Raw genomic sequence first — 72,089 nt, 5'->3', positions numbered from 1 at the left:
ATATGTCCTGAAACTACTCCCATCCCATAACCTTCATACCCAAGGATGATTACATCACATATGTTATGGAACCTCTAACATTTTAATCCTGGTGACATTATGGTTAATGATACATTATGCTTATGGTTAATGACAAGTGTGATGTATTACATTGGGGGGAAAATGACCTTATATGAGGGACCCAGCAGGCTGTGGAATGTATGTGCACAGAGAGTGGGAGAAGGCACTTTATTTCGTTTCCTGTAACTACAGAATAAATTGACTTTTCTCTTCAGCTTTTTGTTTCAGCTGAAGCAAATATTTCTCTTTCCTATCCACAGTTACTACCCTAGACCTGGCTCACTAATTTATACCATAGTTTCTCCAGCCTTTTGTCAGCTCTGGATCCTTTAAATATATCTAAATTATTTTTAGCCTTATTTTATACTTAATTTTATGGTTCTTTACAGTACTTACTAAATTGCTAGCACATATGATAATAACTGCTACCATAGTTAAATGAGAGCTCATGCTAGTTTTCTTTTCTCCTTAAATTCTTTTATTGGTACATTTTAGGCATACAATACGTTTACATTTATCATTGGGTGCTTGTACCTGTACATGATGTATCTTGGTTCTCATTTTTTCCCCATTCCCTGTGTGCCCTTCACCCCCCCACCACCCTTCCCTATTTACAAAGACTTTGTTTCCATTTTTTCCTTTTCTCATAATTTTCCTTTCCCTTCTTCCCTTTCCCCTTCCCCTCCCACCACCCCTACACCTTTGGACCTTTTCTTCCTATTTCAAATTATCAATTATTCATTTTAATCACTTTAATCCTTATTTACACTTTCAGTTTCTCACACTAGAGAAACTATTTGGTACTTATACATGTGTGTCCTATTTATTTCACTTAAGAGTATGGCCTCAATATGCATCCATTTAGCTATAAATGTCTCTAGTTTTTCATTCTTTATGGTTGAATTTTATAAAAAACCCCACATCTTTATCCAGTTTCCAGTTGATGGGCACTTGGGCTGTTTCCAAGCTTTAGCTATTACAAATTGTGCTGCTATAAACATGGGTGCACATATACCACTGTGGTATGATTCTTTTAATTCTTTTGGGAAGATACCCAGTATGGGAATAGCTGGGTCAAATGGGACTTCTAGCCCTAGTTCTTTGAGGTAGCTCCATTCTGATTTCCACAGTGGTTGCGCCAGTCTGCACTTCCCCCAACAATGGAGAAGGGTTCCTTTCTCCCCACACCCCCATCAGCATTTGTAATTGGTTGATTTCTTGATAGCAGCCTTTCTTTCTGGGGTGAGGTGGAATCTCAGTGTTGTTTTCATCTGCATCTCTTGAATGACCAGTGATGTTGAACATTTTTTCATGTATTTATTTGCTGCTTTTACTTTTTTGTCTGAGAAATGTCTGTTCATTTCAGATGCCCATTTCTGAATTGGGTTTTTGAATTTGGGGGGAGTCTGATTTTTTTAGTTCTTTATATATTCTAGATAGTAGTCCTTTTTCTGAGGTACAGCAGCTAAAAATTTTTTCCCACATTGTAGGTTGTCTCTTAGCTCTGTTGGTGGTTTCTCTTGCAGTGCAGAAGTTTTTAGTAAGATGTGATCCCAGTTGCTGATTCTTTCCATGCTAATTTTAATGTTTAATGCTTATATTCATTTTGAAATGACTTTCAAAGCAACTTCATTCCTTTTTATAGATGAGGAAACTGAGGCTGAGAGATTTTAAATAATTTGCTCAAGCTAAGTGGTAGATGAAAGATTTGAAGGTGTGCTTTGAAGCTTCTGCTCTGATTTGTGAATGTTCATTTGAGATCTTGGTCTTGTTGAGATCATGTGGCTCTCCCTGTCCTTCTATGTTAAAATTAAAGTTGGGCAATGTGTTAGCTTTCCATCACTGTGACAGAATATCCAAGAAAAACAACTGGAAGGAGGAAAAGTTTATTTTGGCTCACGGTTTCAGAGCTTTAGTGCATGGCTGGCTACCTCCATTGGTTCTGGCCTGTAATGAGGCAAAACATCACTGTGGTGGCTGTGTGTGGTGCAGGAGGCTGCTTACCTCATGGCATCCAGGAATCAGAAAAAGAGAGTCAGTGAGAAAGGTGCTGAGAATAAGATATTGTCCCCAAGGACACATACATACTGATGATCCGTGCTCTTCACTTAGGCTCTAATTCCTAATTTTCTAATGCTCCCTATAATGCCATGAAATTATGTATCAATCATAATCCACTGATGAAGTCAGAGTCCTCAGAATTCAATCACCTGCCAAAAGCCCCACATGTGAACATGCTCCCCTGGGAACCAAACTTTTAATATTTGAATTTTTGTAAGACATTTCAGGTACAAACTATAACAGACAATAGGATTGCCAAGATTTTTATTCCTTATTAACTTAACACAAGTTTTGTGAATTCTAAAATTAACTAGTCAAAGTCTTATAAGGAAGTATAATTTTTGGCATCCTACCTCCTGATTTAAATACACTAGATGTGGTGAGTAATCTTTAAAAGAAAAAAAAGGCATTCTCACATGTGAATGTATACATGTATACATATAAGTATGGATATAAATATCTTCTTTATTAATGGATATTTATAACCTTACCCAAGAGTTCAGAAGTTATAGGTATTAAAAATCAGAAATGTGCCATTAATAAGAGGTTTCTTTGAAAACAGATTTTTTTTGATCTTTTTTTGACATTACAAATATCAAGTACCTTTCCCAAAGTGATAGGACAAATACTAGATGTACTGTCATTAATGATTATTTCTATTCATTGGGTTGATGATCATTCCTAAGGGACAACACTTTAAATGCTCTAATTTGAAAAGAATTTATTTCAGCAAGTCACTCTTAAGTATATCTTAATTCTTCTAGGCTTTTCATGAAATCTAATCATGGACTTTTGCATTTACTTTGGTGGAAGAAGGCAATGTATCCTGCTACTAGCACCTTATATTTCATTTTGAGAAGGTCGTAAGCAAACCTAAACTTAATCTGGAATAACTTCTGTAGCAATGAATAAAGAAAATACCAACCCTGTTTCTGAGGAAAGTATATTCAGTGATGATTCAGACGAATGCTGGAGCCTGATAAGAGGGCTCCATCAGATTTTTAATTGAAATGTGAGTACAACAAGGGCTTAAGAGAAACCACTTCTGATTTTCAGATAAATGCACAAATTCAGTGTCATTGAAAACTGATAAGACAGATTTTCAGAAAAGAGATCAAATAATTTCCTCCTATCCTCCTTATTCCAAAGTAGGACAGCTTCAATACAACTTTGTTTATCTGACAACTGAATTTTTAGTGGCTATCTTGGTGTCATTGACAGTAAAATAAGATTATTTCCATTTCTTCAGACTTTTTAAAGCCTCTTTACTCCCTGCAGCTATATAAATGCAAAGCAGTAAGATAATAATATCAATAGCTAATATAAGGGCTTTCATATTCGTTATTAGAGCAGAACACTCACCTCTAGGGTTTGGCTTCCCAGTGTGCTAAGAAATGTTATCTTTCGAAGCAAGATAATAATATTTGCAATCATTGCACTCTTAACCACATGCCTTGTGCAAATGTGGCACAGCATGATATACGTTGGAAAGAAAGAATAATTTTGCTATGGCTTCATTGCCCAGGAATGAAGCTTCTTGTACATGATGCAAATCAGAACTAAATGTCTGCCTGCTCTTGAGTCTACATTTGGTACTTCAGGAAGAGAAATTCTGATTCAGTGGAAGGTGTTCATTAACTATGGTGGTGTATGAAGAGGATCCTATTTTGGGAAGTAAGGACCAGAGGGATCAGAACTTTTTCCCATTATTACAAATTGGGTTTCCCACCCATGCCCCAGGGGACTCTGAGCTGGATTTAGGCATGTAGGAGATTTATTAGAGAATACTCTTGGGAAAGACACTTAGGGAAGGAAGGGAGGGAAATTAAGAGATTGGATTGGCTCCACGAAGTGAAGCTTTAGGGAACTCAGAAGAACAACCTTGATTGATCTCATGGGAACCTCAGAAGCTGGGATGTTACTCCACAAGGCACCAAGAGAGCTCTGATTTTATGTTTCTTTTTTGACCAATCCCTGGATTTAGATGCAAGCTGCCCAGAAAGGAGGTGTGACCTGAGTTGGGAAGCAATTTCTGGAGAGAGTGAACAGTTGGGAGGCATTAGCCAAAGCACTTCCAGAGCTGAATATCCTCAGTCCAACAGTTTTGGAGATGTGTGGAGTACGCAACATTGTTCACCTGTCCAGGTTATGGTGGGTTGCTGGAGCTATTAGTTTTGGACTGAGCCTGAAGAAAAGAGAAATTAATGTATTTTTTCCCAGGCAAATCTACAAGAAAAATCTGGAGGTGCTTATGTATATGAATTACTTTTGAGTTCTCTCTTGAGTAATATGGTAAAAGTGCTTATCCTGGTCCTCACATGTCTGATTGCATATTGCTCTTTCATGACTTTACTTTTTCAAATTTAATCTTGATGTTTCTTTCATCCTCATTTTACCCGCATAGAAAAAAATTGGGGAAATTTAGAGGTTTATCTTGGATTTTCTTCCATCCCCAGAGGTATTTTGAGGTCCTTTTAAAAACAACTCAGAAGGGCCAGGGATTTAGCTCAGTGACACTGTGCCTTCCTGGAAAGCACAAGATCCTGAGTTCAATCCCCAGTACTAAAACAACTTAGAAAAATTTGGAGCAGTTTTTCATTAATTTGCAATTTGGGTAGCAGAAACACCTAGGGAGTCAACATTCTGGCTGTGGGGATCTACTTTAGCACTGAAACACGATGAGAGTAGTTGATACCAGTACCTAATTGTACGGTTTCTAGGCCTACAATTTTACATTTAACAGATTTTTCTGGGCAAATATAGTTTTGGAAGTCATAGGTCTAGAGAGAATAATGTGCTTTTTACATCTTTCTGAAATATGCACCATTAAAATTTTGATAAAATTTTAGTATTCTACCCTTTCCAAGGATCTAGGCAATTTTACATAGTTTATGCAAACTTGGCTTTAGATCATTATCTTCTCTTTAAGGCCTCCATAAGACTGTTTAAACAAGCCAGGCATGGTGGCACATGTCTGTAATCCCAGTGCTCAGGAGGCTGAGGTAGGAGGATCACTGTAAGTTTGAGACCAGCCTAGGCTACATAGTGAGTTCAAGGCCAGTCTGAAGTACATAGTGAGACCCTGTCTCAACAAAACAAACAAAAAGACTGTTGAAATAAGTGAAGGTAAGGGAATGGCTTTAGGGCATTTAAAAATTTTTCTATCTTGAGTAACCTTATAGAAACATATCCAGCTTTAATTATGCAAATATTAATAGGGATGACCTGGAAATTTATCAAAGAAAACAAGCAGTAAAAATAATTCTATCTGCTTTCCTTAAGATTTTCCCAATTTACAGAATTTCTTTCCAATTTTGTTACTGTAGATTAGGGACATAAGTCTGATCAAGTGTATAATGGTTTTGAAATCATTTCTGCTGCCAGATTGTAGAATTCTGGTTAAACAGCTTATTTCGTGTCAGTGTTTTCAGAAAACAAAAATTGGTGAATGCTATTCTTACTCTCCTTTTACCTGGTTTATGAGGTTTTGTCGCTGTGGACAAGTCATTTTACTTTGTGAGTATACAAAGTTCATAGGACAAGAGCTCTTCTAATATTGTTAAAAAGGGACCAAGGATCCCTTTTTGGGCTTGAGTGCCAAGATAGAAAATGTGTTCTTACTAGCCCTTTTGTTTCCTCCACTCTACAGTATGTCCAGTTTGCAGATAAAAAGATGATTTACTTTCAATGTAACCTTCAAAAATATAATTTCCTACATTTGTTGCCATGTTTTACACATACAATTATTAGTTTTGTTTATTGTAACTAGGTTTTGGGCATATGGGTAAGTCAACAGTTAAGAAACACATAACAAGAAGTGGACAAAGTGAGATGAAAAGGGCTTTGTTCAGAAGTTAATATAATTTTCTGGCCCTTTCATTACCAAGTATTAGAGAGCTCATTCACTTTCACATTTGAGTGTCTTTCATGTATGCCACTATTCAGTTGCCAACCTGTTTTCTATATACCAACAAAATATCTGCTCTTAGAATCAACTGAGTCATAAGTGTCCAACCAGATGATTGATTATATTTTTGCTGTATTACTTAGAGGGAGTATGGGATTACAGAGCATAGTTATTTCTTATAGGTCCCTGGAAACCCACTAATTTTATGTTTTGAATGTGGATAGGTGAAAAATTGGATGGCTTTTTTCAGCTTTATTTATAAATTTACTGATTCTCTAAATTTCATGATTATGATACTGTACTTTTTGTTATTTTATTGATTGTTGGCATTATATAGTTAAAAAGGAAAATAAAAATGTAGAAATTCAATTATCCTGTGCAGTTTTGGGTATTGAACTCAGGACCCTAAGTACACTAGGCAAGATCTCTGCCTCTGAATTTCATCCCTAGTCCTAAAATGTTGAGATTGAAACCAGTTACGAGCTTTGGTAAGAAAATCATGTAAAACAATTGCAAGGGAGGATTTAACATCACAACAAATCTGTACATTTAAAATTTTGTGTTTTATCTGACATTGACTATTATTAGTGATATGTTAGCTAAAGTAACCATCCAGAAAATCTTTTAAATATTATTGAATCAAAACCTCTGAGGGCCAGGGATTTAGCTCAGTGGCTCCATGCCTGCCTTGTAATTCAAGGTCTTAGCTTTGATCCCTGGTACCAAAAACAACAATAAAAACCCCAAATCTAGGTGTACTGCTTTAGTGGTAAGAGCATGCACTTAGCATGTTAGGGGCCTGGGTTCAAGTTCCAGCACAAAAATCAAACAATGCATAAAATCTACAGGGAACAATTTCACAAGTTCCACATTGAATAGCTTACTCTATGTCCTTTATTACATCACGATCAATTTTTGGTAGGTCCCTAGGAAAAAGATTCTGTTTTTTTGTTTGTTTGCTTGTTTAGTTGACAAGTAGCATAATGAAATACAACATGGTGTCTTGATATATGTGTACATTATAGAAAGGCTAAATCAAGCTAATTAACATATTTATTACCTCATGTATTGTCTCTTATTGCAAAAATATTTAAAATAAATTCTCAGCAATTTTTTTTTTTTTGGTACCAGGGATCGAACTTGGGTCCTTGGGCTTGTGCAGCAGGTGGTGAAACCACTGAGCTAAATCCCCGGCCCAACAATTTTAAGTATATAATATATTGGTTTTAAAATCATTTAAATGCATGTTTCAGCTGCATTAAATACATCTGCATAGTTGTGCGTCCATCACGATTACCTATCTCCAGCACTTTTTGTCACCCCAAATTGAAACTCTACACATTTAATAGCAGTCACTTCTCAGCTCCCCTCTCCCCAGACCCCAATAAATTCAACTCTATTTTCCATCTCTATGAATTTTTGACTATCCTATATATCTCATATTCATGGAATCATAAATATCTGTCCTTTTGCATCTGGCCTGTCTCACTTAAGTTTTCAAGGGTCATCCATATTGCAGCATGCTAGATATATAAGACATTGTTATTAACTGTAGTCACCATGTTGAATGATAGATTTTTGAAATTATTTCCCCTGTCCAAGCTGAAATTTTGTGTCATTTGATCAATATCTCCCTAAGTCTTCCCCCTTTCTCACCTCTTAGTCCCTAATTGCCATTCTATGCTCAGCTTCTATGAGATTAACTTTTTAAAAAAAATTCACATATAAGTGAGATCATGTAACCTTTGTCCTATGAATTTTGCTTTAATAATTCAAATATTGTTATTTACTTTGCTCTTTGCCTTTGTTGGATATGTTTACTGGCCTCCATTATTACAAAAGAATTCACAATGCTTAAAATTTAATGTGCTTGTCAGTTTTTCTCTTTGATATTTTCTGCATAGGGGACAGGATATAAAAATGAATTTATTATTTTTTGGTACCGGGGATTGAACTTGGGTCCTTGCACTTGCAAAGCAGGCGGTAGCATCACTGAGCTAAATCCCCAGCCCCAAAGTGAATTTTAAAGTATGTTGAATCAGTTAGTTACTATTATCCACTGATGCACTGATTCACCAAATATCTATACAACATTTAATATTGTATATAAGGCATTTTGAGTACATTATATATGTAAAGATGAAATATAAAAGGATGGAGAATAGTGAACAACAGCAGAATAATAATCGGTATTGGGAGAAGTTATATCCCAAGAAACAGAAGAAGAATTTGAAGCCAAAACATGATTTAAAAGTAAAAGAATTATGGATAGCAAGAAAATTCTTGAAAGTGATGGGGCAAAGCACAGCCATTCCCAGGGAAGGCAGCCTTGAAAAAAGTGTACAATATTAAAAATTTAAAGAAACAAAGAAATAACTACATAGGGAGTAAAGGAATGCTGAAATGGCACTCTAACATATGAAAAACTTTCTTCAAATATAGAGTAAATGGAAAAATAATCATTTGAAGATGGATGAAAGAAACAAAGAGATAGCTGTGGAATGCTGAAATAGCCATCTAATATAGAAAAAAATGTTTCTGAATCAATAAGAGACCAATAGGAGAAAATTTAAAATATATATGAATACATCTCTTCTGAAATAAAGGAAGAATTATATTATTGAGATTTTAAAATTTTAATTTAAATATATCAACATAGAAAATAAGGAGTTATGCATGTGTCTGTGGTCTATCAGTATTCCACTGAATGATGTGTTATCCACAGAAAATTTGAAAATGTTACATCAAAAGGATCTTACTTTAGAGGCATCTTCTGTCAGCATTTCAACTAACTGCAACCTGATGAACTCTTGAAATTTTTCTAATTAGCATAATAGGTTAAAATGAGTTTTCAAGCCACCCTTGGGGATAGCACCCATGGCCTAAACAGCCTGTGTTCAGTCATTAGAAGAGGGTTTCTATTTGCCTGATGCTAACTATATGGGTAACAGGGCTCAGTCCCTCAAATATTGTCCTATCTTCTCTGAATAAACTGTTTTACTTATGGTTGGATCACCTAAAAGGAAAGATTACTGTGATGTCATATACTCAAAGAATTCATTGAAATGTTTTGTGTCTATTTACAATTTAATATTGATTTAATAAATATCTGGGTGGCCTCAAACATACTGCTTTTAAAATCTTGTGGTGATCTTGGAGTGGAATAGTTAATTTTTATACAGTCTAAATATGTAGGAGAATACACCAAAATAAGCTAGGAATTGTCATGACAAATTTGATTAGGCCAATGCACAGCTTAAAATTTTATGTAATGTTCCAGAAAAAAATGATCCAGGACATCATGAATATTTTTCTGATAAAATTGCTAAACTTGAAACATAAATAATTCTTTTAGCATCCTAAAAAAATTTCAGGACAACTTGAAGTCAGAAGATGATACCAATTTGATGGTGTCTGCCATGGTGAGGTGGCCTTCAGTTCCTCATGAAGGGGCCTCTGAGGGTTGAGGAAACCCTGCCTTGCCTCCCTCCCTCTGTGGCGCCATTGGGGGTCTTGCAGGCCTTGTACCCTGGGCTTTTCAGCTTCTGCTTACACTTCTGGTTTAATTTCCACCCTGTGCCCTGACACCTGCATGGTGGGAAGAGGCTACAAGAAGACAGACAGCAAACCAGGCAGTCTCATCAGATACTGGTGACCTGCTGGCAACTTGGTCTTCAACTTCCCAGCCTCCAGAACTAGTATAAAAAAAAGACTGCCCCCAAAGCCAAGGATCAGAGTTGCCCCTAGCACTGAGGACGAGCCTTCCAGGCCATGGTATCACCACACCACCGCCTGAATAACCCAGGAGGTGAAACACGAGGACACCAGCAGCACACACCTCACCCCCTTGAAATGAGAAGACACGTAAACAAGTCTCAACACCAGACTTCCAGATCACCTAAAGCAACCCCAAAGGGAATCCAGATGGAATAATCTGATACTCAACCACCTGGACTCCCTGAACTGACAACAAAAGAGGATCTGGAAAAAAATGAAATCAGAAATAATTTCTCACATGTCAGCAGAGGTTATGCCTATAGTGCAAGATATGATTAATAAATCTAGAGAGGACACATATAAAAATATAGAGGAGCTGAGGAGCATGATGAAGTCCCAACATAGGAAACAAATGGAATCCATAAAACAGATGCAAACAGATTTTCAGGAGATTAAAAACTCCATAGAAAGTTTACACAGCAGTATGAGCCAAGGTGAGGACACAATTTCAGATATAGAAGATAAGATTGTGATTAGTGACCAGGAAAAGAAAAATTTCTTTAAAATAGTAAGGGACCACAAGAAATCAATCCAGCAGCTGCTAGATAATGCATAGAAGGATAACATAAGACTGATCAGAGTCAATGAACAAACAGGAGAGAGTTCAGGTGACATTAAAAAAAACTGTTCACAGAAGTGATGGCAGAAAACTTCCCAAGTGGGGGAAAAGAACTTGAAACACAGATACATGAGGCATATAGGACTCCAGCTAGCCTTGATAAAAAAAAAACTACATGTAGGCATATAATAGTTAGGATTCCAGAAACCCAACAGAAGAACAAAATTCTATAAGCAGTGAGAGAAAAGAAACAAATCATATACAAAGGAAAGCCCATCAGAATCACAGCAGACTTCTCAATGCAAACAATCAAGGCAAGAAGAGCTTGGAGTGATGTATTTCAAGCCCTAAAAGAAAGCAGCCTCCAACCCAGATTAATGTACCCTGCAAAACTATCTTTCAAAATGGATGGAGAAATAAGATACTTTCATGACAAAGAGCACCTTAGGAACTTCATGAATACCAAACCAACACTCCAAAACATTTAGAAAATATCCTAGGAAAAGACAATGAGGATCACAGCCCCAGGAAGCCCAGCAGAATGAATCCATGGGGCATGACAAATTAAACACAAAGGGGACGAATCCAACAAAAAGAAAAAGTTATGGCAAGGCTTTTAAAACTTTTAACTTCATCTCCCTAATGAGTGTATAATTCAATCTTGTTATTGTGCTGATTAGCATTTTTCTGATTCTAGAGTTGTACACCTTTCCTTGTGCTGTACTGGCTATTTATCACTTCTTATGTCTACTTTTTAATTGGGTTGTCTATTAATGAGCTGTAAGAGTTCTTTATATATTCTGGTCATAGGTTATATGCATTGAAATATGGTCTGTATAAGAACTACTTTTTATTTATTTTTTTCTTTCATTTATTTATTTTTTTGGTACCAGAGATCGAACTCAGGACCTTGTGCTTGCGAAGCAGACAGTGGAACCACTGAGCTAAATCCCCAGCCCCACTACTTTTTATTTTAACTATGTTATTTAAAGTTCTAAATTTTGATGGAATCTCATTTATCAATTGTTTTCTTTTATACATCATGTTTTTTGTATCCTAGGAAGCTCTTGCCTACCCTAAACTCATAAACATTTTCCCTTATAATTTTTTCTTAAAGTTTTATACTTTTAGGCTTTCATATTTAGGTTCATAGATCCTTTCAATATTAATGTATAGAAATAAAGGGTTGAGGTTAATTTTTTATATGTGGATACCAGGTGTTCTAGCACCATTTGCTAAAAACACTATCTTTTCCTTGGCTCTTGAATTGAGTTTGTATTCTATAAAATATTAATATTAAATAATCTTTCAAAACTCAGTGGACCATATATGTGTGGCTCTATTTCTAGATTCTCTGTTCTTTTCCAATGATCTATATATCTTTCCTTACACCAACACTGCATTGATTAATGTAGCTTTAGAAGTCTTAAAATTAGGTATTAATTGTCTTCCAACACTTTTTTTTTACTGTTCTTTTTTTTACTGTTCTTTGTACTTCTACATAACTTTTAAATTTCAATATCCAATTCTTCATTTCTAGCAAGTATACATCAACCAGAATTTTAATATATACCTTGTGTTTTCTAATCCTGCTAAATTCAAGTACAAGTTCTAGGGGCTCCTAGAGATTTCTTAGTATTTTCTCTGTAGATGATCATTTCATTTACATATAAAGATTTTGCTCCTACCTTGTCAATCCTATCCTACTTGTGTCATTTTATTGCCAGACTATTTTGGTTGGGCCTATGTTTCAAAGTTTAATGGACAGATGAAAACTAGGCATATCTGCCCTTGTTCCCCACATTAGGGAGAAAGCATTGTATCTTCTTCATTCATATAAGGCATTTTTGCTGGAAATATGGAGTACATGTCTTTAATCTGTTGAGAAGGTTCTATTCTACTTCTAGTCTCCTGATAGCTTTTACTGTGAACAGTTGTAGAATTTAGTCCAATACTTTTACTCCAACTATTAACAGGATCATTTGGCTTTTTCATTTCCTCTGTTAAAATGATGCTTTCTAGGGGTGGATCTTCCAATGCCGAACCAACACTGCCATCCTTATAATAAAAGCACTTTCTACATACTGCCAAAAAAAAAAAAAACTCCATTGAAAGTTTACACAGCAGAAACAGCCAATGTGAGGACAGAATTTTAGATATAGAAGACAAGATTGCAATTAGTGACCAGGAAAAGAAAAATTTCTTTAAAATGGTAAGAGACCATGAGAAATCAATACAGCAGCTGCTAGATTATGCAAAGAAGAATAACATAAGACTGATTGGAGTCAATGAAGAAATAGGAATGAGTGCAGATGACATAAAGAAACTGTTCACAGAAGTAATGGCAGAAAACTTCCGAGGCAGAGGAAAAGAGCTTGAAACACAGATAAGTGAGGCATATAGGACTCCAACTAGCCTTGATCAAAAAAATCTACACATAGGCACATAACTGTTAAGATTCCAGAAACCGAACAGAAGAACAAAATTCGACAAAGAGAGAAAAGAAACAAATCACATATAAAGGAAAGCCCATCAGAATCAAAGCAGACTTCTCAATGCAAACAATCAAGGCAAGAAGAGCTTGTAGTGATGTATTTCACATCCTGAAGGAAAACAGCCTCCAATCCAGATTGATGTACCCCGCAAAACTCTCTTTCAAAATTGATGGAGAAATAAGATACTTTCATGACAAAGAGCACCTTAGGAACTTCATGAATACCAAACCAGCACTCCAAAAAATTTTAGACAATATTCTAGGAAAAGAAAATGAGGATCACAGCCCCAGGAAGCCCAGCAGAATGAATCCATCAGGCACAAGAAGAAATTAAAAGCAAAGGGAACAAATCCAACAAAAAGAAAAAGGTATGACAAGGATAAGTCAACATATGTCAGTTATAACCATCAATGTGAATGGTCTCAATTCAGTAGTCAAAAGAAATAGACTGGCAGAATGAGTCAAGAAGCAAGAGACAACAATATGCTGCATACAAGAAACACGCTTAATTCAAAAAGACACTCATAGACTGAAAGTTAAAGGGCGGAAAACAATGCTCTATGTGACGGGAACCTGACAAAAAGCAGGCGTAGCTTGCAGTACAACGTATTGGAATCTATGGGACACAATGAAAGCAGTCTTACAAGGGAAATTCATAGCAGTGAATACTCATCCTAGGAAAATAGAGCAAGCCAACTTAAACAACCTGATGCTGAACCTCAAGCTTCTAGAAAAAGAAGACCAGGACAAACCCAAAGCTCATACAAGGGAGGAAATTATAAAGATCAGAGCAGAAATCAATGCAATGGAGACTAAGAGAATGATACAAACAATCAATGAAAGCCAAGAGCTGGTTCTTCGAAAGAATCAACAAAATTGACAAACCCTTAGCCAATCTTATCAGAAAAAAAGAGAAAAGACCCAAATCCATGCAATTAGGTATGAAAAGGGCGAAATTAACAACAGACCCAGCAGAAATCCAGTGGATCATCAATACCTTCTTTGAGAACCTTTATGCCAATAAGATGGAAAACAGAAAAAATGGGCAGATTTCTGGATATGTATGAATTACCAAAGTTGAATGAAGAAGACCTAAAAATTCTAAACAACCCAATATCAATTAATGAAATTAAAAATGTAATTAAACACTTACCAACTAAGTAAAGCCAGGTCCTGATGTCTTCACTGCTGAATTCTACAAGACATTTAGAGAGGGATCTACTACCACTACTCCTTAAACACTTCAATGAAATTGAAAGGGAAGCTATACTCCTGAATTCATTCCTGGAAGCAAGCATCACCTTGAACCCCAAAGCAGAGAATGTCCCAACCCCAAAAGAGAACTATAGGCCAATCTCACTAATGAACATAGATGCAAAAATCCTTAATAAGATACTGGAAAATAGAATGGAGAGGATCATCAAGAAGATCACACACCCTGACCAAGTGGGATTCATCCCAGGGATGTAGGGATGATTCAACATATGCAAATCAATCAATGTAATACACTCTATCAGTAGATCCAAGGGCAAAAACCATATGATCATCTCAATAGATGCAGAAAAGCATTCAACAAAATCCAACATGCATTTATGATAAAAAACCCTACAAAAAATTGGAATAGATGGTCTCTACCTCAAACTGATAGAAGCCATCTATGAAAAAACAACAGCCAATATCATACTAAATGCTGAAAAACTGAAATCCTTCACACTAAAATCAGGAACAAGACAAGGATGTCCACTATCACCACTCCTGTTCAACATAGTTTTGTAAACATTAGCTATGGCAAATAGACAAGAGAAAGAAATTAAAGGAATAAAGATAGGAAATGAACAAGTCCAATTGTGATTATTTGCAGATGACATGATACTCTATATAGAAGACCCCAAGAATGCCACCAAAATTAATAACCAAATTCAGTAGAGTATCTGAAAGAAGAAGAAGAGAACCAGAATAGCAAAAGCAATTCTAGGTAACAGAGACATGGTAGGGGGTATGACAACCCCCAACTTGAAACCATACTACAAAGCTACTGTGATAAAAACAGCATGATACTGGCAAAGAAACAGATCCAAGCATCAGTGGAACAGATTAGAAGATGAAGAAACAACTCCAGACACACGCAGCCCTCTCATCTTCGATAAAGGAGCCAAACACCCTCACTGGAGGAAATATAGCCTCTTTAATAAATGATGCTGGAAACATTGAGTTTCAGCTTGCCAAAGATTAAAACTAAACCTGTATCTCTCACCATGCACTAAACTAAAATAAAAATGTATTAAAGATCTAAATATTAAAACAGAAACTCTGAACTGGCTGGAAGAGAGATTAGGTAGAACTCTTGAAGACATTGGTATGGGAAAAGATTTTATAACACAACCTCAGTTGCCCGTGAAGTAGCACAAACAATCAACAAGTGGGATCTCTTCTTATTAAAAAGCTTCTGCACAGCAAGAGAAACCACCAACAGTGTGAAGAGACAACTCATAATTTGAGAAAATTTTTTTACCTGGTTTCCTTCAGACAAAGGTCTACTATCTCAAATCTATAAAAAACTTTAAAAAATCAGACCTCCCAAATTTAATGACCCAATCCAAAAATGGGCATCTGAAATGAAAAGACATTTCTGACAAAGAAGTAGAAATAGCAAATAAACATATGAAAAAAAATGTTTAACATCCCTGGTCATTTAAGAGATGCAAATTAAAACAACTCTGTGATTCCACATCACCCCAGAAAGAATGGGTGCTATCGTGAAATCAACCAATAACAAATGCTGGCGGGGCTGTGGGGAAAGAGAAATACTGCTCCACTGCCACTGGGAGTGTCGACTGGTGCAACCACTATGGAAATCAGTATGAAGATACCTCAAAGAACTAGGACTGGAATTCCCATTTGACCCAGCTGTTCCCCTGATGGGTATCTTCCCCAAAGAATTAAAAGAATCATACCACAGTGATATATGTGCACCCATGTTCATAGCAGCACAGTTTATAATGGCTAAAACTTGGAAGCAGCCCAATTGCCCATCAACTGGCTAGTGGATAAAGAAAGTGTGTGTGTGTATGTTTGTGTGTGTGTTTTTTTTAATAAAATGGAGTACTGCTCAGCCATAAAAAATGAGAAATTAAGAAACATTTATAGTCAAATGGATGCACATTGAGGCAATACTCTTAAGTGAAATAAATAGGACTGGGCCAGGGATTTAGCTCTGTGGTTTTGCTGCCTGCTGTGCAAGCGCAAAGACCTGAGGTTGATCCCTGGTACCAAAAAAAAAAAAAAAAAAAAAAAAAAAAAAAATTAAATAAATAGGACCCACATGTGTAAATACCGAATAGTTTCTCTAGTGTGAGAAACTGAAAGTGTAAATAAGGACTGAAAGGTATAATAGCTAGAATGAAATAGGAAGAAAAGGGGCAAAGGGGAAGGGGAAGTGGCAGGGATTGGAGAAAGGAAAGAAGGGAATGGAATCAATATGAGAAAATGGAAAAAAAGTCTTTGTAAATAGGGAGGGATGGAGGGGTTGAAGGCAGGGCAGGGGAAGGGGGAAAAATATGAACCAAGAGAGATTATGTAAAGGTACAAATTCCCAATGATGAATGTCATTATATTGTATACCTAAAATGTACCAATAAATTTAATTAAAAAAATAAATAAAAGAAAGCTTGGCAACCAGTAGAACTGATGGTCTAAGTTCTTGTCTCATATCTGGCAATATTGAGACCCCAGAAGTGCTAATGTTTTTAGTCTGAATCTGCAGCCAGATAAAAGAGCAATGATCCAGGTCACACAGTCAGGCAAGAGCAGCATCCCCTTACACAGTCTTTTTGTACCATATTGACTCTCAGTCGATTAGTTGAACCTACCCATACTAGGGAGAGTGATGGGCTTTACTCAGTCTATCAAGAGAAGTGTTCATCTCTTTCAGAAACATCTTCATAGACACACCCAGAATAATCTTTGACCAAATGTCTGGGGCATCCTGTGACCCAGTCAAGTTGGCATATAACATTAACTATCACAAATCTGTCTCTTGTCAATTTGGTGCTCATATTCATCTCCTTAAATTATATTTTCTACAAATGAAGGCAGTAACAAGGTAATGATTCCATCTAACATGATGCACTTGCTCTGTGTACAACAAAAACCATACTCATCTCTCCCCAGAAAAGGAGGATAAAGTCCTTGAGTGACATTCATTCCTCTCCTTAATAATTTAAATATTATGATGTAACATTAAAATTTAAACATTATGATAAAAAGTCAATGCATCTTATGTTACACAATAAGGGAAGAAAACAAAGACATTTGCTTAATGTGTATATACACACAGATATATTCTTAATAAAATAGGAAGGAAATATTTGTGACAATTACAGTCCTGCTTCCCATAACTGGACTTGATGTTGTAGCTAGTATTTATAACTGCCTTCTTCTGTTAACCATTCAGGATTCTCTTTTCCTTTAGCCAGAATCCTAGCTATTACTGGTTTTTCACCTGATGGAGAAATCCAGATTTTCATTCCTAAAGGGTTTAGACCACTAACTAGTAGTGTATCCTGGACTGAGTTAGTGTAGTTTTTCATTGACCTTAATTACAGAGCCTGGTAATACAGTCAAGTGTCAATTAATGACAGGCATATGTTCTGAGAAAAGCATCATCAGGGTACTTTGTCATTGCACAAACATCAGAGATTGTGCTTACACAAATTCAAATGGTCTCGGTCAATGATCGCAAGCCTATGGCATGTGTGCTCCAGTTGGCTGTCTGTATCATTGAAAGCTTACTCTGCAGGACATATTGATGGCATCCAGGTAAGTGGTAAACACCAGATTTATTAGGTTGCTGTATAATATGGCATACAGTTTTACAGTTACCTTTTTTAATAAATAGAAGATGTATACTCTGAGAAACAGTCTATTAAATACATAACCCAGTAACACAGTTGTTTATTATCAATAGTATTATACACTATTCATAATTATATGTTATAATTTATATCACTGACTGCCTGAAGGTTCGCTTACACCAGCATCACCACAAACGTGAGCAATGAACTGTGCAAAAGTGCAATGGCTGCAATATCATTAGGTGTTAGGAATTTTTCAGTTCTATTATCATTTATGGGATCACCACATGGATATGGGCAATAGTTGACCAAAACTTTATTATGTGGTGAATGACTGTACTAAGAAATGTCCTAAGGGAGCTCTTGTCACCCAGACATATTCCTTCTTTAATTCTCTGTAGAGTTAATAGTTCAATATATTCTTGGTGGTCAGAATCAATCACTCCAGCTGGCACAGTGTTTCTTTCTTTGCCTGTAGACTCAGATGCTGTAGGAGTCTAATGTGGCCAAGCAGCAGTCTTAGTTTCCATTTCACTGCTGCCTCTCCTGGTGGAAGCATTCCTCCTCCTGAAACGAAGACCGCCAGGCCAGCAGAGGAGTCAAGGGTGCAGGAAACAGAAGTTTGCTAGTGAATCACTGATGACATTCTCATCTCACACTTTTCAGAATGCACACTTTTCAACAGTCCAGGGAACCATCTCCAGGACAGATAGCAAATTTAAAAAGGAAAAACACATTTCAATTTTTTTTTCTGAATAAAGTAATATAAAAGTAGTAATCAATACTAGGAGGAACTCTAGAAAATACAGGAGAATTAAACAAAATGCTCTTGAATAACCAATAGGTCAATGAATAAATTAAAGGAAAAATTAAAAACATTTCCAGGGACAAAGTAGAAGCACATTTTACTAAAAACCTAAGGAATGCAAGAAAGCTTTTACAATGGGAAAGTTTCTGGCAACAAATGTCTGCATCAGAAATGAAGAAAGGGATCTTCTGGAGAGTTGAACACACGACTGCTCCCAGAGAGTAGCACTCCCAGAGAGGGGTGGAAGGTCCACACTCCTCCCACATCTCAGGCGATGCAACTCCTCATCTATGTCTTCTCTAATATCTTTCATAATAGGCCAGTAAACATAAAATCCAAAATCTCAAAAGATTTCAAATAAACTAATGTTGCACCTCAAGGAAGCAGGAAAAAAGAACAAACCAAACCCCAAATTAGTAGAAGGAAGGAAAAATAAAGACAAGGCAGAATAAATGAAACAGAGTGTAAAAACTATACTAGATAAATGAAATAAAGAATTGACTTTTTGAAAAGATAAAATTAACAAACCTTTAGCTAGACTACAAAAAAGACACATAAAATCAGAGATGAAAAAAAGACATCACAACTGATATCACAGAACTACACAGAATCATAAACTATTATGAACAATATAGACCCCAAATTAGACAGCCTTGAAGAAACAGATACATTCCTGGCCACATACAACTTACTATTATTGAGCTATGAAAAAATAGAAAATCTAAACAGAGTAATAATGAAAAGGAGATTAAATTAGTAATGAAAAGTCTCCTGTGAAGGAAAAGACCAGGACTTTATAGCTTTACTGATGAATTCTATCAAATATTCAAAGAATATTTAATATCAAGTTGTCTTGAACTATTCCAGAAAATTGAACAAGTAATACTTAGTGCTGTTCCTATTGACTTGAAATTCCATTGAGTTCCTATATATTCTGTATTTATTTTATTATTTTGTCACTTTACCAATATTAGTGATTTAATTTTTATAGGTTAATAGTATATTTTAATAATTGATAGAACTCACTGTCCTGTTCTCATAATTTTTGTTTCAAAAAGTCTCTTGACGTCTTACAAATTTTCTTTGTCAGTTGACCTTTCTAAACAATTTTCCTATTTTCTCACCAAATACACATACTAGAAATAGAGGTTTTGATTGGAAATTTCATTGAGTTTTTAGATTATAAATTGGGGAATTCATTATTTTCACAATAATGAATTTTATCACTTAGCAATCTGATTCAGGCATACCTAGATATATGCCTATTTCTGTTATTAGAATTCAATTTTTGAAGTATTTTTACTGATAATCCAATTTTAGCTTGTGAAATCCTTCTTTCCATCGATGTAGAATAATTTGATTTTGTTCCTATCTGGAGTGCTGAGCCTCTCTAAATGGGAGCTACGCTCCAGTTATCTTTGTAGATATATTATTGGCTCTTGTTGTGTTAAGTTTTTCTCCCAAAGTGCTAGTGGCTTATGTCTACCTTTTCCATTCTTTTTATCGCTAACGTTCATTTTTATTTTTCTGCTTGAAGGGTTTTGGCAGTACAGTACAATTATGTGAACATTGAATACCTATGAATGCTTTGGTAACTATTGAAGTAATTTTGTGTGATTTATTTCAGTGTTAATTGCAACTATTGACACAAGAATTCGCCTATGAGAGTTTTTCAGAAATGAATCATTCTTCTAAAGCAGAAGAAGACTATAGCTCAGCAGTTTTTGGTTGCATTGTATGTTATTATTTAAATCTTATGGGTCTTCTTACACAGATTTTTGTGTTGCATTTATTATTAGCTTGTTATGCTTTATTTTCATTAGAGAACTTTTAGGAGCATAGTGGTGTGAATTGGACACAAATAAGATGAACCTGGGCTCAAAACTGATCCTTCTCTCTTCCTCATTCCCTCTATCTCTGTCTGTTTGTCTCTCTATTTCTCAAAGTTACACTTAGGACTTGGAAGTGGCTTAAGAAAAATAATTAACAGCTGAAAAATATAGTTTTCTTTCTTTCTTTCTTTCTTTCTTTCTTTCTTTCTTTCTTTCTTTTTATAAAGAAAGGGAATGTCTTAGAATCAGGAGTTTTAAGACTTGTCAACACAAACATTAAAGCCAGGAGAGCCAGGAGTGAAGTGTTTCAAGCTCTGAAAGAAAACAACTTCCAGTCCAGACTAATATATCTTGCAAAGCTATCTATCAAAATTGATGGAGAAATAAAAGATGCTTCATGCCAAAAATACATTAAGAAATTCATGAACACAAAACCTGCACTCCAAAATATACCCAAGAATATCTTAGACAAAGGCAATGAATTCAACAAGTCCAAAAAGTCAGACAGAATCAACACACCAAAACATCACAAAAAGGGGAAAATATAGGTGTCAAAAACAGAAAAAAGAATGTGATGATAGGAATAAGCCAATATCTTTCATTAATAACTTTCAATGTAAATGGTCTCAACTCCCCAATTAAAAGACACAGATGGTCCGATGGGATCAAAATCAAAACCCAGTGGTCTGTTGCCTTTGAGAGACTCATCTAATTCCAAATGAAATTTATAGGCCAAAAATAAAAGGATTGAAAGCAAAATTCTATGCACCGGGACTCAGGGGTATCAATTTTATTCTTAGAAAAAGTAAACTTCAAGCTAAAACTTATCAGAAAAGGCAGACAAGGTCACTACATATTAGTTAAAGGAATAATTCAGCAGAGATAATAATTGTAAATATATATGCACAAGTATTGGTGTACCCAACTTCATAAAAGCACTACTGTAAAAGATCAAATAAATACCCCCACAATCATGTGTGGGGTAACTTCAATATCTCACTTTCACAAATAGATCAAATAAGCAAAAGTTTAACAAAAAATATCAGAGATGAACCCATGGATTTAATAGATATGTAGAGTGTCCTACCCTGCTACAGCAGAATACATATTCTTATTGATAGCACACAGAACTTTCTCCAAAGTAGACCACATATGAGTCCATAAAGTTTGCTTAAATAAATTGCAAAAGAATTGAAATTATCCCATATAATCAATCAGATCATAGTGCATTGAAACTAGAAATAAATTGCAAAAGAAACCACAGAAAATTTGCAAAAACCTGGACATTAAAAAACATACTCCTGAACACTCAGTGGGTCACAGATGAAATTGAGGAAGAAGTTAAACATTTCCTAGATTCAAACAATAGTGCCATTAAAACATAGCAGAACCTATGCAACTCAATGAAAGCAGTCCAATAAGGAAAAGTTATTGCTAGGAATCCTTACATTAGAAAACCAAAGTGAGCTCAAATAAATAACCCAATGATGTGCCTCTTGATACCAGGAAAACGAGAACAGTCCAAACCCAAACTTAGTGCAAGAAAGGAAATCATAAAGATCAGAGTAGAAGTTAATAAAATTGAGACTAAAAGAACAATAAAAAAAATCAATGATTGAAGACTGGTTCTTTGCAAGATTAAGCAACATGGATGAACCCTTAACCAAATTTACCAAAGAAGAGGGGAAAAAGACCCAAATGAATACAATTAGAAATGAAAAAGACAAAATCACAATGTTTGAAATCCAGAATATCATTAACAACTATAAATTAACAACAAAATACAGAATTTTGAAGAAAATAAACATATTCCTAGACACATATGAATTCCAAAACTGAACCAAGAAGTCATGAAAATTTTGAATAGCCCAGGAACAGACAAAGAAAGTGAGACCGTAATAAAAACACCTACCACCTAAGAAAAGTCAAGGACATGATGGATTCACTACTGAATTCTACAAGAACTTCAGGGAGGATATAACACCAATACTTCTCTAACTCTTTTATGAAATTGAAAGGGAAGGAGTACTCCTAAAGTCATTCCTGGTAACTAGCATTTCCCTAAGTCCAAAACCAGACTAGAACCCAAATGAAGTAGAAAACTATAGGGCAAAGTTTTTAATGAAAAAGACATAAAAATTCTCAAAAATATGGGAAATAAAATGAAACAAATGTTCAAAAAGATCATACACCATGACCAAGTAGGCTTTAACCCAGGGGAGCAAGGATGGTTCAACATATATAAATCAATAAATATAATGCACTACCTAAACAGAAGCAAAGGCAAAAATCACAGGATCATCTCCATAAATACAGAAAAAGCTTTTGACAAAATCCAATACCCATTCTTAATAAAAACCCTGAAGTTAGAGGACTCTATCTCAATCTGATAAAAACTATTTATGCAAAACCTACTCCCAAGATTATATTAAAGGGGGAAAACCTGATAAAACCTTCCCTGTAAAATAGGAACAGGACAAGGATGTCCATCCACTATCACTACTCCTGTTCAATATAGCACTCAAAACATTAGCCAGAGGCATCAGACAGGAGAAAGAAATAAAAGAGATATATATAGGAAAGAAAGAAGTCAAAAAAGTTTAAATAAATTTTTCTCTCCTAATATGTCATCTCCGTGCTCAGAATCCACACCATTTCTTAATTTCCTGTTGTTGAGCTTCTCAGAGTTATAAAACACAATGACAAAAAAGTCGGACTTCCTAAGCTAATGCTAACACTGTGGGAAGGACTTTCATCAGACAGCTATGGGGTCAGCTAGAGAAAGAACTCTGCATTCCCCTAGTGCCTCTGAGACAAGGAGATGTTGTAAAAAGTCATATGGTTAATAATTGGAATCTAACTGTTTGACTAGTGACCTTGCTCTTTAACTGTGTCCTAGACTGCTAAGCATTTATTTTTAGTTCATCCATACTTTAATTTTTTTGAGCCCACTCTATGGTAATAGCCTTACACAGGAAATAGAGAAAGTAAATAATATTACTGAGTGTTTATGTTGAACCAGAGATTTTTCAAGTTGTGGAAGCTGGGAAGTAAACTAATCAGCAAAAAACTATAGAGATAGGATAAAGGGAAGTACAAGGTTTGAGGGAATATAATGCAGAATATTGTTTAATTCAAACTTAAGAGATGAATGTAAAGAACATAATGGAAAAATGTTGCTGAGAAATAGTCAAGCCTCTGGAAGTTTGATAACATGAGTTGGTTTTGGAATAAATAAGGTCACACTTTGGCTTCTTGAAGTAGACCAGAGCCCTGAAGGGAGAGAACAGAGGCTTCACAGTGGCAAACGTAATCTAGGTGGTTGATAGGGCAGATCTTGGCCTGAAAGAAGCACTTAACTGTAAGGTGCTAATATTGTGCTCATACCTACAACAAAGCAAGTTAGGTACTTACAAAGTAAGTAGAATGTAAAACTAACAGAATCAATGAATATTTTGTCTCAAATAAACTCTTCCTGAATTCTTGTAATAGCTGGATATCCCTAAGTGTTGGACTCCCAAGCAGACCTTTTTGCAGATATCCCTTACCTTTTTTCAGCTAGAGACAGTGGTGTCCATTGGATTATCAGGCACAGTCTTGGCCTGGAATATATGGCATGTTCAAATTAGTATAATTGAGCAGCTGTTATGGCTTGTATCTAAATGTCCCCGCAAAGCCTCATAAGATTATTGGTGGAACTGTTCAGAGGTGGCTGGATCTAGGGTGTGTGATGTTGGGATTAAGGATGTGATGCTGGGATTCATTCATTGTGTGATACTAGGATTAAGGCTGCCCCACCCTGGGTGTGCATGGTCCTTCCCTGGAGAGGATATAAGGGACAGAAAGAGGGCTGCTGTTGTTGCTGCTTGTTACTTAATGCTTCTCTACTTTGCTGCTTGCTGCCTTTCCACCTTCTGCCTGCCATGAATATTCTTCCTCTGTGCTGCCCCTCTGCCATGTGCCACCCTGCCTTGGAGCCAGCCAACTATGGACTGAAGTCTCTACAAACTGTGAGCCAAATAAAACTTTCATCCTTTAACTTGAGGTGTTGGGTATTTTGTCTCAGCAATGAAAAAAGTGATTAAGACAGTAGCGTTTGGAAAGGATACATTCACAAAATGTGGGAGGGGTAGGAAAACTGCAGGCATAATTTTATTCTACCTTATGACAATGGAGCTGTTTCACCTTTAGGACTCAAAGAACAAGAGAATGAAGTTGTCACTAGTATCAGAAAAGAGTCATATACAGAGGGCCAGCTTGAGACAAATTCTGACCTTCAATTCTCCAGAGAGAGTAACCATGAAAATGATTATTTCAGTCTCACCTTTCCTCTTTGTCATTTTTTAATATGTGATAAATTTTATTGTATACTTGAGAGATCTGCTCAAATATATAGGTATGTGATTCAAGAGTTTCCAATCCTGCAAATATCAAAAGCACATCAGAGCAAGAAGTTTAACAAACTTAGTTATTCTCTATAGATTCACTAAGTGAAGGTATATATTCTATTCTCTTACATTTTCCACTGCATTGATATCTTTTTCTACTGAAACTCTGTTTGCCTAACTTAGTCATAAGCAGAGAGCAAGGAAGCCCATTGATGCAGCCTGAAAATTCAACCCCCTGGAGCAGGAGTAGGAGAGAAGGATGAAGAGAGAATGTGAAGGACAAACAAGATATACATGCAAGGAGAAATTCTCAACAGTGTCATGGTCTGTGGATATTCTTTATATCTTTGCTGCCCCTGGTGGTTTACTTGAGTGAAGGTGTTCACAAACTTTGAAATAAAAGACAAACAAACAAACAAAACAACCCCCCCCCCCCGCCCCGCCACTGGTGGACATTTGCTTTAAGGCTTCTTTTGGAGACCTGACACAATTGAACTAAATCTGACTCAACTCAGTTGGTAAGGGACATGAGTCAGCATGCTGGATATTAAGCCAAAGAGGAAGAAACCAAGTTAACCTTGCTGAAGTGAACAATTAGATCACAGTTGTGTGAAAAAGCTGTTCAAATGATTTCTTACCCTGTAGCTTTAGGTTATGTGTGAGGCTAGAGCTGCTTTAGATGAGCTGGGCATGGAATGAAGGGGAAAGGTGGGGGGATATTTCAGTGTCTTAAATTTTACTGTTGCTGGGACAAAATATTTGACATTTACAACTTAAAGGAGGAAAGGTTTACTTGGCTCATGATTTTCAAGGTTCAGTCCATGGCCAGCTGGATTCATTGCAGAAAAATCACGGCAGAAAGGCATGGTAGAGAAAAGCTGCTCACTTTGTAGTAGCTGGGAATCAGAACAGAGGGGAAGAATGCCACACAGAGACATTTAAGGTACAACTGAATAATACAGTGAATGTTTAAATTTAAAAAGCTTATTACAGTAAAAGACACATTAAAGTGAATCCCTCTCACTTTGAACACACCTACTCCATCATTCTTGCCACTTTCTGAAGCAGTTCTGGAAGTCCTCTTTCATCTGGCTACCTTGATGTTTTGAATGCATTCAAAACATTTGTCTTTCAGAATTATTTTCACTTTGGGGAAGATCCAGCAGTTGCAGGTTGCCAGATTCAGAGAATAATGTAGATGATGTCATGCTATAAAACTTTATGAGCCTGCCTTTCTCTTAGATGGCATGGGGGTGGGGGCGGGGCAGCAGAACTCACCATATTTTTGATTATGCCTCATAAAGACACCCACAAAAGAGGACTTCCAGAGCTGCTTCAGAAAGTGGCAAGAACAATGGAATAAGTGTGTTCAAAGTGAGAGAATTTTGAGGGGGGTTAATGGCAATATGTCTTTTACTGTAATAAACTTTTAAAAATGTAAACATTCATTACAATAGTTTTTGTTTGTCTTGGTACCAGGGATCAAACTCAGGACCTTGCATTTGCAAGTCAGGTGGTTGCACCACTGAGCTAAATCCCTGGCCCCTCGTTACATAGGTTGATTGTACCTAGTATCTTTCAAAAGCACACCCCAGTGACCTACCTCCTTCAATGGGGCCCTACCTCCTAACAACACATTCAACTATGAACATCAAAGGATTGACACACTAATTTGTATAACATTCCCATGATTCAGTTACCTCTTTGGGTATCTCTTAATCTAGTTAAGTTGACAATCAAGATTAATTGATACATGAGACCTCCAAGAACTTTTGACCGGAGCTGGTCCTTTGAAAATTCCTTTTCATGCTCCCATGGAAACCAAGATTTGGCAAACAGAATTTTATCAGTGTTTACTAGTGAAACAGATTTAATGCAAGATATACAAATATGTAAGAATATATAAGAATCTATAATATTGACTTACAATGACCACTCACAGAGTCAGATGTGGAGGAATACAGAGGGTCTGTCTGTCTGCACACTGGTGACTGAAGGATCCAGTTGAAGACCTGGAGCTCACTGCAGTGTCCTAATGGAGGCCAATGGGTCTATGATGGAAGGGTGAAGAGTCCATACCAGAATGCTGAAGGGTCTGTGCCAGAAGCCAGAGTCAGGGCTGGAAGCCAGTAGATGACGTCCAAGGTGAAGGTGAAGACTGGAGCTCCTCTGAAGAAACAGAAGCAGATCCATCCTTTGTTTCCCTTTTATACCATCCAGGGGACAAGCTGCCCTAGGGTGAGTCTTCCACACCCTAGGGTGTGGAATTAAAGACCCAATTTATTTTTTTATTTTTATTTTTTTACAGACCCAATTTAGTTGAGCTTCTCTTACTCAAGTTGACACAATCAACCATCTAAGAAGCCTTTTTCAAGGTCACCCAGGGAATTAGTGGCTACTCCCTTGTAAAAGCCAGACCATCTCTTGTGCTTTTCCTATCTTCCTGAGTTGCTATATCATATCCTGGACTGCTTTTCCTGTTCATTGATAATATCCTGTGTGCACAACTCTCTCTTCCATAATAGATTTACTTCCTTGGTGCTGAGGTGGAGAGTTGTCCATGCTATTGGCTCATAAGCATCAAGGATGTAAAGATCTTGGCTTCCTTGAAGTTGTGGCATTCTGAGTGCATGTGTGTCTGTGTGTGTGTGTGTGTGTGTGTGTGTGTGTGTATGGGGGGATTAATGTGAGCACAGCAGCCTTTGGTGTTCTTTCATCCTGATATGTGTTGTAATTACTACACTTTTCTTCACTGTAATTCTTTTAATTGTTTTCCAAGTACTGACTGTGACATTGTCTGTCATCTCATCATCTTAATTTTGCATATTTTGTCTTTGAAGGAACTGATCCTGGAATTTCCTGATGCTGCCCCAATGGGCCTCATGGAGCCCTGATACAGAGCTACACAGCCAGGACTCTGTTCACTCTGAGATTTGGTGGGTGCCTCCCACATGTGGTAAATACTGCTCTGTTGTATTCTTATTCTTAGAAATGAGTCTTTCAAAAAAGTAACAAAAGTAAATGTACCCAACTTTAAATAAAATAACATAATTTTTTCTCATATTTATGCTCATCCAGCCAGGTCTCTGTGTAAATAAGGGATTAAAAAATCATTCTTTTGATGCCCTCCTTCTCTGTCTTCTTAAAGGGGAACCTTAAGGAATTTAAATATTTTATGATTTTATCTTTCATCTTTTCTTTCCTAGGAAGGGAAGCAAAATGTTCATGATTGTAATTGCAGGTGACAGTAAATCTCCAAGCCTCTTCTGTTGATTTTAGGAAATAATTTTGTCTTGTTGCCTTAAATCTTTTATATCTCTGTAAATTATATCCTTGTCAAGCTGTGTACTCTGGCATTTTATTCACTTATTTACTTACTGAACTTATTTATTTATTTATTTATGCATGCAGTAGCAGGGATTTAATCTAAAACCTTCCCGTGAACTATATTCCTAACTCTTACTTACTTATTTACTTATTTATTTATTTTTATGGTTTAGCTCTAGTTTGTCCTCCCAAACTCTCATGTGTTTGGGTGTTTGGATTATGGGAATGCTATACACTTAGTGGATTCATCCATGGATGAGTTGAATAGCTGAATGTGCTATCCTGAACTAGGTCTGGTGAAGAAAGGTGGGTACCTGGGCACATTACCTGGAAAGATATATCTACTTCTCCAACTTTCTCTCTGCTTCCTGGCTGCTATGGGTTGAGGACCTTTTCCTCCACTATGCCCCCCTGCCATCCTATTTCTGCTTTGGTACCAGCTAACCATGGATTGAAAACATGAGCCAAAATAAAACTCTCCTTCTCTGAGTTGTGGGTCCAGCAATGTGAAAGTGACTATTTGTTATTTTGACCCAGGGTCTTGCTAAATCTTATTCAATTTAGTCTTATTTAAATTGCCTAGGCTGTGCTTGGACTTGTGATCCTTCTCCCTCAGCCTCCCAGAGTGGTGGAATTGCAGGCTTGCATCATCATATCCAGCTTTAACAAACAGTTTTGAGTGTTTATTAGATGTTAAACACTGTGCTAGGTGACAGATGTGACAACACAAGGGAATATGAGATTGAATAAAGAGAATCACAAATTATTAGTCAAAATGAGTTAAACTATGCTGTGGTGAAAAGACACAAATTTGAAAGTTTCAGTGACTTGATGCAACAAAGGTTTATTTCTTACTCATATCATAGTCTTACAATTCCACCATCATGAAGTTTCTTGCTTCAGCTACATAAACAAAAGAATGTAGAGAATCCCTGCTTATTTATTAGAACTTCAGATGAGAATAATACTGTCACTGCCAACCAGCAGAGCCAAGCTGGTTATGAAGTTCCATTCTATAGCAAAAGCTGGAAAAGCATAGGGGAGACTGGGGATATAGGCAGGTACCACTGTCTTTGCTACACCTGATGCAAAGGTCAAGAGGTACCCCTTTGAGGAAGAGACATTTATTTAAGTGAAGTTACTAAGTAAGAGTGAGAGAAATAAAGTGAGGAATACTGGGAAACATTTCAAGCTGAGGGAACTGCATATGGGGACACTGACAGGTAGAAAAGAGCCCGACACATTCCAGGGATGATGTGTTAGACATCTCTGTATTGCTGGGACAATATACCTGACATATACAAGTTAAAGGAGAAAAAGGTATATTTTGGGTCATGATTTCAGAGGTTTCAGCCCATGGCTGGCTGACTCCAAGGCAGAATTGGCATGGCAGAGGGGCATAACAGAGAAAAGCTGCTTACATCTTGGTGGCCAGGAAGCAGAGAAAGGGGAGAAGCTAGAAAGAGAAATATGCCTTTCAAGGTAATGTCTCCCAGACACACCTCTTCCTACCATACCCCACCTCCTAATAGCAAGTCAGCAATGACCATATCAGTGTAGTAGTCCACTAGTGAGTATAGCATTCTCTTCCAAATCACATTTCAAAAGACCTATCTGTGAACACATGAGGCTCTGGGGGACAGTCTAGATCTAAACTATAACAGCTGCTTACCTTGTGGTAGCAGGAAGCAGAGCTGGAGTGAAAGGAAGAGAGAGGGTAAAGGACCAGGATAAGATATAACCTTCAAAGCCACACCCCACGGGACTCACACCCTCCAACTGTGCCACAGCTTCTAAAAGCCCATTCAGCTAGAACATCACGTTTTAATCATCTTTAGAAAGTTCCACCTCTGAACACTGACTTCTGAGGGGATGTTTTAGATCCAAAGCATTATAGACAACAAAGTGAGCACTGTGGCAGCACTGTAGAAAGCAGAAGGGTAATAAGAACTCATATCTGGCAGAAGCCAGATAAGGCAGGACCAGGCCATGCAGAGAAAGATTTTGGATTTTCTATGCAAGATATATCACAAATCGATTTAAGAATTTTAAGCAAGGGGGTGACATTGGGATTTCTGTGTATTAAACTATCACTATAACTTCAGCCCCCAAAACTGTAAGCTAAGTTTATCATTCTGCAACTTGAAAAATTTGCCGATATGGATAAGGATAAGAATAGATCTGGGAGGTCATGTTTTCCAAGAGCTAAGGAGAGAGGTAATCATGGCTGAGATCAAGGAAGTTTCTATTGTTTGGATATGGATTGAGTCTTACCCAGGATTCCTATGTTAAAGGCTGAAAAAGGAAGAGGAAAACCCAAAGAGTGTAAGGTCATGCAAGGGAAGGGAAAAACATGTTTCAAAGAAAGATTCTTTGGAGAAGACCAATGAGGGATGGAGTAAGATAAGCTCAGAAAATCACACCTATAATCCCAGCACTCTGGGAAGCTGTGTCAGGGGAATCACAAGTCTGAGTCCAGCCTTGGTGAGTTTCAAAAAAAAAAAAGTATTTGAAGGGCTAAAGATGTATCTCAATGAGAAAGTGCAGGGTTCAATTCCTAGTACAAAATAAATTGTTGTGCAATGTCATTGGATCATTTATAGAGTCCTCAGTGACCTGAACAGAACAAGAGTAGCTTTGGTAGACATCAATGCTCATGGCAAATTTGAAGTTAACTTTCTGCTGTATTTGGCTGAATTCCCCCAGCAACTCCTCTAGCAAAATGATGGACAAAATCTAAATATTTTTGAAAAAGTTTTAGTAGAACAAAACATTATTTAATAGGATTGGACTTTGAACACCTCATAGATCCATACAATTAATATAGATTTCTAAAGCTGAATATTGGTGAACAACATTTTTTAGAAGGTTTAAAAATTAGTATGGAACAACTGTGATGTTAGGTAAAACAATGTGTCCTCTTACTATGCTTTTCACTGGTCCCAAACTTACTATTTCTAGTTTGCTTTTTTATTTAAATTAGAAAGTTCAGAAAACCAGAGAAACCAGAACAGTTGAAATTATCAAAAGGATGAGTTAGAGGGATAGTCCTGTGATGAAGAATTAATTATATGTGATAAGAAAATAAGAATAAGAATGGGACTTATTACTCTTCTGGTTGTCACTGTGAAGAAATACAGAGAGAACCTGACTAGTGTCTGCTCATCTTCATGGTGGGTCACAGGGAGAAGCACTGGGCTAGAATTTCTGTAAGAGATAGTTGGTTTGATAATAAAAGCTTTTTGACTTAAGTAATTTAAAAACTAGAGATGTGGGTATTTCCCATTGTACAACACATTTAGCAAGAGTTGGCAGTGATGTGAGTTCCGTCATTCTTTAATGGGGTTTACTGGGAATCTGAGATCATTGTATGTCTCTGAGGATCTCACTAATAAGGGAAGTAAATGTATGCAGGCCCTGAAAATGGGTGCTGTGCTCTCCTGGCTTCCTTCTCACAGCCACAGAATTTCAGCCAAGCATGTGTAAAGAACTATAGGACTCTGAGACCAGCTCTCAAACATTTGAGAGGCCTAGAGCTGGAAAGTTTTTGAGCCCATGCTTGTGCCCTATAGAGTGAAGTTGGCTTAATGTGCAATGGATTGCATTCCAATGTCTTTCAAGTGGACCTCATTTCCTTCTGGAAGAGTCTTCCTGGTGTAGCTGTTTCCTCTAGATCCCTAGTGCCTACTGCTTTGTCTTGATATAGCTACATAACAGTAATCTGGGTCTCTGGCTCACGTGAGGTAGAAGTCCATTGCCCTTCCCAAGATTTCCGAGGCTCCCATGGGACACCCATGCATCCTGGCCCTCCTCCTCTTTGAACCACGGCACTGGCTTCTCTTGGAATTCCTTTGGCTGCCTTCAGTCAACTTTTTGATATTATTGAGCTGTTTCCTTGCTTTCCTTTACCCTGTATGTGATTATTGTGATTATGGCCTTTCATTTAAATGTCCCTCACTCAGCGGATACAAGATACTTAAAATAGACTATTGAATTTCAGGAAAATAAGAAGGGGTAGGAGAGGTGGATTACACTGAAGGAAAAAAAGCAAATCTGAATATTTACTTTGCTGATTCCAGAGTTTCTCTGAGCAGCGCCTGGGTCTTCTCCTGCCTGTCTTCTTAACTCTTTTCAGCTACCATGTTGCTGAAGACCACTGATCATCCAAAATGAGAGTCCTCTCTCTCATCTCTACTTTCCTGGGTCCACATCCCCAACCCTTTTCGTGCCTACTTGACAAAGAAGCAGTAAACAAGTCACCTCACAGCAACTGACTTTCCAAACTATTTTTGCAGAGCAATTTAAGCTTAGTTACTTGTTGACTCAAGTGTGTAAAGCTTTGGCCATAAAAAATGCCCTAATAATTCTGAGATGACAAATCGTTTTTAAAGGTTTGAAAGGTCGCAAACTAAATTATTAAGTAGATTCTGGTCAAAGACCTTGAACTTTTCTCTCTGGAGTCAATTTTTCTATTGCTTTCAGTTAATGGAAAAATTGTCTTCAAGAAAGTGTGTGTGTGTGTGTGTGTGTGTGTGTGTGTGTACTTCCAGAGGTTAAATAAAAATTTTCACTGTTACATTACTGATTTGCACAATCTACTTTACAATATTGCTTAGTAGAGGAGAATGTACAGACAAAAGTATATTCATAAAAAGAATTTCTAGAAGAAACTGGGGAGGGAAGGGTTAAAGGGATGAATTTCACTCCCAACTTTCCTCATCCATCAATCCTCAAGTTGGATGAATGGTACCTTTGTAGTATCCTTCCAGTAAATGTCTTTTTTGTTTTTGGTGGTACTGGGGATTGGACTCATGGTCTTCACACTGAGTTATATCTCTAGGCCTTTAAAATGTTTTAATCTTGAGACCCCTAGACTGAGGTCAAATTTTTGATTCTCCTGCCTCAGTTACCCAGAGTGCTGGGATTACAGGCATGTGCCAACATGTCTAGTTAGCTTGCATTACTTTTGTATTTCCAGCTCCCAACCAAGACTGGTAAATACTTTTTTTGTTTTTGGTACCAGGGATTGAACTCAGGCCCTTGCACTTGTGAGGCAGATGCGGTGCCACTGAGCTAAATTCCTGGCCCTGATAAATACTTTTTTAAAGATTGCAGTTTGTGGTTTGACTGGATGGATGGAGAAATGAATGAAAGGGAATAGTGATCCCCAAAATTTGAGGTTATCTCAGACTGACAGTATTAGAGGGACTGTTTTTTCCTTAGCAGCATTCTGTGAGTGAGAAAAGAGAAGTAAAAATAGGGTTCAAAGGGACAAGGTAAAGTTGAAAAAGGTTGACTGTAAAGTCAGTCTGCAATAGATTGTCACAGATCACCTAGGCAGTGGAAGAGAAGCATGGCTCTAGTTCTAAAGATAAAATGTTTTTATTTATTTACTTCTGTAAGCTGAAGTGGAAGCATTAACAGGATGAGGGACAGTAATAGTGACATTGTTTATTAGACTCTAATCAACTCTACACAGGTACATATAGTTATTCTTATTTTACATACAGAGAAAGTGAGTCTTAGATTAATTAACTTGCCAAGGGTTCCAAGTGAAGAATGGAGTTAGAATTTGAATCCAGATATTTCTGATTCTAGATATTGTGCTCTTAGCTCCTGTCCTACATAGATATAAATGAATACATTGTGCCTCCATTGCCTTAATATGGTTTGGTTATCATGTTTGGAAGAAGGAAGCAGCATGAAGATAGACGTGTACATTTAAAACAAAATTAAGGTACAGAAAGGAAGAGTTCTGGGCATCTTGAATTATTTCACAATTTGCTTAAGATTGCCTTGATTATTCTGGAGAATGGAGTAAGTTGTTTAACGATAACTATACATGAGGTAAACATTTAAGTCTTTCAAAAATCTGTTTTATCAATGATGGCTCAGGGAGCTAGTACTCTGTACAAACTCATCTGGCTAATGCCTTAAAGCTGGATTTCAACCTTGATCTGTCAGTCTCAAGGTCATGTGCCTGTCACAGCTTTGTAGGAAGTTACTGTGTAACAACCGCAAGCATCCATCCTCAGTAGATTCATAATATCTTCTGGTAAAAGGATAATAGAGTTCATGTAACTCAATTCCTTCATGCTATACTTGGGGAAATGAGAGTAGAGAAGCAAATTCAATAGACTTGATTGGAAAGTTCATAAAAAGGTTATGCTTTTTGCCCAGGTTTATCAGCTTCATTTAGTTTTCTTTGATCACCAATATAAATTGTCATTTAAATTTTAGGTCAAGGCTGTATCCACACATGTATACTAAGAACACCAAGGTGTTTCTGCTGCCTTCGGTTTACTTTCTCTTTCAGCAAAACACATCACAAAGGTCCCTGCGTTGGCCTCTGATCCATTTTCTTTGGTGGTGCTAGGTATGTGGAATTAGATATTATTGATTTACTTACAGGTGTTCTGTTAGAGCTTTTGGGAAAAAATTTGCCTGCCAGCTGCTTAAAAATGAAGACTAATTATTCTCCATTCTGTAGTCATAGACATCACAGTGGTGATGTATTTGCATTCAAATACTGCAAATATTTGACATTCACTATATACTAAATATTTGAATTCACCCAAGCAAAATGTGTGTCCATGGGAAATCTAATACCTGCTGAATGGTAGAATCCAGGGATTTTGTGAAGCAAAAGGAACTCTGATAAAAGTAACTTGGGAACAACAGTCAGGCTGCCTTTCAAGGATAATCCTGTGTGTCTGAATTATACATGTATTATTTTCTGTCATCTGCACGGCCAATTACAGGAAAGTTCCTTATTGTGAGATGCAATAATTTTATGTAATTGCAGCATCTTCAGCAGTTTTGAAGGAGGTTTCCCTAGAAGAACAAAGTCTTAGGGAAAACAAATTATCTTGATTTACTAGCAATTCTGCAAATAGGTTGTCTAGGGGAATCAGGAAGAGTCTTTTATGGAGTACAAAAAAACTGCTCCCTGTTCAACATTTTAAATTGCTTGCTTGGAATATGTAGTGCTGCAGACTTCTAATTGCATATTGTCTCCTCTCAGGAACCATCATTTTGCACTTGGACTTGGAGATTCTCTATGTGATAATTAAGGGAGAGAAATGATACTCATTTACCCAAGTTATAGAGGACAGGGCAGAGGCTATAAACATCCTGGAAAAGTAAAGATGAGCAAATCTCTGGTAAATTTCTATTTAGAACCACTCTAATAACTTCACAGTTTTACTGAAATCAGCTTATTTCACTGTTGCCACCAAATGAGTGGCATGAGAAGGGAAGGAAACTGGCATTCTAAAAATCACCTAATTTCATAAAATTCAGGACCAGCTGGCTTTTGTGATAATCCAGAGTAGCCAGTTCTTCATTCTGCAGGCAGGAAGCTCAGAGGCTAAATGCTGGTTTTGGAAGCACACAGCTGCTAGAGGAGAAGCTAAGGCTGAATCTTGCTGGCAAGTGCTTCAGGTCCCTGGAAGGTGGAGGTTTCCTGGCCTATCATGTTGAATAGGGCTTTGCACAATTTCCCAAGCTATGGATGGCATTTTATTTGTTTTCCATTAGAGTCAAGAAATTGACAATGATATTTCTCGGGTGGCTAATTGTAGCTATTTGCTGAAGCAGAGCAGGGAGCTGCTTTCTTGACAAGCCACATTCTTGCTGTAGATACTGGGGGCTGGAGAACAGAGAAGTCTTGTGCCTTCAGAGGACTGGGATACACCTCCTGTGTTTTTGCAGACAATGTGAATGGGGTTATAAAGATCTGCTTTTCCTCTGGCTAAATAGTCAAGTAAACTTGTCTTCAGGGAATATCTGGCCTGAGATATTCTGGCCTTGTTCTTTCTTCATTTAACAGAATCATGTTCAGGGTCTATCTGTCTGTCTCTCTCTTCTAAATATTTTTGACTATTTATCTGCATTGTTTGTGTGGAACTTATACTTTCCATTTTATCATAGTTTTGTCTTATACCAGATTAGGAAATTACAGAGGATAGAACCTGAAGCTGAAATATCTTTGGCCCTGACTAGCATAGTGCCTGAGGTGTAAAAAGTTCTCAATAAACATTTATAAATGAATAAATAGATATATTCCTTACCTTCCTGGGAATTTTCCTCCTTGGATGTTTCCCAGTGTCCATGGTTGTGTATAGGGTGCATAGGGTGTGTGCTCATGGGTACTTTCCCTCCAGTTGTGTCGGATGAAGGACGAGACCTCTGCTTTGCTCCTGCAATTCACTTACCTACTGGTTTCTTTTTCCAGGATTTACATAGTGGAGTGAAATTTGAAGATTGCCCTCAGAAATGGAAATATGTGTACACCATTTTCCCATTTCTAAATTCAGAAAGAGTAATTTTTTTCATTGCTTACAGTGAAACTATCCTTACAGTATCACTGGTGAGTTTGCATAATGGGAAATATAACTGCCATCAGATTGAAAGAATTAGAGTCCTTCAATCTTTTTCCTAAGAGTATTATTGGAACAATGAACTGTCTTAAATATTTCTGGAGCTAACATTACTCCTTTATCCTTAAAATTCAAAATATTGTATGATCATCATTCTTTTGGACAGTCTTTCTGTGATATATATTTAAGGTTACTATTCTGAAGACCAGTTTTTATTAATATTATTACTTAAGAAAGCTTAGTCCTATATTCTTAAATATTGTAATGAAATGCATAATCTTACTAAATTCTACACATGTTCAGTGTGAACTATTTGAGATCAGAGTCATTTTATCATATCCTTACCTTACAATTCTAAAATAGAATTTCAATAAGTCATTACAATGCAGAAGGAGTAGGAAGAATTAGAACAATAGGCTATTGAAGCACAGCTGAAGTCAAGGTTAGGTAAAATTGCCATAAAAAATAAAAGCTAAGAGAGGAAAAAGGTTAAGGCAGAGAAGAAGGCAAGACTAAAGAGAGAGCAGGAGGGAGGATGATTATTTGTGGAAAGTCATTCAGGCTGTGTGCTTAGGACAAGTTAGAAATGTACAGCAAATGTAAGGTGTGTGATCTGGGAAAGGGGAAGAAGCCTGCCTTTAGTAGATGAGTACTGCAGCATGCAGTTTGCACAGACCTTGTCATCCTGTCAGGCCTTAACGATGATCCAGAACCACTGGAACCCTTAATTCTCCAAGAACAGGCAAGGGATAAAAACCATTGTATTCCAATAATTTTACAAAGCAGAACACATAGAACTGCTAAACAATAAATATTCATCCTTGAAGATGATCTCATGTTTAGAAATGATGAATTGCATAAGTGAGAACCAGCAGATGAATCCAACAGAATAATAAGCATTCCAAGACTAATTAAATATCTTTCTAATTTTTTGTGTTTAAAATAAACATAAAATAAAGGGGGTTGGAGATGTAGCTCAGTGGTAGAGCACTAGCTTAGCATGCACAAGGCCTTCATACTCCCAAAAATCATAATATAAAATTTATATCTTAATTACCCTAAATGTACAGTTCAAAAGTATTAAATACATTCATAATGTTTGTTGTGCAGCCATCAACACCATTCATCTCCATAACTCTTTGTCTTGTCAAACTGAAACTGGACACCCACTAAGAAGTAGGTTCCCATTCCCCCTCCTCCAGCGCCTCGGAACTGCCATTCTGCTCTCAGAGTAGCTAAAACCATGGCAACAGAGAACAGGATGCAATGGTTTTAGCTACTCTAAATACCTCATGTAAGTGGAACCATACAGGGTTTGTTTTTGTGAATGTGTTGTGGTTTGGATTTCCCCTCCGAAGCTCTTGTTGAAACTTAATTGCCATTGTCAGTGTTAAGAGGTGATCAGGTCATGGATCTGCCCTCTTGAATGGATTAATGCCTTTATGGGGGGGGGGTGTCAGTCATCTGGGAAATGGGTTCCTGATGAACAGCATAAAGTCAGCTTGATATTCTTCTCTAGTTTACATGTGCTCACTTATCATTCTACTATGTTATGATGCACCAACAAGGCTCTTAACAGATGGAGCCCCTCAGGCTTGGATTTTCCAGCTTCCAGAACTGTGAGTCAAATAAATTTCTTTCTATTGTTTATAATTTACCCAATCCATGGTATTTTGTTAGAGCTGCAGAAAATGGACTAAAGGAGACTGGTTTATTTTACTTAGCGTAATGTCTTCATGTTGTAGCATTTGTGCAAATTTCCTCCCTAAAGTGAGATAATATTTCAGTGTTATGTAGACCTCACATTTTGCTTATCTGTTTATATGTCTTTAAACACTTATATTGTTTCCATATTTTCACTGTCGTGAATAATATTGTTATGGAATAATATTGTAATAATATTGTGAATAATGTTGTTGAACCAGTATCATTTGGGGCCGGGGATTTAGCTCAGCAGTTCCGGTGCCTGCCTCACAAGCGCAAGGTCCCGAGTTCAATCCCCGGTACCAAAAAAACCCAAACAAACAGTACCACTTGGTAATTTTATTTTTAATGATTCTGAGGAGGTGTAACACTGTTTTCTATAGCAAGCACGCCATTATAGTCTCACCAACAGTGCAAGTGGGTTCCAGTTTCTCTGTGTTGCCAGCACTTGATATTTTCAGTTTTTTGTTGGTAGTCATCCTGAAGGGTATGAGGTATAGTTTTTAATTTTCATTTCCCTAATGATCAGTGATGATAATCATCTTTTTGTGTGTTTATTGGCCATCTGTCTATTTCCTTTGAAGAAATGTCTATGCAAGTTTTTTGTCCAGTTTTGAATTGAGAATTTTTGTTGTTGTTATTTAGAAGCAAGAGTTCTCTATAGATTTTGAACATTAATCCTTTATCAGGTGTATGATTTACAAATACTTTCATTCTTTAGGCTGGTTTTTAGTCTGTTGATTCTGTATTTTAATATACAAAATTCTAAAGTTTCTTGAAGACCAATTTGTCTATTTTTTCCTTTGATGCTCCATGTCTTTGGTGTCACATCCAAGAAATTATCATCAAATGCAATGCTGTGAAGCTTGTGATTTGTTTTTTTCTAAGATTTTCAGAGTTTCAGGTCTCACATTTAGTTCTGTGATGCATTTTGAGTTAATTTTTGTATACAGTGATAGTCAGGGGCCCATTTAAATTCTTTTGGATGTGAATATCCTGTTGTTAAAAAGACTGTTGAAAAGACTGTTCTGATAATGTTGCTTAATTTCCACAAATTTGTGAATTTTTCAGTTTGCCTTCTGTTATTGATAATGAACTTTATCCTGTTGTGGCCAAAGAAGATACTTTGTATGATATCTATCTTTTTAAATATATTGAAAATTTGTGACCTAACACACTATCTATACTGGATAATGTCCCTTGTACATTCTTAAGAAGAACATATTTTCTCTTGTCATTGGGTGGAGTGTTCTGTATATGTCAGATATGATCGGTTTGTTGTATTAAGCCCATTACTGTTTTTCTTCTAACTGATAATTCCAGCTATTGAAAGTAGGGTATTGAAGTCTCAGCTGTTACTGTAGAGTTCTTTTAGTTTTGTCAGTTTTTGTTTCATATGTTTTGTTGGTCTGCCTGTAAATGCATACATATCAATAATTATTATATCTTCTTCCTGTATTAAATTTTTTACTTACATATAATATCCTTCTTTGTCTCTTGTAATCTGTTTTATTTAAAGCCTATTTCATTTGATTGTATAGCCACTCTGGTTTTTTGGAGGTTAGTATTTGTGTGGAATATCTCTTTTTGATCATTTCACTTTCAATTTATTTGGGTGTTTGGATCTAAAGTGAGTCTCTTGTAGAAAGCATATAATTAGACACTGTATTTTTATCCATTCTGCGAATCTCTGTCCTTTGATTGCAGAGGTTAATTCATTTACATTTCAAGTAATTACAGGTAAGGAAAGATTTACTTCTGTCATTTTGCTATATGCTTAACAGCTTTTTTGCCCTTCATTTTCTTCATTATTATCTTCTTTTATAAGTTGATTTTTCTAATGTAATGTTTAAATCCTTTCTTATTTTCTTTTTAGTTTATTCTATAGCTATTTTTTCTTTGCAGTTACCATAGAGATTACATTTAACATCCTAAAGATATAACACTGTAATTTGTATTTATACATTTCATTTCAATACCTTAAAAAAACTTGACCCTTAACAATTCCTTCTCTACCTCTTTTAGTTCTTGATATTACAAAATTAAATCCTTATATATTATGTGTCCCAAAGCACAAACTAATAAGTTTTTAAAATACATAAGTTTCTGAAATTATGTAGAAAACAAAATGTGGAGTTATACGTCAAAATATGGTAATACTAGCTTTTAGACTAAGTTTTTAAAAAAATGTACTACTCCCTTAAACCATTTAGAAAACAAAAGTAGCATTACAAACCACTGCTACAGTAATACTAGCTTTAATAATTGACCACATACTTAACTTTACTCAGATCTTAATTTTTTCATATAATTTCAAATCACTATCCAGTGTCCTTTCACTCTGCAGCACTTCCTTGAGCATTTCTTACAGGCCAGGCCTAATGGTAACAAATCCCCTCAGTTTTTGCTTATCCAGGAAAGTCTCAATTCCTCTCTGATCTGTAAATAACATTTTTGCCAGATATGATCCATGGTGGACAGATTTTTTTCCTTTGGACATACTGAATATATTGGCCTACTGCCCTCTTCTCCAAAGTTTCTGATAATAAATTTGGTAAACATCTTGTTGTGGATGACTTGTATGTGAAGAGTTGCTTCTCTTTTACTGCCTTCAAGAGTCTCTGTCTTTGACTTTAAAAAGTTTGATTATTACTATTATTATTATTTTGTTGTTGTTTTTTTTTTCAGTATCAGGGATCGAACTCAGAACCTTGCGCTTGTGAGGCAGGGCATTTTAAGTTTCTTTCTTTCTTTCTTTTTTTTTTTTGTACTGGGGATCGAACTTGGGACCTAGCCCTTGCGAGGCAGGTGGCAGAACCACTGAGCTAAATCCCTGGGCCCTAAGTTTCTTGAATGTTTATAATTATATCTTTCATCACATTTGGGAATTTTTTAACTTATTTCTTTGTATATTTTCTGTACCTATTTCTCTCTCTCTTCTACTTTTGGAATGTCCATAGCACATGGGAAAAGGGAAAAAGGAAAGGAGATGGAGAGATATCCCTCTAATTGGTCTAATTGATAGTATCCCTTATGCTGTGTTCACTTTTCTGCAATCTATTTTTTTTCTGTTCACAGAGTTGTTTCTATTGTTCTGTAAAGTTTGCTAATTCTTTCTTCCTCTTGCTCAAATCTGCCTTTAATCTCTCAAGTAAATTTTCTATTTCCATCGTATGTTTTCTTCTTCAGAATTTCTGTTTAGTTTCTTTTTAGATTATGTATGTCTTTATTGATATTTCTATTTTGTTATTATATAATTTTCTTGAATTTTTTCACATTTTCTTTTAGTCCTTTAAGTATCCCTAAGACAGTTGTTGTTATGGTTTGGACGTGTCCCTCAAATTCATGTGTTGGAAACTTGTTGTCCAAGGCTGTGGTGTTGAGAGGTGGGATCTAATAAGAGGTGATGGAATCGTGAGGGTAGATAGCTCACAAATGGATTGATATCACTATTGGAGAGAGTTAACTTATTGTGAGAGGAAGAACTTACAAAAGTGAGCCTGCTCTTTGTGCTTTCTCCTTTGCAACCACTTGTTCACCTTTTCACCTTCCTTGATTTTATGCAGCATGAAGACATTTGATGCACCCTGCCACTATACCCCTAAATATCTCAGCTTCCAAAATCATGAATTAAATAAAGTTCTTTATAAATTACCAGTGTTTAATACTCAACAATAGTAACACCAAATGGATTTTAATTCTTTTTAAATTTCATTTTTAAATTTTTGCATTAAGTTTATTGGTACATTTTATTTAATTTTATTTTTGGTACCAGGGATCGAATTCAGGTCCTTGTGCTTGTGAGGCAGACAGTGGAACCACTGAGCTAAATCCCCAGCCCTATTGGTACATTTTAGGTATACAATACAATGACATTCATCATTGGGAATTTGTATCTTTACATGACATATCCTGGTTCTTATTTTTTCCCCATTCCCCTGCCCTCCCTTCAACCTCTCCACCCCTCCCTATTTACAAAGACTTTGTTTCCAGTTTTTTCTTTTCTCATATTTTGTCCTTTCCCTTCTTTCCTTACCCATTCCCCTTCTACTTCCCCTTCCTCTTTAGACCTTTCCTTCCTATTTCACATTATCCGTTATACATTTTGATCCTTATTTAGACTTTCAGTTTGTCACACCAGAGAAACTAGTCCTATTTATTTTACTTAAGAGTATGGCCTTAATGCGCATCCATTTAGCTACAAATGTCTCTAGTTTCTCATTCTTTATGGCTGAGTAGTACTCCACTTTATAAAAAAATACATTTTCTTTTTTTTTTTAGTTTCCACAAGTTTATTAAAATTGACATGTTTAATCTTCTCTTCAATGAGCATCCATCCAGCTGCCTGCATTGAAGACATTGATTTTAGTGCCTATTTCCAGATTTCAACTTGTAATAGTAGTTGGGGAACACAGAATATCAAATCTTTTCTCATCAAGTAATCAGTGAGAGAGTTCAAGTTGAGATGAGATCATCATGTATTCTGGAATAGGAAGAGTACTGATATTCTCAATCCTCACCTTTGTAAGGGCAAAGTGTATGCCACTGATGCCATAAGTCCTTAAAGTCTTCAGGATAACAAGGTTTACCTCCACTTTCCCAATTGTGAGTTCTTTTCAAGAGACGAAACTCAGCCTTACTACATTGTCCAGGGTGACCTTGAAATCGGGTTCAAGTCATCATGTCTTGGCCTGTCTAGTAGATGGGAGGTATAGGTATGAGATACCATGCCTGGCTTGTATCTTCACTCTTAATTCTTTTTGGAAACTTCTTGCATGGTGCTTCATAGCCAAGCTTACTCCCCATAACTGTGAAATTTTAGTCTAATTAAGGTTGTTGTTCATAGGTAGATTTTCCTAAAAGATTTATCAATTACTGTTTCAGTTTCAAATTAGGCTTCATTCTCTTTCAGAGATATACCCATCTGTTTAAACATCATCACTAACAAAAAACACATTTTCTTTATCCAGTCTCCAGTTGATGGGGAATTGGGCTGTTTCCAAGTTTTAGCTATTACAAACTGTGCTGCTATAAACATGGATGCACATATATCGCTGTGGTATGATTCTTTTAATTCTTTTGGAAAGATAAACAGCAGAGGAATAGCGGGGTCAAATGGGACTTCCAATCCTAGTTTTTTGAGGTATCTCCATATTGATTTTCACAGTGGTTGCACCAGTCTGAACTCCCACCAATATTGGAGAAGGGTTCCTTTTTCCCCAACCCTTGTCAGCATTTGTTATTGGTTGATTTCTTGTTAGCAGCCATTCTTTTTGGAGTGCTGTGGAATCTCAGTGTTGTTTTCATCTGCACCTCTGGAATGACCAGTGATATTGAACATTTTTTTCATATGTTTATTTGCTGCATTTGCTTCTTTATCTGAGAAATGTGTGTTCATTTCAGATGCCCATTTTTGATTTGAGTCTTTATATTTGGGGGCTTTGATTTTTTTTTAAGTTCTTTATATATTCTAGATAGTAGTCCTTTGTCCTAGGAACAGCTAGTAAAATATTTTTACCACATTATAGGTTGTCTCTTAGCTCTGTTGGTGGTTTCTTTTGCAGTGCAGAAGCTTTTTAATAAGATGAGATCCCAGTTGTTGATTCTTTGTGCTAGTTCCCGTGGTACTGAGGTTTTGTTCATAAAGTCTTTTCCTATGCCAATGTCTTCAAGAGTTCTACCTATCTTCCAGCAAGTTTAGTTTTTTATGTTTTGATATTTAGATTTTTAATCCACTTCAATTTTAGTTTAGTGCATGGTGAAAGATATGGGTCTAGTTTTAATCTTTGGCAGGTTGAAATTCAGTTTTTCCAACACCATTTATTAAAGAGGCTATCTTTCCTCCAGTGAGGATGGTTGGCTCCTTTGTCAAAGACGAGGTTGCTGAGTATGTCTGGAGTTGTGTCTGCATCTTCTAATCTATTCCACTCATCCTTGAGTCTTTTTCTTTGCCAGTACCATGCTGTTTTTATCACAGTGACTTTGTAGAATAGTTTCAAGTTGGGGATTGTGATAACCCCTATCATGTCTCTGTTGCCTAGAAAAGCTTTTGCTATTCTAGGTCTCTTTTGATTCCAAATAAATTTTTGGACTGTTTTCTCTAGTTCTGTGAAATATACTGTTAGGATTTCAATTGGAATTGCATTGAATCTATATAGCAGTTTTGGAAGTATGGCCATATTTACTATATTGGTTCTTCCTACCTAGGAACAAGAAATGTCTTTCCATTTTCTTTTTCTTTTTGGCACTGGGGATTGAACTCTGGTCCTTGCACTTACAGGGCAGGTGGCAGAACCACTGAGCTACATCCCCGGCCCTTATCTTTCCATTTTCTTATATCCTCTTCAATCTCTTTTTTCAGTGTACTGTAGTTTTCAAGGTAGAAGTCTTTTACTACCTCCATTAAATTGATTCCTAGATATTTCATTTTTTGGGATGCTATTGTGAAAGGAATTGTTTCCCTAATTTCTCTCAGTGAGTCTGTTATTTGTGCATAAGAAGACTATTGATTTTTGAATGTTTACCTTGTATCCAGCTACTCTACTGAATCGGTCAATTAAGTCTAAGTTTTTTAGCAGAGTTTTTGGGATCTTCTGTGTAGAGTACCAAATCATCACCAAATAATGACAGTTTAACTTCTTTCTTTTCTGTCTTTATTCCTTTTATTTCTTTCTCTTTTCTTATTGTTGAGGTTAATGTTTTCAGAACTATGTTCAACAAGAGTGGTAATAGTGGACATCCTTGTCTTGTTTCTGATTTTAGGGTGAAGGTTTTCAGTTTTTGACCATTTACTATGATGTCAGCTGTTTGATTTTCATAGGAAGCCTTTATCGGGGTGAGTTAAGACCATCAATTCCAATTTTCTGTAGGGTTTTTATCATGAATGGGTGTTGGATTTTGTTGAATGCTTTTTCTGCATCTATGGAGATGGTCATGTGTTTTTTGTCCTTGACCCTGTTAATATAGTGTATTACATTTTTTGATTTGTGTATGTTGAACCATCCCTGAATCCCTAGGTTGGATCTAATGTGGTTAGTCTTTGTGATCTTCCTGATGATCCTCTGTATTCTGTTTGCCAGTATCTTATTGATTTTTGCATCTATGTTCATTAGGGAATTTGACTTGTAAGTCTCTTTTTCAGTTGGATCTTCCTCTGCTTTTGAAATCAAAGTAATGCTTGTTTCCAGAAATGAATTTGGGAGTATTGGTTATCTTTCAATTTCATTAAACAGTTTGAGAAGTACTGGCATTAGGTGTTCCCTAAATTTCTTGTAGAATTCAGCAGTGAAGCCACTGGGACCTGGGCTTTTCTTTGTTGGTAAATCTTTAATGGTGTTTTCAATTTCATTGATTGAAATTGGGGTGTTTAGAATTTTATACCTTCTTCATTCAACTTTGATAATTCAAATATATCTAAGAATCTGTCCATTTCTTCTGTTTTTTCCATTTTATTGGAGTAAAGTTTCTGGAAGTAGGTATTAATCCTTGGATTTCTGCTGGATCTGTTTTGATTTCACCCTTTTTATTCCTAATTGCATGGATTTGAGACTTTTTTCCTTTTTTTGGATAAGGTTGGCTAAGGGTTTGTGGATTTTAATTTTATTTATTCTTTTGAAGAACCAACTCTTTGATTTGTTGATTTTTTTGTATTATTCTCTTAGTCTCCATTGTATTGGTTTTTGCTCTAATCTTCATAATTTCCTCCCTTGTATGCCTTTGGATTTGTCTTCCTCTTCTTTTTCTAGGAGGTTGAGGTTCAGCATTAGGTTCTTTATTTGAGCTCATTGTGTTTTCCTAGTATCGGCATTCACTGCTATGAATTTGCCTTGTAAGACTGCTTTTATTGTGTCCCATAGATCCCTGTATACTGTATTGGCATTATCATTTAATTGTAGAAACTAATTTCTTCTTTAATTTCCTCTGTGACCCATTGGTTGTTCAGGAGAGTGTTATTCAATTTCCATGTGTTTGCGAAATTCTTGCGGTTTCTTATGCTATTCATCTCCAATTTAATTGTACTATGGTCTGATAATATACAAAGGATAACTTCAATTCCTTTGCATTTACTTAAACATGTTCTATGAGCTAGCATGTGGTCTATTTTGGAGAATGACCCATGTGCAGCTGAAAAAAATGCATATTCTGGATTTGTGGGGTGGAACACTGTAGACATCTATTAAGTCCATTTGTTCAAAAGTTTGGTTCAGTTCTGATATTTTGTTGTTGATTTTTAGTCTAGATGATCTGTCTATTTTTGACAGTGGAGTATTGAGGTCCCCCACTACAATTGTACTAGTGCTTATTTGGTTTTTCATGTTCATTAATATTTGTTTTATAGCTTTTATTTTTTCGTTGTTTCTGATCACCATGAACTATTGTCCCTCTGTCACCCTGCCTTGGAGCCAGCCAATTATGGACTGAAACCTCTACAAATTCCTCCCTCTGTCCACTAGACTCCTTGAGAGAAGTTCAAGAGGAAGCTCTTTGCTATAGCCACAGCTGAACATTTCATAACAAGGATGAAGACACTGTTTGAAGAGATCAAAGCATCAATTAAAAATAACTATAAACAAGATCAATCCTTTTGGCGGCCTGTTTTTCCTTGGGGAGGTGTTTTTACTATCAAAGCTGGCCACAAAGCAGTATTCTGTATACTGCTCTATGTCGAAATAAGACTAAAAAATATCTGCACCATAGATGGATTCTTGATGTTGTTGTATGTCATTCTTAACAAGAATGAAAATTTCCCCAGGGAACTCTCTCTTCATTTTGGTGGCAAGGTTGTAGAGTGTTTTCTTTATTTAACGGACACCTACAGTTTTACAACTGTGAAGCTACTTTGGATTTGGGACAAGATGGAAAACCAGCAATACAAATCTGAAGTTCATAAAGCTTCATTAGTAATTGATCTGTTTGGGAATGAGCATGATAATTTTACAAAAAATCTCAAAAATCTCATGTCTACCATTCAGGAAAGTTACTGTTCCAACCAGAGATGCCTGACTTGAGTGCAGGAAGATCAGCAGTGCTCAGTTAATATAAATCCTCCCCAAGAAATTCCACATGGAAATTTGATATGACTGGCTGTGGATGAATTATTCTGTTCCAAGATTGAATTATGTGAAGAGCATGGGTGTGGTGGCTTATAAGAATTTTCCCAACGAATTTTCTGCCATGGAGCACCGCCTTTTGTTTTCTTAAATATGCAACATTGGAAATCTGAATATCTGGCATACATACCCTATTACTTGGATTTATCTGATCGCAAATACTTGGAAGGTGCCACATTATTTAACAAAGAGGAACATCATTATTCTGCAACTTTCCAGATTGATGGACATTGGATGCACTATGATGGCTTCAGAAATGTGAATTTAATTTTGTTAAATAAACCCCCAGAGTTTCTCTTCTTTTCATCATTGGTTTATATTTAGCAATAGAGTAATAAATAGAGACTGAAGCTAAATTAAATTGTTTTCCTGCCTGGCCATGCTCCCCCAAGATGGCTTTTATTTTGTGTATACTTGGTATCCAAGGAAAGAGTTCAACTATACTAGTGTCAGAGGTGTATTTCCCAGTGTTTAGCTCCAGGTAAATGTTTTATATCGAAGATCTATGCAAAAAAATTTTGTATTTCTTTTTTTTATATTTCCAGGGTTATTTTTATATAAGCATATTTTATGTCAAATAAAATATATCTGTAGTCTTTGTATTTTTTTGAATATGTACCGCAAAAGTTTTTACAGTTCTATCCTTAAATCTAAGAAAATACTTTGTCACTTGAATTCAAAATTTTTCTTTTTGGATATCCGAGTAAAATCTGGGTAAAAGTCAGTGTTTTAATTTATATAAATTTAAAAGTTTAAGATGTATCTGACTAGATTTCTTTGCCCTACCTCAACTGTAATCCAAAGTGCACTATTGGGATTTAGTATGGATTTGAATGTACAATTTATGGATTATTTAGTTAATTTTACCTATTGCTTTGCCTAATTTCCTTGCTCCAATTTTTAAAAAATAGTCATGTGAGAATTGTTTTTCTGGGCTTAAATGATTTCTTTATAATGGTAAATTACTGTAAGTACTTGCTAAAATATTGTAAACCTGCCAGTGGATTTCCGAGTGTTAAGTAAGCTTCTAAACTTAAAGTTATTGTTCAGAATAAATTACATAACTACCCTAAATATTAACCTCATAATTAAATGTGATGGAAATTCACCAATAAAAAGTCATTTTACAGAAAAACCAACTATTAAAAATAACATACAACTGGCTGTTTCCTAATGTTGGTCTAACAAAAATGTACTTTAAATATATGAGCAAGTGTCCAACTACTGAACTACATGCCCAGCCCATATCTCTTCACAATTTAAGTATTATATTGGCACAGAAGAAAAAAATTAATTTTTAGAGTAATACTTGCTGGCTATCTTGTAGGTAGTACTTGGTAGCATGAAGCTTTTATTTGCAATGTAAATCACTAGAATTTTATAGTGATCGGAATATTTTTTATAAGGACCCCAAGACTCCTTTTCCTTTTAAAGGAAAACAATGAAAATTCTCAAGGGAAAACACTTTTTGGAACTTATCCCTGTTCATTTTAGTGTTTACATTTCAAGACAATCTGCTTTAGGTGTGGGGTTGAGATTAGGTGGAATATATTGGAAGACGTCTAAATGACCACTCAATTCACTGCCCTATGTCAAATTGCTAAGGTTTCATTCAATAAATTAAATCTTACATTGCCTTGGTGCCTTGTTGAGATAACTTTCTATAGAATAGATAAGTGTGGATGAAACATTGCTGAGAATTCCTTACTCTGAGTGAACATCATGAGAAGCACTTTTATACCTAAGATAAAATGTGATTTATTTTACAAAAACCCCTAGCATTTATTTCAATAGTCCCCCAAATATATAAAATAGCATTTGGTTTACAGTGAACTTAATCTGTAAAATATTACTGTATTGCATGAGTCACAATATATAAGAACACAAATACTAAAGCATATATAAGTGATATAATTAACAAATTATTAGTAAGTTATTCCCAATGCAGATTTATTCTTTTAAGAATTGCAATTTATTTGGAATATTTGTTTATCACAAAACAATGACTTAACCTACCTCACAGGGCTGTTGTAGGGATTATGATGTTTGTTCAAATCTTGACTACCTTGAATGTGCTAATAAACATATTTTTCTACCTCTTGTAAAAAAGTTTTGTTTTATATAGTTGGGTGCACTAGTATTTGATGCATATATATTTATGATTGTCATCTTGTCCTCTTGGATTGTTTCCTTTACAAGGATGTAGTGACCATCTTCATCTCTCTTAGTTTTGGTTTCAAATTTACTTTGCAAATAAGATAGGTACCCCTGCTTTTTTCCAGGTTCCTGTCACATGGAGAACTATTTTCCATCCTTTTACTTTCAGTCTATGAATTTCTTTTTGAACTAGGTACATTTCTGGTATACAGAAAATTGTTGGATTTTGCTTCTTAATCCATTCTGCCAGTCTATTTCTTTTGATTCATGAATTGAGGTCATTAACATTGGTGGTTATAACTGATATGTATTGACTTATCCTTGTCATGATATTTTCCTGTTGTTGGCACTTTTATTTATCTTCCCTTTCCCTTTAATTTCTTGCCTTGCCTAATGGCTTTGCTGTGTTGGGCCTCATGGAGTTGTGACCCTCATTGTCTTTTTCTAGGATATTGTTTAGAATTGTTTGGAGTGCTGGTCTGGTATTCATGAAGTTTCTCAGGTGTTATTTGTCATGGAAGTATCATATTTCCCCATGAATTCTGAAAGATAGTTTTGCAGCATACATCAATCTAGGTTGCAGTTTGTTTTCTTTTAGGGCTTGAAATACCTTACTCCTGGTTCTCCTTGACTTGACAGTTTGTGTGGAGAAGTCTGCTGTGATTCTGATGGACTTTCCTTTGTATGTGATATGTTTCTTTTCTCTAACTGCTTGTAGGTTTTTGTTGTTCTGTTGAGTTTCTTGAATCTTGACTTTTATGTCTAATTGTAGATATTTTTTGATCATGGCTAGTTGGAGTCCTATATGCCTCACTTATCTGTATGTCAAATTTTTTTCCTCTGCTTGGGAAGTTTTCTGCCATTACTTCTGTGAACTGTTTATGTCATTCGTACTTTCTCCTGCTTTTTCATAGACTCCTGTGAGTCTTATGTTATTCTTGTTTGCATCGCCTGGCAGCTGCTGGATGGATTTCTCATGTTCCCTTACTATTTTTAAGAAATCTCTCTTTTCTTGGTCACTAACTGCAATCCTGTGTTCTATATCTAATATTCTGTCTTCACATTGGCTCATTCTGCTGCAAATACTTTCAATGGAGTTTTTAATCCCCTGGATATCTGAATCTGTTTCATGGATTCCATTTCTTTCCTACGTTGGGTGTTCATGGTTTCCATTTGTTTCCTATGCTGGGCATTCATGGCTTCCATCATGGTGTGAGCTCATCTATTTTTTTAAAGTTTTTTTTTTAATCTTTTTGTTCTAGACTCTCTAATGATGTCTTTCATTCTGCTCTCCATCTCTGTAGTTATCTGGGAAATTATTTCTGTTTTGAATTTTTCTAGACTCTTGTTCATCTGTTTTATTACTTCCCCTTCTATCATTTCAGGATGTCCAGGTGGTTGATTATCAGATTTTTCCACCTTGTTGCTCTCAGAATTTGCCTTGGTGAGCTGGAAGTCTGAGTTTGCACCTTGTTTAGATGTTTTCTCTTTTCTACTTTTGTTGTTGGAGCTGTGTTTTATTTCCTGGGTTGATACTTCAATGTTGCTTATTGTGAGTATCTTTATTGCTTGTGTTTAGAACCCTGTATAGCTGGTCTTTAGGTTTTGAGTCTCTAGTGACTCTTAGGTGATCTCATTTTCACTATACCAAGAAGGACAACTGATTAGATCAATCATGGCACCTTATCCGAAGTGGTACAATCAGCATCAACAGTAGCATCAAACACAGCTTAGAAGGCCCTACCAAGGTTGTGAATCACATGGAACACGCTGAATCAACCCCCTGCAGACAGGCAGGTCTGCGGATGCCCTACCGAGGTCACAAGTCACGCAGAACATGCCGAATCAGCCTGTGACACAGCAGTAATCCACTGGATATCCCCCCCCCCACTCCTCTGGCCTCTTCTCTGTACAGCCACCTGGTTCCACACTACAAAGATGCAGAGGACACCGGACCACTAGACCACTGTACTGGGTAGGTTGGAGTCATCTTCACTTCCCATCAGTACTGGGTCTATCTTCAGGGGAAGGGCAACTGGAACTTGCAATAAAACTCTACAGAGTTCAACCCTACATAAGGACAGGGAGCTCAACTTGGGACTTGCAGCCAGAAATCTGCCTGAATCTCATGGGTCTGTGACTAGCTTGCTAAGATTCATTGACTTATATTTGCACACTGCTACCCACGTTGTCTATTGTGACAGCAGAGACATACCCTGAAAGAGGCTGTTCATCTTCATTGTTTTATTTTTATTCCCCAAATTAGTATTATTAGTTTGGTTTTTTTCCTTTTTTCTTTTTCTCCTCTTATCTTTAATTTTTTTCCTACTCTTTGCAAATATGTTTTTCTCTCCTTTTTTCTTTTCTTTTCTTCTTTCTTTTCTCTTTCTCTCTCTCTTACACTCAGTCTCTTGCTCTCCAACATTGTTCATCTTCCCTTTTTGCCCCTGTTTTGGTCCTCATTTGGAGTTCTTCTTTATTTTACTATTATTCTCTCACCTGTGTCCTGGCCACACTGCTAACCTTCCCCTATTCTTCTTCCCATCTGTCCCTCCCTTCCCAACCCCTTCTAACTCCACATCCCAAAGGGTAAAGTTGTTATATTGAAGAGTTTATTCACTATATGTTGGGTTGGTCCTCGATCCTGATTTAATTCACAAAGGTAAAGGTGATAGATTAATAACTATCACAAAATGTCATTTTCAAAGATGTTCTTGATGCAGTGGTGTTGCTGATTATATCGCTTGGGCTAAGGTATTGTTATTGATCTAGTCAATGATCCTTCCTAGTATAAAGAAAATGAGATAGCCTTAGAGTCATTAGAGACTCAGAACTTAAAGACCAGCTATATCTGGAAGACACCTCTGAGAAGCAATCATTCCATAAGGGTTCTAATTATAAGCAACAAAGATACCTACAATAAATAATTTCAAACTATCAACCCAGGAGTTAAACCAAGGACAAAAATGAGAAGACATTTAAGCAAGGCACAAACTCAGACTTCCATCCCAGCAAGGGTAAATCCTGGGGGAAGTGAGATGGAAAAGTCCCATAACCAACCACCTGGATACCCTGAACTGGTAGCATAGGAAGTAACAAAACAGAGGAATGAGGCTCTAGAAAAATTCAAAGCAGAAATAACCTCCCAGATATCTACAGAGATGGTGAGCAGAGTGAAAGACATCATTAGAGGATCTAGAACAGAAACAGATAAAAAAAATGGATGAGCTGAGAAACATGCTGGAAGCCATGAATACCCAGCATAAGAAAGAAATGGAAACTATGAAACAGATTCAAACAGATATTCAGGAGATCAAAAACTCCATTGAAAGTATCCACAGCAGATTAAGGGAATCTGAAGTAGAATATCAGATATTGAAGGCAGAATTGTGGTTAGAGACCATGAAAATAGAGATTTCCTAAAAATAGTAAGGGACCAGGAGAAATTAATCCAACAAATGCTAGATGATGAAAAGAAGAATAACATAAGATTGATAGGAGTCCATGAAAAAACAGGAGAAAGCACAAATGACATAAACAACCTGTTCACAGAAGTAATAGTGGAAAACTTCCCAGACAGAGGTAGAAAATTGGACATACAGATAAGTGAGGCATATAGAACTCCACCCAGCCATGATAAAAAAAAAATCTACATCTAGAAATATAATAGTCAAGATCCCAGAAATCCAACAGAAAAACAAAATCCTACAAGCAGTTAGAGAAAAAAAACAAGTCACCTACAAAGGAAAGCCCATCAGAATCACAGTAGACTTCTCAACACAAACCCTCAAATCAAGGAGAGCCTGGAGTGAAGTATTTCAAGCCCTAAAAGAAAATAACTTCCAACCTAGACTGTTGTATCCTGCAAAATTATCTTTCAAAATCGATGGGGAAATTAGATACTTCCACAACAAAGAACACCTGAGAAATTTCATGAACACCAAACCAGCACTACAAGCAATTCTAAACAATATCCTAGAGAAAAGCAATGAAGGCTACAACTCCATGAGGCCCAACAGAGGGAAGCCACCAGGCAAGGTAAGACACTAAAGGGAAAGGGGGAAAAATAAGAAATAAAAGAGCCAACAAAAGTAAAACAACATGACAAGGATAAATCAATACCTATCAATAATAATCCTCAATGTTAATGGCCTCAATTCACCAATCAAAAGACATAGAATGGCAGAATGGATTAAACAGGAAAATGCAACAAAATGCTGTATACAAGAAACACACCTAACTCAAAAAGAAACTCATAGACTGAAAGTGAAAGGATGGAAAACAGTTCTCCATGCAACAGGAACCCAGAAGAAAGCAGGAGTAGCAATCTTATTTGCAGACAAGGTAGATTTCAAACCAAAACTAATTAAGAGAGACAAAGATGGTCACTACATCCTTGTGAAGGGAACAATCCAAGAGGAAGAGATGACAATCCTAAATATATATGCACCAAATATGAATGCCCCAACTATACAAAACAAATATTAATAGACATGAAAAACCAAATAAACACTAACACAGTTGTAGTGGGGGACCTCAATACCCCACTATCACAAATAGACAGATCATCTAGACAAAAAGTTAACAATGAAATTCTAGAACTGAACCAAACCTTTGAACAAATGGACTTAATAGATGCTTACAGAGTATTCCACCCCACAAAATCAGAATACACATTCTTTTCAGCTGCACACGGGTCATTCTCCAGAATAGACCACATGCTAGCTCATAGGACATGTCTAAGTCAATGTAAAAGAATAGAAGTTACCCCCTGTATATTATCAGACCATAGTCCAATAAAATTGGAGATCAATGACATAAGAAACCGCAAAACCCCAACAAAAAAATGGAAACTGAATAACACCCTCTTGAACAACCAAGGGTCACAGAAGTAATTAAAGAAGAAATTAAACAGTTTCTACATGTAAATGAAAATGCCAGTACAACATACAGGAATCTATAGGACACAATGAAAGCAGTTCTATGTGGGAAATTCATGGCAGTGAATGCACATATTAGGAAAACAGAGAAAACTCAGATAAATAACCTAATGCAGAATGTCAATCTCCTAGAAAAAGAAGAGCATAACAAATCCAAAGCTCATAGAAGAGAGGAAATTATAAAGATCAGGGCAGAAATCAATGCAATGGAGACTAAGAGAACAATACAAAAAAATCAATGAATCAGAGTTGGTTTTTTTTGAAAGAATAAATAACATCAATAAACCTTTAGCCAACCTTCTCAAAAAAAGGAAAGAAAAGGCACAAATACATGGAATTAAGAATGAAAAAGGTGAAGTCACAACAGATCCAACAGAAATCCAGAGGATCATCAATACCTACTTTGAGAACCTCTATTCCAATAAAATGGAAAACACAGAAGAAATGGACAGATTCCTAGATACATATGAATTGCCAAAGTTAAATGAAGAAGATATAGAAATTCTAAGCACCCCAATTACAATGAGTGAAATTGAAAATGTAATAAAAAATTTACCAATAAAGAAAAGCCCAGGTCCTGATGGTTTCACTGCTGAATTTTACAAGACATTTAAAGAAGAACTAATGCTATTATTCTTTAAACTCATCAAGGAAATTGAAAAGGAAGCAATACTTCCAAACTCATTCCTGGAAGCAAGTGTTACTTTGATTCCAAAACCAGGGAAAGACCCAACCCAAAAAGAGAACTACAGGCCAATCTCCCTAATGAACATAGATGCAAAAATCTTTAACAAGATACTGGCAAACAGAATACAGAGGGTCATCAAGAAGATCATACACCCTGACCAAGTAGGATTTATCCCAGGGATGCAAGGATGGTTCAACATTCATAAATCAATAAATGTAATGCACCATATTAACAGAGTCAAGGACAAAAACCATATGATCATCTCAATAGATGCAGAAAAGGCATTTGACAAAATCTAGCACCCATTCATGATAAAAACCCTTCAGAAAATTGGAATAGAAGGTCTTTATCTTAACCTGATTAAGGCTATCTATGAAAATCCAACAGCCAACATCATACTAAATGGTCAAAAACTGAAAACTTTCACGCCAAAATCAGGAACAAGCCAAGGATGCCCACTATCACCACTCCTGTTCAATATAGTTCTGGCAACATTAGCCACAGCAATTATAAATGAGAAAGAAATAAAAGGACTATAGATAGTAAAAGAAGAAGTTAAACTGTCATTATTTGTTGATGATATGATACTTTACATAGAAGACCCAAAAAACTCCACCAGAAGACTTCTAGACTTAATTGACAGATTCAGTAGAGTAGCTGGATACAAAGTCAACGCTCGAAAAACAATAGCCTTCTTGTACACAAATAACAGACTCAATGAGAGAGAAATTAGGGAAACAATTCCTTTTACAATAGCATCCAAAAAAATGAAATATCTAGGAATCAATCTAACAAAGGAAACAAAAGACCTCTACACTGAAAACTACAGCACTCTGAAAAAAGAGATTGAAGAGGATACAAGAAAATGGAAAGACATCCCTTGCTTCTGGTTAGGAAGAACCAATATAGTGAAAATGGCCATACTTCCCAAACTACTATATAGATTCAATGCAATGCCAATTGAAATTCCAACAATATACTTCACAGAACTAGAGAAAACAATCCAAAAATTCCTTTGGAACCATAAGAGACCTAGAATAGCTAAAGCAATTCTAAGCAACAGAGACATGGCTGAGGGTATCACAATCCCCAACTTGAACCTATACTACACAGCTACTTTGATAAAATCAGCATGGTCCTGGCAAAGGAACAGACCTGAGGATCAGTGGAATAGATTAGAAGATCCAGAAACAACTCCAGACATGCTTAGCCACCTCATCTTTGACAAAGAAGCCAACCACCCTCATTGGAAGAAAGATAGCCTATTTAATAAATGGTGTTGGAAAAACTGGATTTCAACCTGCCAAAGATTAAAACTAGACCCATACCTATCACCGTGCACTAAACTAAGATCCAAGTGGATTAAAGATCTAAATATTAAGACGGAAACAGTAAACTTCCTGGAGGATAAGTTAGGTAGAACTCTTGAAGACATTGGCATAGGAAAAGACTTCATGAACAAAACCTCAGCAGCATGGGAACTAGCAGAAAGAATCAGCAACTGGGATCTCATCTTATTAAAAAGCTTCTGCACTGCAAAAGAAACCACCAACAGAGCTAACAGACAACCTACAATATGGGAAAAATTTTTTAGAAGCTGTACCTCAGACAAAGGACTACTATCTAGAATATATAAAGAACTTAAAAAAGATCAGACCCCTCAGAATTAAAGACCCAATTCAAAAATGGGCATCCGAAATGAACAGACATTTCTCAGACAAAGAAGTAAAAGCAGCAAACAAATATATGAAAAAATGTTCAACATCACTCGCCATTCAGGAGATGCAGATGAAAACAACACTGAGATTCCACCTCACCCCAGAAAGAATGGCTGCTATCAAGAAATCAACCAATAACAAATGCTGGCGGGGTTGTGGGGAGAAAGGAACCCTTCTCCATTGTTGGTGAGAGTGCAGACTGGTGCAGCTACTGTGGAAGTCAGTATAGAGATACCTCAAAGAACTAGGGCAAGAGGTCCTTTTTGAGCCAGCTATTCCCCTGCTGGGTATCTTCCCCAAAGAATTAAAAGAATCATACCACAGTGATATATGTGCACCCATGTTCATAGTGGCACAGTTTGTAATAGCTAAAGCTTGGAAGCAACCCAAGTGCCCATCAATTGGAAACTGGATAAAGAAAATGTGTTTTTTTTTAAATAAAATGGAGTATTACTCAGCCATAAAGAATGAAAAACTAGAGTCATTTATAGCTAAATGGATGCATATTGAGGCCATACTCTTAAGTGAAATAAATAGGACACACATGTGTAAATACTGAATAGTTTCTCTAGTATGAGAAACTGATAGTGTAAACAAGGGTTAAAATGATTAAAGTGAATAATTGATAATTTGAAATAGGAAAAAATGTCCAAAGATGATGGAGTGATGGAAGGGGAAGGGGAAAGGAAAAGAGGGAAAGGAAAAACTATGAGAAAAGAAAAAAAAAAGGAAATGAAATCTATGTAAATAGGGAAGGGCGAAGGGAGTGAAGGGCACACAGGTAATGGGGGAAAATATAAGAACCAAGATACATCATGTATAGGTACAAGCACCCAATGATAAATGTAAATGTATTGTATACCTAAAATGTACCAATAAAATTAATTTAAAAATTAAAACAAAAAACAAAAAATACAGCTTAGAAGATGACAAATTGTGGTAGCTATAAATCTGTCACCTTCAACCATTTGAACAAGATCAAAATTGAGGCCCAGCCCAAAATATGTTTGTAGTAAATAAACCCTTCAATATAGCAAATTCATCTTTTGGAATTAGGACTTAGAAGGAGTTTTGGAGGGAGCAATAGAGAGATAGAAGGAGAGGGAAAGGTTAGAAGTGAGGCTAGAGGGCACAGGAAGATCACGCAAACTTTGGGAAACTGTTGAAGGCAATAGGAAAAGACAGAGTGACGGAATGCAGACAAGAACAGAAAAACTAACAGCAACAAGGAAGCTAGAAACTGTATTCACTTTCCTGTAAAAATAATAATTGAGAGAAGAAAAGAGAGAGAAAAAAATCTGAAAGAGGATAGGAACTGGAACAAAAAGGGAGAGAGATGAAGAAGGGAGAGAGAGAGAAAAATAAAAGGAAGACAAAAAAGGGGGACCTCCTTCAGGGTATGAGTCTGCTGTCACAGTAGATAACATTTGCAGCAGTGTGCAGATCTATGTTCATTGGTCTCAGCAAGCTAGCTGTAGTCCACTGAGATTCAGGCTGATTTCTGGCTGCAAGGCCCAAGTTGAGGTCCCTGACTTCCTGCAGGATTGAGCTCTGCAAAGTTCTACTGCAGGTTGCAGCTGCCCTTCCCCAAAGCAAGTCTGGGTTCTGATAGGAGATGCTGATCCCATCAACTTACCAACCACAGTAGTCTGGTGTGCCTTTATTGCAGAGATTTTCTTCACTTTTCCTGTGGGCTTCAATTTTCATTGAGGAACCTCATAGGCCCTTCTCTCTTTTGTTCACCCTGCTCAATCTTCTGGAGCTCATAACCATGACCTTTATTGCCCCTAGGCCCCTGGGCAGTGTGGATCCAGATACCATTGTGGTCCGCAAAGCAGGGTTTAGGGTTGCCTGGACCTCTTCAGGACAGTGGGGGCAGTTCTAGGCCTCTGTGAGAGGGTGCCTGGGGAGCAGGGCAGTTATTTTAATTCTTTACCTAGTAGATCTATTGTAGAATCTTTTTAAGGAACAGTTTCTATTGTTTTCTTTGAATGTTCACTTCTTTCCTGTTTCTTATATGCTTTGGTTTTTTTTTTTTTTTTTTTTTAAAACTGAACATGTGAACCAAACAATGTAGTTACTCTGGAAATAAAATTGTCTCCACTTAGGCTTGCTATTTTTTTCAAATATATATATATTATTCAAATTATATATATATATATAATTGTGTAGCTGTCTTCATGTGAAGGATCAGCCGGGGTGTAAACTTAAGGTTCTCTTAGGTATTTTCTCAGTCTGTACTTTTCTCTGGGAAAGCATGGTCACTTTCTAATTTTACCCAAAAATGAAGTCATTTTTAAATGTCCTTCTTTTTAGTGTTTGGCTCCCAAAATGGAAAAAGAAAAATATGAAGGAAGGAGAAATAATGTTGCTGCCTCCCCTTTTTTTGATACCAGGGATTGGACTCAGGACCTTGTACTTGCCAGGCAGGCATGGTGCTTCTGAGCTACATCCGTGGGATCAGTGGCAATGGCCTCTTAAGTCCCTTGGAAGTCACCTTGACCAGAAGGGAGGACCATCTAACAACAGAGAGAGGAGGAGAAGTACCAAAAATGGCTGTCCATCTCTTTGTCTGTTCCTCTATAATGGGAAGCAAAAATCAGTTATCCAAGTACAAATCCCTGAAATTTATAAGACAAGGTGTTGTTTGCCTACTGTGGCACCCATATGTTGTGTGCAAGCTACTCCTAGGACATGCACACAGCTGCCTGCCATGAGGAGGCTAGAAATGGTAGATAGGTAGCTGTTATTGTGCGAAAAGTATTAACTGACCAAAATTAACTGCACTTTAATATTCAAAAGATGCAAGAGTTCAAAATAGTTACATTAGACAAATTCTGCTAGTGCTATTGTGGTTTAGGTTGTTGTTTCCTACTCTGCTATTTTCCCAGAGTCCTCTCTCAAGAGCTAAACATTTTAAATCAGAATTTATAATATGGGAATATTTAAAGTGATTATAAAGGAATAAGTAGAAAATACAATAAGAAACCAAAACTAAAAAAGAAGTAGATTTGAAAGAAATAACTCAATAGAATTTTAAGAATGAAAAATGCAGTACTTGAAATTGGAAGCATAAGAGATGTTTTAAGTAGATGAGAGAGTTTATTGGTAGAAATAGGTAAAGGAAAAGAGAGAATTAATTGATTTAAGAAAAATTCCTAGGTATCTTACAGAGAGATAAGGTAGAAAGATTAAAGAACCATTAATAGATAAAGCAATATAAAGTATGCAATAAAAAACAGAAAAAGGGTAATATATGAAGAAATAAGAATTTTTATAACTAAAAAAGGTATGAATTTGAAATTGAAGAATCACATCTATTCCAAAGTGAATTTAAAAAATCCCCCTAAATATTATGTACTTGGTATCTAGTATTAGCATCTTCTGTGTCACAAAACTCATGTTTTATATGCCTGTGATAATTTAGTAATAAAGTCTGAATAAAATATGGACTCCAAAAACCTGTATACTTGGGAAGTTCATGGTCATCATCATTTATATTCACAATTATCCTCATGGTCATCAGGAATAATACATATCAAGGACAAGAAATTGAATGAAGTATTTTAGATCAATTGTTTCATTTTCTATTAAACTGTTGTATTACTTTGCTAGATGAACTAAAAGATACCTATATGTTTTCTTTTGAATAAATCAAAGACCAAAATTAATTTTACAGTAAAACTTTTTTCTAATATTCCATGAGAATCTTTTAACAATTGTATTTATTATAATTAACATTATTTACCAGAATGGTTAGACTAATTTATTAATTCAGTAGACATTTATTGGTTGCTTATTAGGTATTCTAAGGCATGCCATTATGCTTATTGTATACTCTGAAGATTGTGCCATTTATAATTAATTGTATACCAATATATTCCAAGATTTAGTTCAAAATAACATCTATTTATTTGCTCCTGTTTCTTTAAGTCATGAGTAATAGGTGGCCTCACCTTGTGACAATTCCTCTGTCCCACACCATGAAAGCTGGGCACCACAGAGAAACAAAGGAGGACTCATTCTACATGCTCATGTATCATCCAAGAAACTAGCTGAGCTTTTACACGTGGGAGTGGAAAAGCTCTCAGTAGGCAAGCTGCAAGCCCCAGTAGGCAAGCATGTTTCGGCTATGCTATGTTTTCTAGTGTTCCATTGGCCAAAGCAAGTCACATGGTTAAACTCACTCAATGTATGTGTGTGTATGTGTGTATGAGCAAATGTGTGACATGTATGGGACTGACCATAGATTCAAGAGGATGTGATAAATTAGGGACATCATGATAATAGTTTGCCTCAAGGGTAATTAAAAATTTCAATGGTGTTAATATTCAATCAACCACAAATAGTAGGATAAATAAAATGTCAGTCTTACTATCACTTTAAGATTATAATCCTCAGTCATTCCTTAGGTCATGGAAACCCATTTGAACTTTTCATCAGGGGCACTCAGTCTAGCAGGGTAGCCAGTTGACTCCTTTGGGTAAAAAGTAGGCTTCCACTAAAACAGCCTCTAAAAATATTTCTGCTAGAAGGACTGGTCTTATAGTACACAGTCCTTCAAATGTGCTCCTTTGGAGAGCTTGCCTTGGAGGCAGTGAATTATCACTTCTGTAGAAGAGTCAAGTACCTAACCTTCCATTCATATCTCACTGCCACAGGCAAAGAATCTTTTGACCTCTTTAGAAGCTGGGAAAAAGATGGTACCCTCTAGTACTTTGGACAGTTCAGCCTGCAAAAATATAATTAATCATTGCTTTCTGGGTCAGCTCCTGGAACAGCTCCTTTATCATCATCCATCTTTTTCTAGAAAATATCTTTAAATTTCACTTTGCTAAGAAGAAAAATGTAGCTGCCTTTTGTGAGAATGGGATGAGTGTTAAGAGAATCGTTTTTTGCTTGTTTGTTTTTTTAGGTAGGGGAGAGATTTTTAAAATCTGTAGTATATTTGTGAAGGTTCTAAGATGTTCAGGGATACTTGTACCTTCAGAAAATTGTCACATGTAGACACCATAGTGGATATTTTTTGTCAACAGCTACTGTTTCTTTACTTCTTCGTATCATCCCCAGATTTCCATGTGGCAATTTATATGTTTTCTGGAAAGCTGGCTCTATCTGTAGCCTGTTCAGAGATAGGAGCTGAGACTATAGTCAGGCAATCAGTGAATTTTATTCCACTGGAAAAGTAAACTAGGTAAGTATAATTGTATTGAATTTGTGGGAATGTAGGGACAATTCCTATGGCTATACACTTGCTGAGAACTACCTTTCTGAGGACCAGAAGAGTGATCAGGCCTAGAGCCTTGCTGAAGGCAGAATAGCAAGATGGAAAGAGATACTATCCATGCTAACCTCAGTGATCTGCTGATTCTGGCTTCACCAGAAGCACCTTTTTAGTTATATGAAGCAATAAATTCTCCCTTTTTTACTCTTATCTGATTTAGGCTATATAGTGCTTGCTTTGGCAGCATATACACTAAAATTGATTTAGGTATATTATTATAACTAAAATATTTTGAATAATTCACAGATGACCCCAAAGAGAAGATAAAATTCTCAAATTGTAAAGTTCTTTACAGACTACAAATTGAGGAGAGGATGCTTTCAAAGTACAATTATGAAGGAAAGAAAATTAACCAACAGGGGAGGAAATTTACTCAATATGTTCCTAGCAGCATCTTGTATAAGAAGGAACTTATCAAATAAAATTTGACAGTGCAGGAAATATCAGTTGATGAAAACCACACTCTGTTCTCCTACTGGCATAAGGACTATTTTGTGCTTGGGACAATTTGGACTTAGCATTCCATAGAATCATTTGTATTAAAATTAATTTAACAGACATTTATTGAACACCTAGTATATATCATATGCTTGGAATACAGAGGATGACAATAATAAAAATAATTCTCCTTTTTCAAAAATTCAAAAATAAATGAAAATGGGGAAGTGATCCAGCAAAATAATTACAATTCAATGTAGTAAATCTTTATAATGTTAGAAGACCATTATCAGAATGATTAGTTCTACCTGTAGTCTAAGATAGGGGTCCCTACATGCATATCTATGGCAATTTTTCCTCTCTGTGGCAACATAAGAAAAGTAAGAACAAGAAAATTAATGACATTTTCATAAAACTAGATGCACGAAGTTGAAAGTTACTGATTCTGAGATTATATTCTTCCCCCTTTACTTGTCCTATATATTGATTGGTGTCTGTGTGTGTGTGTGTGTGTGTGTATGTGACAATATTTGGAAAAGTAAATCATATATTATGTCTCATTTTCTTTTTAAAATAATGTCTATATCAGAAAAGTTTGGTAGCCACTTTTCTAGGATACAGTTAGAGAAGGCTTTGAGACAGAGGTTATTTAACAAACATAGTGAAGAAGACAGAAATCTCTGTATAAGCAAGCATAGAGCTATGAAATGTAAAGTCCTTATTGGACAATGGTGTACTTTTTTTGTGCTCCTTTTAGTCATCAGTTTTATTTTATTTTTTTATTAGTATGTTTGCCATACATAATGGTCACATTCATTATAAAGAAGTTGTATCAGTACCTAATGTATCTTAATGTTTCTTTTATTCCCATTCCTTTCCTCTCTCATTAACCCTTCTTTCCCTCTCCATTTACTAAAGCTTTGCTAATGGCACATGTTCTTACATACTTTAAGATAACAATATGTGGAGGGAGTGGCAAGTACTGAAGTTGAAATACTTGGCTTGGCTGAAATATCAAAAGACCTTGAATATCATGCTAAAGAATTTAGATTTGACCTAATAGGTAGTTGTGGTTACTGAAGCATTTTAAAGTACAGGAGTACATAATCAATATGTAATTTAGAAAGATAAGAAAACTGATAGGGAAATATGTCTATTTCATTGATAGATATATTTTTAGTGCATCTAAAAGTTGATAGCTACTTTTTAAATACAAAGGATAAATCTCTTGAGAGGTCTGATATCTATCATGATGAGGAACTGGTCACTGATTTCTACAAAAATATGAACCTGAAGCTTGAGTTAGCTGATTATTATCAAATAGTAGAGGGAACATCTCTCTCTCCTTCTCTCTCTCTCTCCCTCCCTCCTCCGTCTCTGTCTCTCTGTCTCTCTCTGCTTTATGCCTTCCAGAAGTTGCTTTCCTTTCATCTTATAGTTGGGAGTAGTTTTGTTCCTGATGTACTGTACTGAAATAGTGCCTCCTTTTGGTCTGTCCAGAAGCCAAACAGTTTCTCCAGAGAAGTACCTTGAAACCCTTTGCAAGGCATCTACTCACTGTTTTGAAGAGTCTGGGAGGGAGAAGCTTATATACTCTGGGTCTCTAAGGAGACACTATATTTTGCCCAACAGTGCTGACTTGATTTCCCTCACTCTAAATGAAAATAAAATCAAAGAGTAACCAAGGTACCACATGTACGCACATCTCTGCACTGTGTTAACTTGAGGCACAATTTAATGCCTTGAGGTTAGAGAATTTCATTGGTGTTCCAGACCCTTGCTTAATATCAGTGTGATCTTGACCAAGTATTTTAGCTCTTTGGTCCTCAGTTTGTCTACTCAATCTCATAAAATTGCTAGGAGGGTTCAATGAATGACACAAAGAAAACCCAGTTTTTGGCCTGTCATGTTTTTAACTGGCTGTGTTTTTTTTTTTTTGGCACCTGGGATCGAACTCGGGTCCTTGCGCTTTCGGGGCAGGCAGTGGCACTGCTAAGCTAAATCCCCGGCCCTTGGCCTGTCATGTTTGTCACAGTTGGAGTTGCTTTCTCATAGATAAGATTGGTAGGCCATTTTTATTTATCTTCTGCAGAGTCCAGGAAAGACTGCGAATGCAGGCCTCTGTACCACATGTCTAAATGCTAAAAAGTTATAAATCACAATGACAAACACTAAATAAATGTTACATGCTTCTAGATTAATAAGTATACTTTTACGATGAAAATCTTAAAAATACATGTAAAGCGACAGTTCATAACAAATAACTTTGGATATTGCAAAGTAATAATTGCCAAAAGCCATGATATTTTCTATGAACACCCCTTGTGCTGGCCACTGGGCTGTAACCTGAGGAGAGGAGGAGCACAAAGATCTCTTCCACTTGTGGGCTAGCTCATACTCGTTCCTCAGCCTCCTGATTTTCTCTTCCTCTTTACTGAGGTGGGGGTGACTCTTATCACTCCCAGGAATCAACTGCTTGGTCATCTCTTTGTGCCTCATCATCCAACTACCATGCAAAGGTCCTTCATATTGCAGCTTCCAGATTTCTCTTCATCCCTTGGTCCTATTCAAATTACTTCTTACCACAAGTTTCCATCACCACTGCTACCCCTAGCACCTTTAGCACTACCCTTTTAAGTTCCTCAGAGGAATCTGTAGCTGGAATGCCAGACTTTCACACACCCTCCAGCTTCAGATCCATACCCTATCCTCTTTTGTTATATATATATATATATATATATATATATATATATATATATATATATACACACACACATACACACACACATATATATTTATGCAGAGCACAGGAAAAATGTTAAATCTATGTTAAGAGTTTTTGCAAAACTTTATGCATGCTATTTAGCTGGAAATGTACAGTGACATTAAAAGTTCCATTTAGGTGAATCAATGTTATTGAATCATTGAATTTGAGAAGGATTATCTAGTATGTGTGAAACTTAGTATTACCAAATAGTATTATTTAAAATTATGTCAAATATAGACTTTATATGAATAATGTACACACATATATAATGTAATGTATACTCATTTGGTATAAGAGATAAAAACTGGAAAATGAAGATTTGGAGAAACATACAGTAATATTCATTTCATATTTTTATCATTTGACATTTGCCTAATAATTTAAGTCCTTCAAGAACTTAATGAAATAGTGGAAGAAAAATTATCTTCTCATGTAGCATTTACAAAATATATTAGGGTGGGTAAAACAAAAGAGCAGTAATTACCTAAATATAACAAAACTAATATAGTTGTAAAATAATACCACAGAATAACATTACTCTTCACTCTATTAGAGTAAAATATTCAATTTTATCTTGCAGTCATTGTCTGTTCTCTGCAGAATGTAGAAGCTTGTCAAGCTGTGATCCATGTCACCTTCATATTTTTCTGTTCTTGTCCACATTTCTCACCCATACTTCTACATCTCTATCTTATCATAAACAGTTTACTAGCAAGTATTTTATTCTGTTTTTTTTTGTTTTGTTTTGTTTTAGTAAATTCTTTTATTGGTACATTGTAGGTATACAACACAATTACATTTCTCATTGGGAATTGTACCTTTACATAATGCATCTTGGTTCTTATTTTTTCCCCATTCCTAGCCCTCCCTTCACCCCCTCCACCCTTCCTTATGTACAAAGACTTTATTTCCATTTTTTGCATTTCTCAGCATTTTTCCTTTCCCTTCTTTCCTTGCCCCTGCCCCTCCCACTACCCCTACCCCTTAGAAACTTTTCTTCCTGTTTTGCATTATCAATTATTCATTCTAATCATTGGTACATTTTAGGTATACAATATAATGACATTCATCATTGGAAATTTGGACCTTTGCATAGTCTCCCTTGGTTCTTATTTTTCACCCTTGCCCAGCCCTCCTTCAACCCCTCCATTCCTCCCTATTTACAAAGATTTTGTTCCTATTTTTCCATTTTCTCATATTAATCCCATTCCCTTCTATCCTTTCCCCTAGCCCTCCCACTTCCTTCCCCTTTGCCCCTTTTCTTCCTATTTCACATTACCTATTACACATTTAGCCCTTATTTACACTTTCAGTTTCTCACACCAGAGAAACTATTCGGTATTTATACATTTGTGTACTATTTATTTCACTTAAGAGTATCACCTCAATGTGCATCCACTTAGGTATAAATGTCTCTAATTTCTCATTTTTTTATGGCTGAGTAGTACTCCATTTTATAAAAAAACCACATTTTCTTGATCCAGTCTCCAGTTGATGGGTATCTGGGCTGTTTCCAAGTTTTAGCTATTACAAACTGTGCTGCTATGAACATGGATGAACATATATCACTATGGTATGACTCTTTTAATTCTTTGGGGAAGATCCCCAGCAGTGGAATAGCGGGGTCAAATGGGACTTCCAGTTCGAGTTCTTTGAGGTATCTCCGTACTGATTTCCACAGTGGTTGCACCCGTCTACACTCCCACCAGCGGTGGAGCAGGGTTCCTCTTTCCCCACAGCCCCGCCAGCATTTGTTATTGGTTGATTTCATGATAGCAGCCATTCTTTCTGGAGTGAAGTGGAATCTCAGCATTGTTTTCATTTGCATCTCTCGAATGACCAGTGATGTTGAACACTTTTTCATGTATTTATTTGCTATTTCTACTTCTTTGTGTGAGAAACGTCTGTTCATTTCAGATGCCCATTTTTGGATTGGGTCTTTAAATTTGGGAGGTCTGATCTTTTGAAGTTCTTTATAGATTCAAGATAGTAGACCTTTGTCTGAGGAAGAGCAGGTGAAGATTTTTTCCCACATTGTGGGTTGTCTCTTCACACTGCTGGTGGTTTCTCTTGTTGTGCAGAAGCCTTTTAATAAGAAGAGATCCCACTTGTTGATTGTTTGTGCTAGTTCACAGGCAACCGAGGTTTTGTTCATAAAATCTTTGCCTACACCAATGTCTTCAAGGGTTCTACCTAACCTCTCTTCCAACTGGTTCAGAGTTTCTATTTTAATATTTAGATCTTTAGTCCATTTTGATTTTAGTTTAGTGCATGGTGAGAGATATAGGTCTAGTTTTAATCTTTGGCAAGTCGAAGCCCAATTTTTCCAGCACCATTTATTAAAGAGCCTATCTTTTCTCCAGTGAGGGTGTTTGGCTCCTTTATCGAAGATGAGATGGCTGAGTGTGTCTGGTGTTGTTTCTGCATCTTCTAATCTGTTCCACTGGTCCTCAAGTCTGTTTCTTTGCCAGTACCATGCTGTTTTTATCACAGTAGCTTTGTAGTATAGTTGCAGGTTGGGGATTGTGATACCCCCTGCCATGTCTCTGTTACCTAGAATTGCTTTTGCTATTCTGAGTCTCTTCTTGTTCCAAATGAATTTTTGGATTGTTTTCTCAAGGCCCATGAAGTATGCTGCTGGGATCTCAATTGGAATTGCATTAAATCTATATAGCAGTTTTGAAAGTATGGCCATTTTCCCTGTATTAATCCTTCCTACCCAGGAGCAGGGGATGTCTGTCCATTTTCTGATATCCTCTTCAATCTCTGTTTTCAGAGTGCCATAGTTTTCAGAGAAGAGGTCTTTGATTTCTTTCATTAGGTTGATTCCTAGGTATTTCAGTTTTTTGGATGCTATTGGGAAAGGAATTATTTGCCCTATTTCTCTCTCAGTGAGTCTGTCATTTGTGTAGAGGAAAACTATTGATTTTTGTGTGTTGACCTTGTAACCAGTTACTTGACTGAATTTGGTTATCAAGTCTAGAAGACTTTTGGTGGTGTTCTTGAGGTCTTCTATATAGAGTATCATGTCATCTGCAAATAATGACAATTTGACTTCTTCATTTCCTATCTTTATTCCTTTTATTTCTTTCTCTTGTCTAATTGCCATGGCTAATGTTTCCAGAACTATATTGAACAAGAGTGGTGATAGTGGACATTCTTGTCTTGTTCCTGATTTTAGTGTGAAGGATTTCAGTTTTTGACCATTTAGTATGATATTGGCTGTTGGTTTTTCATAGATGGCTTCTATCAGTTTGAGGTAGAGACCATTTATTTCAATTTTTTGTAGGGTTTTTATCCTAAATGCATGTTGGATTTTGTCAAATGCTTTTTCTGCATCTATGGAGATAATCATATGTTTTTTGTCCTTGGCTCTATTGATATAGTGTATTAAATTGATTGATTTTCATATATTGAACCATCTCTGCATCCCTGGGATGAAGCCCACTTGATCAGGGTGTATGATCTTCTTGATGATCTTCTGCATTCTGTTTGCCATTATCTTATTAAGGATATTTGCATCTATGTTCATTAGTGAGATTGGCCTATAGTTCTCCTTTTCAGTTGGGTCTTTCTCTGCTTTGGGGATCAAGGCAATGCTTGCTTCCAGGAATGAATTTGGGAGTATTGCTTCCCTTTCAATTTCATTGAAGAGTTTAAACAGGAGTGGCAGTAGTTCCTCTTTAAATGTCTTGTAGAATTCAGCAGTGAAGCCATCAGGGCCCAGACTTTTCTTAGTTGATAAGTTTTTAATTACGTTTTCAAATTCATTGGCTGATATTGGGTTGTTTAGAATTTTTAGATCTTCTTCGTTCAACTTTGGTAATTCATATGTGTCTAGGAATCTGTCCATTTCTTCTGTGTTGTCCATCTTATTGGGATATAGGTTCTGGAAGTAGGTATTCATGATCCTCTGGATTACTGCTGGGTCTGTTGTAATGTCACCCTTTTCATTCCTAATTGCATGGATTTGGGCCTTTTCTTTCCTTTTTCTGACAAGGTTGGCTAAAGATTTGTCAATTTTGTTGATTCTTTCAAAGAACCAACTCTTGGCTTCATTGATTTTTTGTATCGTTTTCTTAGTCTCCATTGCATTGATTTCTCCTCTGATCTTTATAATTTCCTCCCTTGTATGAGCTCAGGTTGTCCTGTTCTTTTTCTGGCAGCTTGAGGTGCAGCATCAGGTTGTTTAATTGGGCTCATTCTGTTTTCCTAATATGTGTATTTACTGCTATGAATTTCCCTGATAAGACTGCTTTCATTGTGTCCCATAGAGTCTGATATGTTGTATTGTCATTGTCATTTAATTGAAGGAACTGTCTGATTTCTTCTTTAGTTTCCTCTGTGACCCATTGATTATTCAGAAGTGTGTTGTTCAATTTCCACATGTTTATGAAATTTTTTGAGTTTCTTTTGCTATGGATCTCCAGTTTCATTGCACTATGGTCTGATAATATACAGGGGATAACTTCAATTCCTTTGCATTTACTTAAACATGTTCTATGTGTGAGTATGTGGTCTATTTTGGAGAATGACCCACATGCAGCTGAGAAGAATGTGTATTCTGATTTTGTAGGGTGGAAGACTTTGTAAACATCTGTGAAGTTAATTTGTTCAAGAGTTCGATTGAGTTCTAGTATTTCATTACCTATTTTTAGTGTAGTGGATCTATCTATTTGTGACAGTGGGGTGTTGAGGTCCCCCACTACAATTGTATTAGTGCATATATGACTTTTCATGTCCATTAGTATTTGTTTTATATAGTTGGGTGCACTAGTGTTTGGTGCATAGATATTTATGATTTTCATCTCTTCCTCTTGGATTCTTCCCTTTACAAGGATGTAGTGTCCTTCTTCGTCTCTCTTAATCAGTGTTGGTTTGAAATCTACTTGATCTGCCAAGAGGATGGCTACTCCTTCTTTTTTTCGGGTTCCTGTTACATGGAGTATTGTTTTCCACCCTTTAACTTTCAGTCTATGAGTTTCCTTTTGAATGAAGTGTGTTTCTTGTATGCAGCATATTGTTGGATTTTGCTTCTTGACCCATTCTGCCAGTCTATTTCTTTTGATTGGTGAATTGAGACCATTAACGTTGATGGTTATAACTGAAACGTATTGACTTGTCATTGCCATGACTTTTTCTTTTTGTTGGGTTCTCCCCCTTTACCTTTAATTTCTTGTCATGCCAGATGGGTTCATTCTGCTTTGCTTCCTGGGGTTGTGATCCTCAATGTCTGTTCCTAGGATATTGTGTCAAATTCTTTGGAGTGCTGGTTTGGTATTCACGAAGTTCCTAAGGTGTTCTTTGTCATGAAAGGATCTTATTTCTCCATCCATTTTGAAAGACAGTTTTGCAGGGTACATCACTCTGGGTTGGAGGCTGTTTTCTTTTAGGGCTTGAAATATGTCACTCGAAGCTCTTCTTGCCTTGATGGTTTGTGTTGAGAAGTCTGCTGTGATTCTGATGGGCTTTCCTTTGCATGTAATTTGTTTCTTTTCTCTGACTGCTTGGAGAACTTTGTTCTTCTGTTGAGTTTCTGGAATGATTTTTTTTTGATCAAGGCTATTTGGAGTCCTATATGCCTCACTTATATGTATGTCAAGATCTTTTCCCCTGCTTGGGAAGTTTTCTGCCATTATTTCTGTGAAGAGATTTTTTTTTTATGTCTTCTCCACTCTCTCGTGTTTCTTCATTGACTCCAACCAGTCTTATGTTATTCTTCTTTGCATCATCTAGCAGCTGCTGGATTGAGTTCTCATGTTCCCTTATAATTTTGAAGTAATTTTTCTTTTCCTGGTCACTAATTGCAATCTTATCTTCTATATCTGAAATTCTGTCCTCACGTTGGCTCATTCTGCTGTGTAGACTTTCAATGGAGTTTTTCATCTCCTGGAAATCTATTTGCATCTGTTTTATGGATTCCATTTGTCTCCTATGTTGGGATTCCATCATGTTCCTGAGCTCCTCTCTAGATTTATTAATTATGTCTTGCACTAGGGGCACAATTTCTCCTGTTATCTGAGAAATTTTTTCTGATTTCATTTTTTCCAGATCCCCTTTTGTTGTCAGTTCAGTGGGTCCAGGTGGTTGAGTAACAGAGTGTTCCATTTCATTTCCCTTTGGGGTTGCTTTAGGTGATCTGGAAGTCTGGTTTAGAGACTTATTTACGTGTTTTCTCATTTCGACTGGGGCGGGGGACTGTTAGTGCCTGCACGGATTACCTCCTCTGAGCTGGGAGAGGTGGGACAGGGGCCAGGAGCAGTGGTAGGGATGGCGGCCCAAAAGCCCTTTCCTGTGGGCTGGGAGCAGCCGGAGGGATGGTGGCCGGGAAGCCCCTTCCTCTGGTCTAGGAGCAGTGGGATGGTGGCTCAGAAGCCCCTACCTCTGGGCCGGGAGCAGCAGAACTCAGTACCATGGTCTGGTGGTCCAGTGTCCTCTGCGTCTTTGTAGTGTGGAACCAGGTGGCTGTACAGAGTAGCGGGGGGTGGGGGGTCCAGTGGATTGTCGCCAGGGTGCGGGCTGATTCAGTGTGTTCTGCGTGACTCCAGACCTCGGAGGGGCATGCGCAGACCTGCCTGTCTGCATTGGGCTGATCCCCTGTCCTCTTTATATTGCCTTGTCTGATTGTGTTCTGAAGCAGTCTTCTGTGAACGCATGTGAATGCTCCAGCCCACTGGCCCACTCTCTGTCTATACGTACTGCACCGGTAGCCTTTGCTTGTCCTATGGGTCAAGGAAAGGAAATTATTAAATAAAAATAACACATTTAATTCCTTTTTTCCTTCCCTCCCTCCTCCTCCATCTGTCCCTTGATCCCCTTCCTTTGTATGTGTGCGT

The 72,089-nt window shown here is 36.5% G+C and overlaps 2 non-coding genes and 2 pseudogenes across 2 annotated transcripts; 1 reads left to right on the top strand and 3 right to left on the bottom strand.

The window, feature by feature from the left end:
• Positions 1–42,563: 42,563 nt before the first annotated feature.
• Positions 42,564–42,637, bottom strand: LOC147822915 (small nucleolar RNA SNORD81). The gene has a single exon (XR_015444925.1). It is a non-coding gene; the product is annotated as a small nucleolar RNA SNORD81 (small nucleolar RNA).
• A 387-nt stretch (positions 42,638–43,024) lies between these two features.
• LOC147822914 (small nucleolar RNA SNORD79) lies at positions 43,025–43,101 on the bottom strand. The gene has a single exon (XR_015444898.1). It is a non-coding gene; the product is annotated as a small nucleolar RNA SNORD79 (small nucleolar RNA).
• A 3,566-nt stretch (positions 43,102–46,667) lies between these two features.
• LOC101726069 (dopamine receptor-interacting protein 1 pseudogene) lies at positions 46,668–47,735 on the top strand (annotated as a pseudogene).
• A 24,207-nt stretch (positions 47,736–71,942) lies between these two features.
• Positions 71,943–72,089, bottom strand: part of LOC147822913 (methylcytosine dioxygenase TET1 pseudogene) — a 5,059-nt pseudogene continuing 4,912 nt past the window's right edge.

The sequence above is a fragment of the Heterocephalus glaber genome, unplaced genomic scaffold (genome assembly GCF_053883595.1).
Source record: "Heterocephalus glaber isolate CG9 unplaced genomic scaffold, H.glaber_assembly_v1.0 deba00001606, whole genome shotgun sequence".
NCBI classification, from domain to species: Eukaryota; Metazoa; Chordata; class Mammalia; order Rodentia; family Bathyergidae; genus Heterocephalus; species Heterocephalus glaber.
The sequence above is the reverse complement of the archived record's forward strand: the minus strand, read 5'-3'. Positions and strand labels throughout refer to the sequence as shown.